Raw genomic sequence first — 72089 nt, 5'->3', positions numbered from 1 at the left:
AGTTTTTCCATTAGTGAATACCTCAACTTTGCCCCTAGTAATCTTTTGCTGACATAATAGACATGTTTTTGTACTTTTTATATTCCCCAACAAGTGCTGCACTGGTTACATGCTCGGTTGTAGCAAGGTATAAATACAGTATTTCCCCCATAACTGGTTTGGATAAGATAAGTGGCTCAGTGAGATGCTTTTTGAGAGCCTGAAAAGCGAGCTCGAACTTGTCTAACCATTTGAACTTTTTTCCTCCTCTCTAAAGATTAAAGAATGGTAAGCATTTGTCCGTAGATTTCGAGACGAACCTACTCAAAGCCGCCATACGTCCAGTTAGACTCTGGACATCTTTATGCTTTCGAGGTGAAGGCATGTCAATTAAAGCCCTTATCTTATCCGAGTTTGCCTCGTTGCCTCGAGCGTTTACTATATATCCAACAAACTTTCCCAAAAATACTCAAAATGAGCACTATTGTGGGTTGAGTTGTTAGGAATAGTTCCTAGTGTACATCGGAAATTGCAGTAATGGTATACAACAAAAGTTTTCATATAAACAACTTTATATGAGGATCCTTTAATATGCAATATGTTAATCAATATATATAATATGTATATGAAAAATAATACGAAATGATTTACCTCTTGTAGCCTATCAAGAATCCTTGAATATTTTTGTATATATTTCGATCTTCCTATCCTTGCTAGAGTACTCACACATAGATCTTCCAAGACGTTCTCTACACCTCAAGATGTGGGTGGGCACATAGAAAACAAGGATCAATTTTGTGAATAAAAAATATTCTCAACTCATGAGACCTCTTATTATAGGCTAGAGAGAAAGTTTTTGTTTTGTGAAAAAGATGATAGTTTTTCTTCTCTGTAAAAACTTGTTGAGACCTGTTGTTTCTATTTTCTATCATATAGAATATATAACCATTATTATCGTAATAATAATAATAGTAAATAAAAATTATCATCTTTAATAATAATAATGATAAAAGACAAAGTCTTACATTCCATTTTAAACCCCTTTTTAAAATGTATTGTTAATTAATTAAAAATAAAAATAAAAAATCAATAACTGATAACATCATAAATGCCACACGCATAGAGCAGTCCAAGCCCTATGCGTGTGGCATATCCCTGAAAATGGGATTTGATTTTTCATGTGGTTTTTGTTTTAATTAATTAATAATTAAAAATTCAAATAAGGTATCATCTTTTTAAGGAAAAGATAACAACTTAAATTTCAAAATTCAAAATTTGAATTTTCATTATCATCTTATTATTAATTAAATAAATATAATAATAAAAAAAAATTGGCTATCCATATTTATCCATTAACACTTAAATAAAATAATTAATTAAAATCAATTTCTTCAATTTCTAAACAGTTTCGAAAATTGCACAAATGCAATAATAAATTGTGCAACTTCAATTATTACATAATTGCACATTTATCCCGAAGAATAAATATTCTCTCAAATAATGCATTCATAGTTTAACCCTTGTATCAACTCTTATTTTGATTAGTGTTGATAGAGCCACCCCGGAGACATATGGACCAATAATTTCAAGCTCCAATAAATAAAAGATTATTAACCAAAACTCTTTGATTAAATATTCATATTTATTAATCTCATGATTATTCCACTATAAATATGAGACAGGACTCTTGAGAATTAAAGACATATTTACTGAGTACTTTATTGTAACCATAAAGTGTCCATTGATATAATCATTACATACAAATTAATAATCTATTGATGATTCATAATTAAGTGGGAATAAAATTACCATTTTACCCTTTTAATTATATCCTGATTCCTAATGTACCATTGACTTTACTAGTGAAGGTTAATTCATAATCTGATTAAGAATTTGACGTCAATAACCTTTTCAGTTCCAAAATCCAACCCAATAGGGAATCATCATTCAATCTATAAGAAGGTATAGATTCCATGTTTGTTAAGTTATGTCCCCAGCCATATACATCATTGAGTCCCCAAAACAATAGTTCTTAGCTTGATCATTCTAACAAACAATAACACATAAATCAAAGGGTCAAATGACATATATAGGAGTTCATAGTAACTTCAGGATTAAGATTAGTTTGTATGTGATCATTAGTTGATGTGTTTTATAATACTACGACACGGTATTTAAACAAATATTATAAAATCACATCTGATCCAGTTCCACATACTCTCAGCATGCTGAGTACCTCCACTAAAGTGTCGTACTACACTAGTAACCCGGATCTAGGTCACATGTATTCATAACACTAGTGGACCGTACTAGCAATAATTAATCTAAAGATTCCATAACTTTATTTTACTGCGAACTATTTAAGATCATTATCTCAATCTCGATCCTCTCATACCAATATGAGATTGAGACCACATAGATGAACTTAGGAATTTTCTGATAATTACTTAATATTACTAGCAATAATATAGTACATAAGCTACATATATACAATAATTCAATTCATTCATTTATTTCATTAAAACCATTGTATACTAAAATTGCTTTAAGGGCGCAATTCCCAACATGAGTCTTATGTTGTACTTTCGAAGTATAACAAAGCACTCTACTAGGTCATCAACATGGTTATTATTGTGCTTGGACTTGACCAGCATATCGTCCACATACACTTCCATGTTGTTTCCTATCTGTTCGACAAACATTCTATTTACCAGTCTCTAATCTGTTGCCCCAGCATTTTTTAGCCTAAAGGGCATCACGTTGTAACAATACAACCCTTTATCAGTCATGAAGCTCGTATGTTCCTGGTCAGGTGCATGCATGGCTATCTGGTTATATCTAGAATATGTATCCAAGAATAACATAATGTCATGACCCGAGGTTGCATCCACGAGTTGATTGATTCGAGGTAGAGGGAAACAGTCTTTTGGACATGCTTTGTTGAGGTCTGAATAGTCGATGCAAGTTCACCACTTTCCATTGGGTTTCAGGACTAGCACTGGGTTGGCAATCCATTCTGGGTAGAAAGCATCTCGGATAAACTGATTTTCTCTTAATATATTGTCCTCCTCTTTCAAGGCTTTCTTCCTCTCGTCATCGAGGGTCATTATGAGGAAATTGGACGTGCAAAGCGTCCTCTTCAGTAAAAGTGATAGGTTGGGATCCAACTCTCTATTGTTTCGGAGCTTGCGGTTCAAGCAGATAGGGAGACCCATCTTCCATTTTAAGCTCTTGGACATACCTCTTCTGAGCGTTTCTGCCTGACCCTGCAATGTGTGGTCCCCTCGCAATGGTTATTAAATCTTCTCCATCGATTTAGGGAGGTCAATTATCCTCCCTCACAGGTGGGACTGTAGCTTGTTGGGCAGGTTTAGTCGAAATGACCTTTTGACCAGGTGAAGCCTGGACTTGACTCTGATTTTGTATATACTGTCTGAGGTAGCCTCTCGAGATCAAACCCTCAATCTCATCTTTTAACTGTCTACATTCCCTAGTTGTATTCCCACGCCCTTGTGGAATCTGCAGAACTTGTTTGAATCCCTCTTGGTTCTCTGATGTCTCATTGCATCGGGTCGCCTAAAGGGGACCTGATTCTCATTCGTGACAAATATACTCTCCCGAGTATCTGTGAGCTCGGTATATACTATAAAAATGGTTAAGTGTTTATCTCCTTTCTTTTTCTTACCCCCATCAGCCTTGGGGTTGTTCCCTTCGTTCTTCTTTCTCTTAGAAGAATTATCTCATGTGGGTTATGTCGTGGAGGGCGTAGCTGAGGTAATGGTCGAGTTAATGTTTGTCGTTGTAGTTATTGAGGGTGGAGGAGCCAGTTTAAGAGCCAACCTTGGCTCCTCTACATTAACAAACCTTTAGGCCATAGTGGTGAACTCGACTATTGTCCTCAATGGCTTCCTTTGCATGTCATCCCAAAGAGGACTTCCTGTCAGTACTCTAGCTCGTACTGCCATAAGATGACCATTGCCATCAACACTGCAAGCTCGTGTTGCCTTCATATTGAACCTCGCCAGGTAGCTCTTCAGTGATTCACCTGGTTATTGTCTAACATTTGTTAAGGTGGAAGCCTCGAGCTTGATACTCTTCATGGCTTGGAACTGCTTCTTAAACTCCTTAGAAAACTGATCCCAAGACAAGATCGAGTGTCTTCAGAATTTGTCAAACTAGTTATTTGCTGGTCCAGTGAGTGTGGTGGGAAAGAGCATACATCTTAGCTAATATCCAACATTGTTGGCTCGCATCACAATATTGAATGTGCTCAGATGGTTGCCTAGGTCGGTAGTCCCATCATAGGGCACCACGTGGGGTATCTTGAAACCATTGGGGAATGGTGTCCTCGAGATATGGGGAGCAAAAGGCTCGAGCTCCTCATATAAATCGTAGGCCTTTTCTTTATTTTTCCTTTCTTGAAGGAGCCTGAACGCTTCCTCAAGTTGGTTGATTCTCTCCTGAACCAAATCCACTAGAGGGGGAGCTTACGCTACTAGGAGCTGGTGTTGTTCATAGGAACTCTAGCTCTTTGTTGCAGTATAGGGTTGTATTGATTTCCATATACTGGTTGTAGAGGCTCCCTTTGGGAATTTAAGTGTGCCCTCAAGTCCAGGTTTGGCTGATTAAATTGCCCCCGGTTCTGGTTCAGGTGGTCTCGAAGATCAGGATAACTATTCAGATAGTTCTCATAATACCTAGATTCAGTGTTATAAACATTCACCGACCTGCTGTAATCTTGACTTCCACCACGGAAGCTGACAATTCTTTCAAGCTGTTGTGAGATTTGATTGCAATTGCATGTGACCTCGATACATAACTCCAAGGTGGTTGGGGTTGTCTAGCCTGTCTATGCTCCTAACATGCCCCCAGTGGGACCTCACGTTCTCCCATGTGCTCGGATCAAGGACGATGACTCTTGTCCTTGCTTTCGCTTCTAGCACTTTGAGAAGGCCTCTGAGGTGCTCTCTCCCCAACTCGATTTCCGCTGGGAGCTTGCTGAAGTTCACCCCGAGCTGGGGAGGGATTTCTGATTGGTGATGGAGGATGCCTGATTGGAGATGGTGGTGGTATTTCATTATCTGGCCTCGCAGGTTCAGGGTTATTATTATTCCCAGCATGTCCTGGGTTACTACTTCGAGCTGCTAGGGGAACTCAATTATTGTCAGGGTCTGCGAGAATGTCCCTAGCTGGGTTTTTCCTGGCAGGGTTTCGTGATGACACCATGGACAGGTTTTCTCCAGTATTTTTCCTAGGCATTGGTTTAGCATGTTGGGCCCTTTGCTCGGCCATCCTGGTTGCCGTACTTCCCTAAGGTCACCCCGTGGTCCTCTGCGGGGGTGCATGGGTCTCGGCGGCTTGTCTTGTTATCTCTTCATTTAGCCGCGTTGCCTCGGCTAACTGTTCATGCAACCTTTGACTTATGAGATCAACTTTGGCATATATCTCTTTAGAGTATAATAATCCTACTCAATAGATCTAGAACTTTGACCAGACCGTCCTCTGGGAGACGATGAGGCGCTCCCCTCATCAAAACTCTTATCCACGACTGGTTGTTTTCCAGGTCTTCGAGAATGCTCCTCAGTTCGTGGAGTATTTTCCTCAGGGATTTGGGGAAGTGGTCGCGCACTGGTTTCAGGAATATTCAGGGCAGCCATTGTCGCTAATAGGAGAGTTTTTCACTAAACAATGAGAAGAAATGTTTAATGCTCTCAACGAAAGCCCCAAACTGTTGACATCATTTTTCATCAACTTAACTATGTAGAGCAATTAAACAATTAAACAGAAAGAAAATAAAAGAAAGAGATTTTTACATGGTTCAGTAATTAAAATCTGCCTACGTCCACGAGTCACTTTTATTAACTTATCTACGTTAAAGGTGTGTGTGAGTACAAATGACCAGACCCGGGTTATTTATAGACCTGGTTATAAGAATATCTTCCCACAAGTTTAGGGAAGTTACAACATATATTCAAATCTAAATTCAAATGAATATTTGAATAATAATAATACAACTTAAATGCATTATTAAAATAAAGATCTCATAAAATATAGGGATTCAATACACGGTTTAACCTAATCCCAAAGAAATAGGAATTTCCTAACAGCTTTTTCGTGGGTATGTTTAACGCGTCTTCGAGCTTGAACACCGCTTCAATGCGCTTTCGAGATAGCATAATTTCAAGCTCACTGTTCTAGTTGTCGCCACCTCACTGCTCGACTAGTTTTTCGAACTCATCCTTTTGGAGGAGACTTCTGCCTTCGAGCCTGCAACTCATGCTCGTGTGTTGATGACGTGGCACTAGAACTTCATGTTTATTTGTGCAAGTATAATGCCAATCTTGCTAACTTCCGAGCTTACATTTCGAGGCTATTTATTTATTCTCAAAATTTGGGTGTAACATTATGAAATTTCAATATTATTAATGTAATCTTGAATTAAGTATATATGCATATTAATGTATCTACAAAAATATTTAACACTAGAAAATAATATAAAAAAATTCATAATCACTATATAAAGTGAGAGCTTTATTAAATAAAGACTATGAGAATGGTCTATCTTCTATTTCAAACAAATTATCTTCTTCTCTCTCTTCCCGATGGTTCCTCTTCTCTCTCGATGGACGATTCTTCTTCTTCTCTTTAATGTCATGATGCTTTTCTCAGACAAAGGTGGGGATCCAGGCAGCGGATAAGGTCGAGATCTTGGCTGTAGACTAGAAGATTCAGTCGCGGTTCTCATCAAACAGACTAAAGAATCAAGAGGGTGCTTCATGAACAAATCTGGGGATGGGTACGATGTCAGAGAAGAAAACTAGATCTGAGCTATGGGTCTGCGGCAAACTTGTTGACGAGTGTTGGTGCTGGTGCGCCGCCGTGGCCGTTCGTCGATCTCATACCCATTGATGCCATTTTTTTTTTCAGATCTGAAGTTTAGATCTCGTACAGTCAACACACATTATAGAACCACAAGCGGGAATACAATGCCAAAAGAAAACTACCATGAAATTAATTAGAGGTGGGGAAGGTAAAGGTGAAAATGAGATCTAGGAAATGAAGGGAATTAGAGAAACTCAAGAAACATAGGTTGATATGCCACTGCTTGCTATATTGGAGAAAGTTTAATACATTTGAGTCATGATTTTTTTTTTATTAAGTGTTTTTGGGATGTGTCTGAACGATTTTGTGTAAATTTCTACTTTGGAATTTTGTGTAGTGTATAAATCTGGGTTTGAATTTTGTGTAGTGGATATTCTACTGCTTTGGAATTTCTTAAGGATCTTATAAGAAAATAATAACCTTGGTTATTACAATCTTCCCTCCTTAAAGAAATTTCATCCTCAAAATTTTACTCACCAAATATACCTCGAGATACCGCTCCCTTCTATCTTCTTCCAATTCCCATGTTGCCTATCTTTCATTACTATTGCTCCACAATATTTTAAATATAGGGATACTTTTGGACCTTAACTCCTTAGTTCCCCGCTCTAGAACGCGCACTGGTCGCTCTTCATAACTGAAATCTTGTTTTAACTCTAGGGCCTTGTAATCGAGCACATGGGATGGATCTAATTCATACCTTCTCAACATAGATATATGGAAAAGATTATGCGTTTCAGCTAATGATGGTGGTAAAGCCAACTGATATGCTACTTGCCCTACTTTGTCCAATATCTCAAAAGGACCTATAAACCTTGGGTTTAACTTTCCTTTCTTTCCAAAACACATAATTCCCTTCATCATAGATACTTTGAGAAAGACTTGATCGCCTACTGAAAACTCAACATTTCGCCTCTTAGTGTTGGCATAGCTCTTCTGGTGAGTTTGAGTGGCAATCATTCGTTGTCTTATCTTTTCTACCACCTCTATTACTTCTCTTACAACCTCGAGTCCTAAGTATCGTCTTTCACCAACTTGTCCCAATGAAGTGGTGATCAACACTTCCATTCATATAACATTTCATAAGGTGCCATACCTATCGTCTCTTGATAACTGTTGTTGTAAAAGAACTATACTAATGGAAGATACTTGCTCCATGTTCCTGAGAAATCAAAAGTAAACGCCCTCAACATATCTTCTAATATTCTAAAATTTCGTGCAAACCTATCCATAAATGTATCATAATTATCTTCAATAGGTATGCTATGATCAAACAATACCTCATTACATGCTATCTACAAGCTTGGCTCTGCTAATGGTAATTTAAGTGCATAAGGACTAAAAAAAATTTCATGCGATTTATTCTTAAAAATACTCTTTCGAACTGTGATACATCTTTAGGGTCTTTGATTCTCCTTATCGCCTTAAACTTCCTAATAACTTTAGGGTTCATAGTGCTAAGTTCTGGAAATGATTCATAAAGAAAACCATTATTTCACATAACAAACATATTCCGTAAATCATACTTACTTGGTAGCGAGTTGGTCCTTTGTAGCTGTCGTGTGTATTTCATGGGAATATTCAGGACCAATATAGTTGTGGTTCTAATACCACTTGTAACGCCCTAATTTCTCATAAATTATCGAGAGCACATCGTTGAATCATAAACATAAACATTGTTATTTTATTGAATGAAAATTTGAAATAAGTAAATGGATCCATGGTTTTACAAAAATAAAATAATTGTCTTTAACATACTAAAATGAGCAACATTAAATAAAACTTTAAAAGAAACATGCTTTAATAAAAATAGGCCCGCTTGATCTTCCATGACTATATGGTCCCCACGAATACATCATGAAGCTCCTAGGTCCGACTCGCCACTGACATTTCAATCTTTAATTCCCTGAATCAACAACATCATAAGGGGTGAACTTCTAAGCCCAGTAAAGAAAATACAAACAAAACAAGAGTCGATTATATAATCATATAATCAAACATATCATAATTTTTACAAGATTCATAACAAGAACTTATTTATACTAATCATACAACATCATAAAACTTTATGTCATAACATAGCCTAAGTCATAATCATAAATAATAATCTAAATCATAGTTCATAGTCATAAGTCATAATCATAGGTCATAGGTCATAAGTCATAATAACAAGACATATATAATAAAAAAGATAAGTGCTTATACATGGGTGACAATTAAGCCCCGGACATAAGTCCGTCATACAAGTTGGCAACCGAGCCTACCGGATATCAACTTAGGTCTGTCATACAAATTTGACAATTGAGCTTACCGAACATAAGTCTGTCATACATCATTGGATACCTTAGGTCGAACCACACTTACCCCTTTATTGTACCTGAAATGTTAGGTCATACAAAACATAAACTAGGTCATAAACTAAACTACCTAATTTTCCTTACCTTGAGTGTGGAGAGAAAACAAAGAGAAGAGATTACTTGCCATATAAAACATCCAATCAACCTTAAATACAACATAAGATATTTATATTAGAGCCTTATAATAAACTATACTTTCAAGAATTTTCTAAACCTCATAAAGTCATACCTTCAACCGAGAACCAAAATGATGAAATCCTGAGTCTTCTCTCTAAAGTCTATCTCCAACAATAACACCAAGAGTTGGATACTTGGGTAGATTTTGGCTATATATTAGCTTGATGGGGTTCAATATTTTGGCTATAATACGGTTTAGAAAGGCAATAATGTTTAAGGCAAAATAAAGAAAATAGAAGAAAAAGATCCCGAACACTATAAAGACTAGTGTTTCGACTATGTCTATGTACAGTGTTTATGGAAAAATAAAGAGAGCTTTTGGGACTATGGATTTCGAAATTATGAGAGGTTTTTGAGAGCTTTTGAGTGTGAGAAAAATGGTGAAGGGTAAGTCTCTATTTATAGACTTCAAACCCCAACTCCCTTCCTTGATTTTCTCCACACTATTCAACATAAAATTTTAAAAATCAAACCTTCCCTCCACTATATGGTTTTGGCCAGCCTAGTCTTACTCCCTTCTTGTTGCTACATCATCTCCAGGTATGCCACATAGTCTCCATTTGGTTCAAACTTTAGTCAAAGTCCAAACTACTATCCTATATCTCATAACTTTGGACCCTGTAGGAGTTCGATTTAGGCCATTTTTATACCGTTGGAAATCTAATTCAATTATCTAAAACCTTGTAGAAATACTATTTTTCCAAAATTATAATATAACTGGGTCAAAACTTGGTCCTAAGTTACAGCACCCTAAAGTTATGAAAACTTGATTTACTTATCTAACTCTTAGTTCAACCATTACACTACTATCTCTACTTAGTTATTTGACTAATTAAATTAAATCTTTTAAGTTCTCATTTATCTAATTCTTCTTGACACATAGTCATTTAATTCAAATAGATTTAATTTTGCCTATCTTTAAAATTTAAAAAGAGTCAAATAATTCCTATTTTGGTGCCAAACCTAAGACTAAGCTATTTTTGTTTTCATTTTTATTCTAATACTTGGACATAGTTTAATGCCACATGTTCACTTCTTAATCCATCAAATAACATGTGCATTTAATACTTAATAAAACTATACACAAATTTAATCATATGCTGAAATAATTATAATTACCCAAACTATAATTATTTCTAAATCATAAAATCATAACTTAAATAATTTAAACTTAAAGCAATCTTTATTCCATAACTCAAGTCATAATTAAATCTTAACCTAAGATCATATTTAAGGAGCTTATAAGAAAATAATAACCTTGGTTATTACACTTGTATCATCCGAGAAAGGCTAATGTCGTGGCATACGCGCTTAGCAGACGAAGTTAAGAAAGAATATCAACACTTAAGGGGATAGACCAACACTTACAAGATGATATTAAGATGTCCGAAATTGAGTTAATAACTCGACAACTAGTTGACCTCATGATCAAGTCAACACTAATGGAGGAAATAAAAGAGGAACAACAAGAGGATGAGTTTCTTCTTAAGAAGAGGGCAGCACTACAAAGCTGAATGTTGATTTTTCTTTGACAAAAGAAGGCATGATATGATATAGGAACCGAGTATGTGTGCTAGAAAAAGGTAAATAAAGAGATAGTATTATGAAGGAAGCACACACTACTCCATATTCACTTCACCCGAAATCGACTAAGATGTACAACGATGTCAAGACAATGTACTTGTGGCCAGGGATGAAGAAAGACATAGCAGAATTTGTAGCAAAATGCCTTACATGTCAACAATTTAAGGCAGAACATCAGAGACCCACTGGAACATTGCAACTGTTAGAGATTTCCGAATGAAAATGGGAAGATATAGCAATGGACTTCGTGACGGGGTTACTAAGAACCACCAAGCAGCATGACTTGTGTGGATGATTATAGACAGACTTACGAAATCCGCTCACTTCTTACCAGTAAGAATGGTTTACAATGCTTAGCAATACGCAGAGATTTACGTGGTAGAGATAGTGAAACTACATGGAGTTTCAAAGATGATAGTCTCTGATAGAGGATCAATTTTTACCTCAAAGTTCTGGGAAAGTCTACAACGTGCAATGGGCACTAAGTTAAAGTTAAGTACGACATTTCACCCTCAAACCGATGGTCAGTTAGAACGTACCATACAAATATTAGAAGATATGCTGAGGGCGTGTGCTTTAGAATTCTTAGGATCATGGAGCAAGTATCTTCCATTAATAGAATTCTCTTACAACAACAGTTATCAAGTAACGATAGGCATGGCGCCTTATAAGATGCTATATGGACGGAAGTATCGATCACCACTTTATTGGGACGAGGTTTGTGAAAGACGATACTTAGAACCCGAGGTTGTAAGAGAAGCAACAGGGGTGGTAGAAAAGATAAGACAAAAAATGATTGTCGCTCAAAGTCTCCAGAAGAACTATGCAGACGCTAAGAGGCGAAATGTTGAGTTTTCAGTAGGCAATCAAATCTTTCTCAAAGTATCTCTGATGAAGGGGGTTATGCGTTTTGGAGAGAAATGAAAGTTAAGCCCGAGGTTTATAGGTCCTTTTGAGATATTGGACAAAGTAGGGCAAGTAGCATATCGGTTGGCTTTACCGCCATCATTTGCTTAAACGCATAATGTTTTCCATATATCTATGTTGAGAATGTATGATCAGATCCATCCCATGTGCTCGATTACAAGGCTCTGGAGTTGAAACAAGATTTCAGTTATGAAGAACGGTCAGTACGCGTTCTAGAGCGGGGCACTAAGGAGTTAAGGTCCAAAAGTTTCCCTATAGTTAAAATCGTGTGGAGCAATACCACTGAAAGAGTGGCAACATGGGAATTGGAGGAAGATATGAGGGAACGGTATCCCGAGGTATTTGGTAAGTAAAATTTCGAGGACAAAATTTCTTTAAGGAGGGAAGATTGTAATAACCTAGGTTATTATTTTTCTCCTTAATTATGACTATATGTTAGTTTTTATAGTTTATAGTTTAGTTTAAGTGGTGGAAATTAAAAAGATTGCTTTAATATTAAATTATTTATTTTAAGGATATGATTTTATGATTTAGAAAATAATTATAATAGTTATAATTATTTTTAGTTAGTATTTTTAAGATTTTAACACATGATTTAAATTAGTGTATAGTTTAAAGCTTTTAATTAAATTTGAATATAGTTTTAATGCACATATTTTTGGTGGTCTAATGATTTTACATGTGGCATTAAATTAAGTCCAAATTATTTAAAATATAGTGTATGGCCGAAATTCCCTATAGTTTTAGTAGGTGGAATTTTTGTGAATTTATTTATTAAGTATAAGAGTTATTTTTAAGAACTAAATTGAAGACCAACTAGTCATAGACGTGTGGCACAATTTTAGGCTAGGTTTTGACTCATTTTTGTAACTTAAGGAGTTAGGTGTCACTCCAAGCTTGCAAAAAGGAAACTAAGAGATTAAATTAGTAATAGGTTAATTTTTTTTTAAAACATTTGAACTTAAGAAATCATAGGTGTAGGCTTGAGCATAAGTTTTGGATAAATAGTGGAGACTTTAACTACTTTGGTTACATGTGTGTGTGTGTGTGTGTGTCATCAAGGGAGTGTTTGTAGCACAAGACTAGGAGGAGGAAGTGGGATAGCTGAACCTATGGAGTGGGAGGGAGATTTGAATTTTGAAAGTTAGTTGAATGAAGGTGAAGAAATTTAAGGAAATAGGTTGAGTTGTGAGCCTATAAATAGAGTCATTGCCTTTTCACTTTTTCACACAATCAAAGTTTTCAAGTGCTCTCCATTTTTGAAATCCTATATTCCCCAAAAGCTCTCTTCTTTTTGCTCACAAACACCTTATAGCCGAACCACTATATCCTTAATAGTGCTCGGGAAATTTTTTTTCTTCTATTTTCTCTATAAAGCCTCAAAACACTATAGCCATTATAAACCCTACATAGCAGAAACACTAAACCCTTTTAAGACACTTTATAACTGAAAGTACCCCAAGTGTTAAGGCTTGTAATATCATTGTGGGAGATAGGCACTATTGTGAAGGCTCAGGATTTCAATCTTTTGATTTTAAGGTGAAGGTATGATTTTAATAAAGGCTTAGAGATTTTGGAAGTTTAGCTTTATTATAAGTTTGTAATCTTAAATATTTTATGTCATATATAAGGTTTGGGTGATTCTCTATAGCAAAAGCAATCTCTCTTTTTCTTTTCATTTCCACACTCAAGGTAAGGAAAATTAGGAAGTTTAGTTTATGACCTAGTTTTGTGATATGTATGACCCTAACATTTCAGGTACATTAAGAAGATAAGTGTGGCTGGACCTAAGGTGTTCGAAAATGTATGACAGACCTAAGTTGATGTCCAGTAGGCTCGGTTGCCGAAATTGTATAACAAACTTATGTTCGGGGCTTAATTGCCACCCCTGTATAAGCACTTATCTTTTTCTTATATCTGTCTTGTTATTATGACCTATGATTATGACCTATTATGACCTATGAGTATGATCTCTCTTATTACTTATAATATATAATATGATTATTAGTAAATTAGCATTATTATGAACACTTGTATGAACTTATGGTATGTTTGTTATGACTATATGATTATATGTTTGCTTGTTTGTATTTTCCTTAATGGGCTTAGAAGCTCTCACCTTTTGATGTTGTTGTGCAGACAATTAAGAATAGAAAGGCCGATGGCGAGTGGGACCTAAGAGCTTAGTAATGTATTCGTGGGACCATATAGTCTAGGAATGATCAATGGGCCTATGACTTTATTTTGCAAAGCATTTCCTTTTAAGTTTTTCTTTTATTTATAATGTTGCTCATTTTATTTTGTTAAAGACTACTATTTTATTTTTGTAAAGACATGAGATCTATTTACTTAATCTGATTTTCTTAAATAAAAGAACAATATTTATATCTATGATTCAACGATGTGTTATTGATAATATTATGAGAAATTTGGGCATTACAGTAATATAGTTATCAATCTTATGATGAAGACGCAAATGAAGAAATTGAAAAGCTCAAACAACAAGTTACCATTCAGAGATTTTATACCATACACTTTAAGGATATAATATTCATAATTAATCTAAAATGAATCAAATTTTTTTTTTTGAAAATGGATGATTCCCAAACTGCAAAATGTCATGATTTATATTATGCAACTAAATTATTGAAAATGTTAACAACTACCAAATTATAAATTCCTCACCTTAAAAAATATTATGAAATAAACCTAAAACAATAATTAAAAAAAATGATAATTTCAATTATTATAAAAAGTGCAATTATATTGCCTAGTATATAATTAAAATAGGATCCCTAATCATCGTAATTAACAATTAAGTAATGTCCATCATTACTTATTGTCTAAAAATATCTTATACTTTAATTTAGATAAATAATCTCCTTCCAGTGAGGCTAGTTTAGAGTTAAATTATTATTTACTCTGTAATAACAATCAAACATAATGAAGATAAAGAATTATCTTCCTAATCTTAGTTTTCCATATTATTCCCAACTTAATCACAGAAGTTAATCTTGTTTCGTAATCAAATTAATAAGGGTTTATACTTTTTTAGACTGTATTTTGTCTCGTTATCTGTTAGGACTTTGTGTTTTGACAAATTATTTTTTGGACCCCGTGTTTTGTAAAATTGTTCATAGAGACCTCTAAACCTGATTTTGGTCAATGTTTTATGAACTAGAATAACAAATAATTCACCAAACCAACAATTCAGAACCATGGTACAATTATTCTGCCTAATGACCATCTTCAATGCAATATGTAAATTTTGTGCCAAATTTAGCACAAAAAAAGAGTCAATGTTATATTTGGCTCAATATTTACAATTATTCTCCAATGCAAAATATTAGTCAACAATCCATATTATTTATTGATAATATATAAAATTTAACCATTTTTTTCATTTTTTATTGTAAAAAAATAGTTATTAATTGTTAATTAATAAACTAGTGGCAATATGATAAATAAAAATGTGATATTAATTGTTGTGTCAAATTTGGCTCATGTTATATCTTGTGCCAAATTTATAATAACTTTTAACATGTGTCAAATTTGACACACATTTTAGAGTATCTCCAATAGAGTATCAAATTGGTGATGCATTACTAAAATATAACTCACTTTACAAAAATCTTGCCCAATGGTCTGCTAAAAGTTGTGCCAAATTTGGTACACAATATAGCATGATACATATTATAAATGCTATACTTTTTATTTACTTTTATATCATTTATATTATTTTAGTATTATTTTTATCTATTTACATTAAATGCTATACTTTTTACCTTATTATTTTATTATTATCTTATACTATCAGCAATAAAATATAAAAAAATGATTACTTCTTTTATATATTTTCAATAAACATCATATTAGCATCAATGAATTATTAAATTTTACAAGAAATTTTACAATTGTGTATTAGAGCATAATGCTAAAAATTGTGCTAAATATATAATATATTGAATTTTTATGCAAAATATAACACACTATTTACATTTTCAATTGGAGATTAGTCTTAGAACATCATTGGAGTTATAATTTTACTAAAATGTGCTAAATATAATAATGCACTATATTTGGTACTCTATATTGTCATAATTAATTTGTTATTCATTAAAATTGAATCTAAAAATCTATTTAAAATATTTTATAAAATATATAGTATAAACAGAAAACTATACAACATACAATTAAAAAAATTGTATAAACCCAATTAATATTGACCGTACGATTGCCAGTTTCCTTCACCGGCAGGTAACGATAGATTCCGAAACTGAAACACGCCTTTTGTATTTGTAATGTAAAAAAAAAAAAAATAGTACAGTCGGAAATTAGGGCTCGGAAATCACTTCAGCTTTATCGAGTTTCAAACTGACTCACTCACTCACTCACTCACTCACTCACACTCAGAGCAAGTAACTCGACTCTTTCACTTTCACTTTATCTGTGCAAAAGGTAAAGCTTTTTGGTTCTCACGCTCTTTAGCTTTCTTCCTATTATGATTAATTTGGATCTTTTTCTCTGTTTCGCGTTTAAAAGACTTCAAATATCATATCCTGTTGTGTAGAGACTATTTGTATCATCCCTTTTTTATTTTTGGGTTTATTTGCATCAGAAACTTAGTTAATCCTTCTTTCTTTGGTGTTTTCTTGAATTTTTAACGAAGTTGTTGCTGCTGTTATGCCATATTCAATAATTAAGTGGTTTTTTTGTTTGTTTTTGCTTTCTTGAAATTGAGTGATTTTGTATCCCATTCGCATAGTTTCTTGCTTATTCTTGGGCTTTCTTTGTCTTACACTACCTTGGAGATATAAGTATTCTGTAATTTGAAATTTTAATGGGGGGTTTATCTTTCTTGTAAATGAAACTTGTGTTACCAATACCATGTTTCTGTGTATCTGTTATTCTTTAGTAAGAAACTTGTGTGGAGTGTTAAGTGAAATGGGTTGTAGAAATAACCCATTTTTGTTTTGAACAAATTGTTTTTAGTTTTTCTTTCTTTTATCTGTTTAGTCTTATTGAGCCTTTTTATTGCCTATTAGTGTATATTAATAACTGTATTAGCAATTTGGTTCGTTGATTAGGTAGGAGATATGTCTTCTGATACGGGGAAGGAAAATGCATCTGTAGTTGACTCATCAGCCACTGAATGGAAACAGGACATGGGGAATTCAGATGACCCTGGTAATAAATGATGAAGGTGCCTTTTATTTTTACTTTCCACTTTCTTGTTCTTAAGTTGGTAATGGGATGGATTATGATGTGGATTCATTTGGTGGAGCAATATTAGCTTTTTTAGTTACTTAAAAATTCCGGAATGGATTTCTCAGTAGATATGTTGCGGCTTTTTTATATATATATATATATATATATATATTTTCTCCTTTATTTTTCAAGATACTAGGACTAATTAACTAGAACTCCTGTGGCCAATGATAGTGATATTCGTAGATGGTGGCTGTTGCATCACTTTGTAGCAACTGTGCCAAATTACTTTAAGAATATTTTCACCAGAAAATACAATTATTTCAATAAACTTTTGTAGAAGATAAATTGTTTATATACTGGAATTGAAGAATATGCTCATATTGTGTTTGGGTTCAATAAGATTTTATTTCAGAACTCATGCTTCTGGTCTGTGACTAATTCTTTGAGGCCAACTTTTTAACCACTACTTGGCTTAGCATTTGAAGTTAGATGCATCTTCACTCTTCTGTTTACTTAGTCTTTGAAATGATGATATTTTTGCCTTGCCTCTGTGCTTCGTAATTTTAAAAAGTAGCTACATTAGTTTTGCTTATTGTTTGTCGTATACTTGCAAAAATTTGTATGCATGAGATGTGAACTATATGTTTTATTTTTGTAGAGAGTTCAAGTTATAAAGGTAATGAGAACGGTGATCCCTCTAGGGAAAAAGATTTGGGTGATACTCATTATTGCATTGAAAATTCAACTGCCAACAAAAGGAGTAGATTATGTGATACTAGATATTTTATCATAAAGAGTTTGAATCATCAGAATATCCAATTATCAATTGAGAAAGGAATTTGGGCGACTCAAGTGATGAATGAACCAATATTGGAAGAAGCCTTTCATGTAAGATTCCTCATGCTATTATATCATGCTTAACTTTTGCAATCTATATTTATGAAGAAGTATTTACATACCTTGCAGAACTCTGGTAAAGTAATATTAATATTCAGTGTCAACATGAGTGGTTTCTTCCAAGGGTATGCTCAAATGATGTCATCTGTTGGATGGCGGCGAGATAATGTTTGGAGCCAGGGAAGTGGCAAATGTAACCCTTGGGGACGCAGTTTTAAGGTAAAATGGCTGCAGTTAAATGATCTACCATTTCAAAAAACTCTTCATCTCAAGAATCCGTTGAATGACTATAAACCTGTCAAAATTAGCAGAGACTGCCAGGTATGATTGCCATCAAATGCTGTTGCATCTTTCTTATTTCGTAATTTTTGGGAGTACTGTTAACAACAACCTCCCCCCCTATTCTTTCCCAGGAGTTATCTACAGATATTGGAGAAGCACTGTGTGAGCTTCTTGATGTGAAGAGTAATGTTGATGGTCTACCAATTAGGTAACGTGTTTACACAGCTGAATGCAGATATGCTTGTTTGTTAGTTTTAATACTAGTACATTATGTTTCATGTCTTGAATTTTGATATACTTGCAGGGATGCTTTTGCTTCAAGAAGACCCTGTATAGAACCTCCATCTTCATTTGGAGAAGAAGACTATAACGTGCCCCTGATGCATCCTTCCTGGTCTCAGTCACCAATGCTTTATTCTTCATTACTGTACCAACATCAGAATGAAGCTATTAAATATCAGTTAGCCAATTGCGGAACTACTGGTACTAATTTTCCTGAAAATGTTGCTGTAAATTCTGCAGCTTCAAAAATAACAAGGATGAAACACTCTGGCAACAATGGGTATCATCCTAATGTACAAGTGGACAGGGATATGTCTTCTCGAGTTGATATGTGGGGTTTGACTGCAGAAAGTCCTATAGCTAGTGGTTTGACGGAGGACGACCTTCTTGAAATGGTATAATGCTTAATTATAGCTTCTTTCATTTGTGTCTTCCATTGCTCTTTGATTACTATCAGAACCTTGTCAAAGTGACATTTTCAAGAACGTTTCATTTCATTGTGAACTTGGAGATGTAAACATGGTATTACCCTTTGGTATCATTAGAAAATCGTATTGGTGTTTTTTGTATCATAATCTTGTACTGCATTCTGATTCGGGAGGAGGAACTTTTCCTGATTCTTTTGGCATTCTATTGAACTTGATCTGGGCTGTTCACAAACCTGAGCCTGCTATCCATATTCAGCTCTGCCGGCTTAATTTCATTTATCTTTAGCTTTTGTTTCCCAAATAATTTGAAGTAGTTCAGGGTTTTATTTTCAATGAGAACTAGCTCTTTTCTTGTCTTTTGTTGCAGTCTTATGAGGAGTACCTGGAGGCTCATAGCGGAAGTAGCAAACAATTATGCAGTCCTGTAAGTACCATCTAACTAATTTTCATGTCGTTGCCTTGGATATTTTTTCAAGTTCAGACACCCCTCTTTTCTTTATATTCTATATATGTCTAGATGGTGTTATACATTGCTTGTACCGGATATTATAATTGATCTGGTAGAATATAAATCAAGTGTTGGATACCAGTAGCTAAATCACTTGTGACGTTACTGTTTTAAAATAGACTCAAATTATCTTTCTTTGATGACATTAATAATTTGTCTGATATCAAGTATATTCATTTCCCATATCTCTGAATTATTCACATCTTATGTTAACTGAATTAGGCCTTGCCAATGTATCAAATGTACATTTGAATTTCGAACTGAGTTTTTGCTGAATTTTGCAGGCTTCTGGACCGTCACGAGTGACATTAGATTCAATAAGAAGTAAAAAACAAGAGGATGAGGATTTGTAAGTTGTTCGAACTTTTTTTCTATTGAAGAGAAGGAAGTTTTGATTGTCTCCATTTGTTTATCTTGGTGGGTATTTTTAACAGAATTTCGAGTACGGGTTCGGAGCGGGGCAGCTCAAGGAAGAGGAATCACCAATGAGTAAAAACTCTGTAATGTAGTTTAGTTATTTTTATTTTCTGGATGAAATTGTTATTAATTCTACTACTCCCTACAGTTGGGGCTTGTATTGTTGCCAAATCTTGTAGTTGTACAAATATGTACCTAAATATTCCATCTCATAAGAATTTTTTACTGGGTCCAGTATCCGTGTTGTACAGAAATTGAATTGGCTACTTTGACCCTATTATTATTATAATAGAATTGGCAGCACATAACGAGTAGCCTTCTTTATATATTATTACTGCCTTCAATTCATGATTTTTTTTAAATAAATAAATTTTAGAATTTTATATTATTATTATAATTAATAATATGTAATTATTAATAAATTATTTTTTCACAATTTTTTTAATTTTGAATTATTTGTTTTAATATTCTAATATATTATGATGTCAATATTAATTAATAATAAAATCTTAATTGGTATTGTTTTTTAAACTAAAGATTTGATAGTTGGGTCTTTTTTTAGGATTAAATTGCCAAAAGTAATTTACTCATTTGTTAATTTGTGTTTTATTCAAAGTATACTCAAATTTGGGCTCAAATGATAGGATACATAGAGTTTGCGGAATTGGTTTTGATATCATTAAGGTGTTCCTGTTATAAGTTAGACAAACTAATGAATTAATAAACCCAGCAATTTCTCACACGAATCTGCACGACTTACACTCCAAACTGTGTGACTTACGATCATAAATGATAGATTGCTAGATCAATTAACTCGAAAGTTAACCTAAAAACTTATAACAGTAGTTGCCTTCAAATATGACTCATATTGTATACTATCTCTACTTCAGAAATCTCTGAAGAAATGATTTAGAACATTTTTTATAATAAACACTCTGATATTTTATTACTTCGTCATTCTCTGTCTTACACAAAGAGAGATGATGGCCTTATATAGTACTCAAGCATACAAACTTAACACACACTAGTCAAAACCAACCATAATTGGGACCGGATAAGGGATAAGATTCCCTGACCAAAGCATAAAGTAAAGTAGACAAGATAAGGGATAAGATTCTCTATCCAAAGCAAAAGGCTAAACGACAAAAGCATACAAGATAAGGGATAAGATTCCCTGACCAAAGAAAAAGGCTAAAAGACATAATTTTTATTTAAAAATTGTTTCATGGACGACCTCATAGTCAGAATCATATGTTGGGTCCTCATGAAATGGGTTCCTTCCTGTCGGTTCTTCTTCATCCTGATCACTGTCAGTTTGAGGGAAGACGTCGTAGTATGTATATCCTATATCCCAGTTCATTAGGCTGGCAACATTTGGGCCTGATGGGTAGATAAAAGTGGGCCTGTCATTCTAGACCTTTTTTCCATTCAGCCGATAAGACATTTTCCATTTTTCCAATGGAGCGAACCAGGACAGAATGCCCATTTGGACTTGGTAAGCCAGTTTGAACCTTTCTGTTGGGGTTTTATGCCCTAATTAAAACCCAAATTCTTTGTAATCTCATTTTATTATCAATAAAAGAATAGAAATTATTTTTTGACTTGGTCAATCACTTTGCTCACATGTTTTATTTTCATGATTATTTGTTTAATATAAAATTCTATTAAATCCCGAGCATATAGCTAATCTTATTTATAGTGACGTAATCACAGTAGAATATAAATATGATTATATGTTCAAAATAAGTTAGTCCTAAGATTAGCCAGTGCACCGGATTTACTCTGACTTGCCAATCTACGATATGATCTACTTACACATTATAGTGTTATGTTCTTTCCAGAACATTAGCAAAGTAGATAAGATCTGTAACGCCCCAAACTCCAGGGACCGTTACGATGTGCCTTGTAAATAGTGCTAAACTCGCTAGTCGAGTCATTTGGCCAAAATCGTGAACTAAGTATGATTAGCGGTTTAGGGATTAAACATTTTGGTTAAGATGTAACGTTTCACTAGAACGTTTAATATATACATTGGGATCCTGAAAATATAATTTCAGAGTTTATTACAGAAAATATTTACAACAGGCCATTCTAAGCGGCAAAACAGGGTTCAACCCTAGTTCCACTTTAAACCTCGGCCGTGGCGGACGAGCAGCTGCATATGTACACGTCATCACTTAAGCTCTCCAACTCAAGGATGGCCCAGCTTCCTCTTGTCTTTACCTGCACCACGTAGCACCCGTGAGCCGAAGCCCAGCAAGAAAACACAATTCAACATGATATAATATCAACGGATAATATGACATAATATCATTAGATAACATGATATATTATCAACAGATAACATGGTATAATACCAACAGATAACATGATATAATATCAACAGTAATTATAACAGCCATTCAGGACCAACAGTCCATACAGATAGGTGACAGTAGCCAAAAGTCACAACAATGAGCATCGCTCCCTCTAGCCATGTGACGATAAGGTCACCAGGGCAACTGATAAGTGATCCTTTCACAAGTTTGATTAGGATAGGCGCATGGTGATTAGTCACCAACATAACCTTCCTCACGACTCTAGAGTCGAAGCTATGGACAACGTCCCTTAGCCATGTGACAAACGGTCACCGAGGTCATATACCTTGGCTATAGTCATCTGGTCGTAGACCAGGCAAGCGCTTATAAGTTCTTCGACCCTAGGGTCGGTCTAGCATTAATACCATAGAGCCATTCAATGCGTGATTCTCAACTTTAGAGTCGGTCCTTGATTAGTCAGTGCCATACATAAGCAAGTCATGCCACCAATCGTATACCACATGTTCAATATCCATAAACAAGGTATTTAGCATGCTTACTAAAGAGATACCAGTACAATTAGGACCATGTACAGCCACAGAGGCTCAAGCTCTGAACAATATCATACCCAGTATACAAAGCATGTCCTAATCACATGTTTCTCAAGCATCATATGCAATACATCCAGCAATCTAACATGCACCAATAACAACCATGCATGTCACGTTTAATAGTCAACCAACATGCATCAAGAATAGCCATGCATGTCATACATAATAATCAACCGACATGCATCAATAATAACCACGCATGTCATACTCATTAATCAACCAACATGCATCATAATAACCATGCATGTCTCATATACACAGGGTGCGGTTTTCTTACCTCAAAGTCGAGCTAGAACGATTAAAAGAACGACCCTTGAGAACGATCAACTTTTAGGCCTTTAGCGGTCACCTAGTCATAACCAAATATAAGGTATCATCAATAAAAATGATCAACATAAGTTCCCAAATCAATATCTAGCCTCCGGAACATCAATCCCCACTTAACCGGGTACTAGGTTCAACCCCGAGGCCTATGGCTTGAACCCCCAAGCTTAAAAACATGTTTTGGCAAAATTGGCCTTAAGGGCCGCGGCCCTCCCCTGCTGCGCCGCGCCGCGCCCTCAAACAGAGAGGGACTCCCCCTGCCAGACGCCAAGGGCCGTGGCGCTCCCTTGCTGCGCCGCGGCGCCCAGCCCAAACCAGCCAAGTCGGCCACACGCACCAGAATTTTCCCCTGTGCCATTCCCTCTCAAACCAGTCCTTCAAACCATCATAAAACCTCTTCCTAACATACAATTAAACCCCTAGACAACACCCATAACCTCCCCTCATCAAAACCCAATCTTATCATCCATCAAAACCCCTTTGAATCCAAACTTTTAGTAAGAAATCACAGTTGAAAAACCAAAGAAGAAAACAGAGCATCACCTGAGTTCAAAGGCTAAAACTCACCTCAAACACAGCTTTGAATCCCCTTTGATGGTTGTTATAGGTTTCCTAGCTGCCACCTTTAATCCCCTAGCTCAACACCTCCATTGGAGCTCTCAAAGTTCAAAGAAAGGTGAGGGAGGAAGCTTGTACGGGATGGAAGGGAGAAAGAGAGGATAGGCTCTGTTTTAAAATCAATCTACAGCCTTCCTAAGTCATATATATCCTTACAGTCAAAAGACCATAATGCCCCTAAGCCAAATAAACCCCTCTAAAAGCTTCCGAGGGTAAAACCGTCCTTTCTCGTCTATCTCGTTAATTATAATTAACGCTCCCCAATTCCCGCTATTCTCAATATTCCCAAATACCAATAAATCATATCCCATTACCCTTTAATTCCCGGTAATGTTCTAATCATTAAATTCATCCCGAGACTCACCCCGAGCCCCGAACTTAAACCCGTTATGACTAGACCGAACACTTACATCTCATGATCGTCTCATGTCGATTAGCTCGAACCAATCCACCTTATAATGTGGCTATATTAATTAATCACAATCATGCATCCAAAATATACAATTACGCCCACAGTGGCCAAATTACCAAAATACCCTCACAATAATAAATCCTCCCATATGCATGCATCCACCATCATATAATAACATAACTCACGTAAACATGCATATAATCATTAAATACTATAATAAATCAATTATGGCCCTCCCGGCCTCCTAATCAAGGTCCTAAACCTTATTAGGAAATTTGGGGCACTACAAGATCGGATGTATTTGTTACATCGGACAGGACCGATATTGACAGTTGATAAGATAAGTAAACATACCGTTATTATCTATTCTAGTCATATCATATAGTTGACCATAGGTCAATTCAATCTCAATTCTGAGTGGTTAGTATTCTAACTGATTGTATTATTTGAGTTCTTTGACTTGTTCGTTACCAGCTTACCCTACGGACTAGCCCATACTTACATCTTGGGAACTCAGTAGTATAATTGAGTGGGAGTGTTAATCATAGATATGAACATCTATAACTTTTGATGAAGAAGTGAAACGATGGTTTCCTTTTAGTTTGGTTCAAGGTGTTAAATGATAGAGATCTCATTTAAGTAATTAAATTAGTTTACTGAAATATCATTTACAAGGAACTAAGTGTTTTAAGGATAAAATACAATGAGGGGTAAAACGGTATTTTAGTCCTATCTCATTGTAGACAGTCTATAGAGGATTGGGTGACAATTATGGTTGTAACAATGGATAATTAATAGCGTATCTATATTTTTTATAGAGCGTTCTATGAATTCAAGAGTGCAATTCCAAGTCTATAGTGGAATCACGAGGAATTAATAAGCTAGTAAATTTATTTGTTAGATTTATGATAACTTATTGGAGCTTGATTTCATAGGCCCATGGTCCCCATTGTACCTTGGATAAAATCATCTAGATAGTCTCAATTAATTGATTTAATCATCAATTAGAATTATCAAAGTTGACCAGGTCAATTTTGGATAGTTTCACAGAGTTATGTAATTTTGAGAAGAAAAGAGAATTTATGGCAGATTTATTAATTAAGATAAATTGGTATCTAAATTAATAAATAAATTTAAATCAAGGTTCAAATTATAAATAATTAATTTGATAAAGGATTTAAATAATTATTTAATTAATTAAATCAATAGAAAATAATACAGGCCTTGATTTTAAATCCAATGGGCTTATAATCAAATGGGAAATTTCACGGACCTATAGCCCATGATAATTTCGACCTAGGGCTTCAAAATGGCTATTATTTTATTGATTTTTTAATTAAATTAAATGGCCTAATTGAGTATATAAAAGGAGTGCTTAGAGAGAAGTCAAAACATAAATTTGATAAGTCATAAGTCAGATTTTCTGATAGTTTTAGATTCTCTCTAAACACAAGTCATTTTCTAAGCCTCTTTGTTATTTTCTCTTCTTCTCTCTATATCTATCTCATGTGTTGAGAATTTCCCACACTAGTCTAGGTGGTTCTAAGGATACATTGGAAGATTGTGAAGAAAATAGAAGATCGGTTCAGTTTCTTGATAATACTCTGCGATAGAGAGGATACAAGAGTTAGAGAAATTGAAGGAAGGACTCTTTAATTCCGCTGCGTATACTGTAAGTATTCTATTCTTTGTTTCTCTTTGAATTCAATTTTAGAAACATGTTTTAGGCTATCTCGTATTAATTTGTTTAATATTAGATATATATGAAAATAAATCAAGATCCTGTATAAGCTAATCCAACACTTTCTTGGTCCAAGAATAATTTTATGGATGTGTGCAAGACCATAGTTTGTACCTCGACAGCTATGGTAAAAACACTAGCCAAATACCAGAAAAAGTGAGCTACTGGTTTTGGTGTGAAGATAGCATCTTGAAGAGGTAGGATTTGGGAAAATGGATTCCAAAGTCAATTTGTATAGAAGTTCCAAGTTTGGAAATCATAAAATTCTGAAGAAAGATTGCTCTGTGAGTTGCTCTTTCTCTAGCTGATTTGTGGGACGTCTTCGAAATGATATTTTTTGCATCCTGGGGAAAAGATTGATTGTGTTTGACAAAAGAGGAAGAAGTCATCATGAATATGAATGAGATGGTATGTGATGATTTTTGGGCGATGATGGGGATGGTTCTTGGTGAGTATCCTGAGGCTAGATTTATAGTTGGGGTTATCTGGATAAGAAATCAGCAACAATATTGTCTTTGCCTGGGATGTTTTTAATGTCAAAAGAGTAGTTGTCAAACTAGACTGCCAATCTCAAACGTTGGGCATTTTTCGTCTTGCTCTTCTTTAGACCGATCATTCCTTTTGACGTGGCAAAGTCCATTTCTACCAAGAAATGATGACCTAGCAGATGGAATTCGAATTTTGTAATACCCATCTTTATTGCCAATAATTCTTTTAGGGTAGAATGATAGTGGAGCTGAGAATCTTTGAAGTGGTCGCTCTTGTATCCACATATTTTTCTTTTCCCTATCTTGTCTTGTTCAAGTAGGACAGCACCCCAATACCGATCACTAGCGTCTGTTTGCAAGATTCTTTTTCCATAAGAAGGAATCTGCAAAGGTGGTAGTGTCTGCATCAACTCCTTTAGTTTTTTTACTACTACAGTTTGTTCTTGTGACCATGGTGGAGTTTGCTTTTTAAGCATGTCACTGAGTGGTCTTGTCATTTCCGAAAGTCGTGGGACAAAATCCCGTAAATAGTTTACAATTCCTAAGAACTGTTGGATTTGGACCTTTGTGAAGTCCTTTTCGGGAAACTTTAGTAATTCTTGGGCTATGTGAGGTTGGGCCTAATATTGGCCTTTAATAAGCTTCATTCCCAGAAAGTCAATTTGGGCTTGTCTAATGACCATCTTCTTTTCGGATAACATGGCCCCATGGGCTTCTGTGAGAAAGATGAACTGGGTTAGTAGATTGTGATGGGTTTGTTCATCTTGTGAGAAGAGCAATATATCATCAATGTAGATTAGGGCCTTATCTAGAATGGGGCCATAGATTCTGGTCATGGCCTTTTGGAACAGTGATGGGGTTGTTTTGAGACCAAAGGGAAGGACGGTCCACTAATAGTGGTGATATGGAAGAAGGTTGTTTTGGGCCTATCTTCTTGTTTGATACCCAATTTCCAAAATCCCACCTTTAGATCGAATTTTGAAAATATTTGAGCATTTGACAGGCTTGCAAATAGGGAATTCTTGTTTAGTAGGGGGAATTTATCATCTGCCAAAAATTCGTTCAAGGGCTTGTAATTGATGACCAATCTTTGTTTTCCCCGAGCTTGTTCTAATCTCTTATTGACTTAGAAAGCATGGCATGCCCATGAAGAGGTGGTTGGTTCAATCAATCCTTGTTGTTGTAGTTCTTTGCATTCCTCAGTTGCCATTTTTCTGATGCTCTGGCTTCATGCTTGGGTGACTTGCCTTGGTAGGGTTAATATCTTCAGTGAGTTTGAATGGTAAACTTATGAAGAACTGTTGATTTTCCCATAGAGGGCATTCACATTTTTGGAGGAACTCGGCATGAATTATGGCACATGAATTTTCTATGAGCCTTTGTCTGGCCTTGGAGAATGGATCAGGAGGCATTAGAAAATAGTATGGATTCCCACGGAGAAAAATGTTGTTTGTAGCCAAGGCCACTAGGAAGGATTCGTAAACCCTTTTTCTTGGTGTAAACATCAAAACCAATAATTGGATATTTCTCTAGTAATTTTGAGCCAAATACTCTATGAATGATAGAGCATCCTGGGAAGAACTGTAATTTAATTAGTTTACTGATGAGCTCTGTACAGAAAATGCTTCTATTTGCAGCGTGGAAGAATTGTTTTTTTCTTTTCTCCAATATTCTGGAGGGAGAACATCAGGGTTCATCATGGTGTATGATGCTCCCGTATCAAAGAAGGCTGTTACTTTGACAGACCGAGCATATTTTGTAGAGAGGGTATGTATGGAGATGATTGGTGATGGTCGTATATTATTAATAGCTGCCATGTGGTAGAATTCATCGGAAGCCTTCAGTTGTTCGAATGCACAGAGGGACTCTGGATTTATCTCGTCATCAGTAGAGAAGATGGATTCTAGGTCATTTTCTTCGAGAGATACACCAGTTGTTTGTTGAATGTGGGAGATTAATGTAACGCCCTAAACTCCAGGGACCGTTACGGTGTGCCTTTTTATATAGTGCTAAACTCGCTAATCGAGTCATTTGGCCATAATCGTGTAACTAAGTATGATTAGCAGTTTAGGATTAAATTTTTTGGTTAAGATATAACATTTCACTAAAACGTTTACTGTATACATTGGGATCCCAAAAATATAATTTAAAGGTTAATTACAGCAAATATTTACAACCAGCCGATTTAAGCAGCAAAATAGGGTTTAACCCTAGTTCCTCTTTAAACCCTCGGCCGTGATAGTCAAGCAGCCGCATATGTACACATCGTCACCTAAGCTCTCCAACTCAATGATGGTCCAGCTTTCTTTTGCATTTACCTACACCATATAGCACTCGTGAGCTGAAGCCCAGCAAGAAAAATTAATATGATCATGAACAAGTAATAACATGTTACTAAGTCATAATAGGCATGCCTAGCAGTAATAACCCTACTCATGCATGCAAGCAGGTACAAATACATGTTTGTGAAGTCCTGCGCTCTAAGTAGATGGCTAATAAGTCTCTCTGAGGTAGATGACTAATAAGTCATTCCTTGATCAGTTGAATAATAAGTCACTCTATAATAGATGACTGATAAGTCCATCTCGGTCAGATGACTGATATGTCCGTCTCGGTCAGATGACTGATAAGTCCATCTCGGTCAAATGACTGATAAGTCCATCTTGATCAGATGATTAATAAGTCTATCCCGGTCAGATGATTAATAAGTCTATCTCGATTAGATGACTAATAAATCTACCTCAGTCAGATGACTAATAAGTCTATCTCAGTCAAATGACTAATAAGTCTATCTCGATTAGATGACTAATAAGTCTATCTCGGTCAGATGACTGATAAGTCTATCCCGGTCAGATGACTGATAAGTCTATCCTGGTCAGATGACTAATAAGTCTATCTCGATTAGATGACTAATAAGTCTGTCTCGGTCAGATGACTGATAAGTCCATCTCGGTCAGATGACTAATAAGTCTATCTCGGAGGTCCCATACCCTCCTAACCATGTGACGTGTAGGTCACCTTAGCCTTTCCGGGTTTGGCTCTAAGTAACTAGCCTTTAGACTAGACAAGCACTTTTAGTTTTCATCGAACTTGAGATTGGTCTAGCATTAATGCTCATGATGAGTCACTCAATGCTGATGTCAATTAGATCTAATCTTTATCGACTTACGTTAAACACGCTACAACCGTCCTTGACTCATAAGTCAATGCCATACGACCAATGCTCGGTACTACTGTCGAACTTGACTATTAAGTCACAGCTTCACAGTCAATACTGACACCAATGCCGATCCCTGACTAATAAGTCAGTGCTTCCTCAATGAGGTAATGCAACCAGACATATATCATATGTCAAATATCCAGATATAAGGCATTTAGCATACTTAATAAATAATCAGAAGCATAATTATAATCATGCACAAATACAGAGACTCAAGCTCTAATCAATCTTAATTTCAACATTCATGCCATGCCCTAATCTCATGTATCTTATGCATCATATGCATCACATACGGGGTGCAGTTTTCTTACCTCTGGTCCAAGCACAAGTTACCAATAAACGAGCCACAAGCACGATCCTGATTCCAAGCCCCTAGCGATAACCTAGTCGCAACCATAAACGGTGATCCAATGAGTTCAAGTTCTAAAACCCAATCCCGAAACCAAGACCTAGCCTCCGGGACATCGAATCCCACTAAACCGGGTAGTAGGAACGATCCCGAGGCCTAAGGTTTGAGTTCCCATGATCAAAACATCACTTCGGCCACAAATGATCTCAAGCACCGCGACCCTACCTTCCAAGCGCTGCGGCCCTCAGGCTTTTCAGCAACCTCCACCTTCTTCATCGAGCTGGGCCGCGGCGCCCAAGAACAGGGCCGCGGCCCAACCACGAACCAGCCATTTTTCCTCGTTTTCTCCATTTAAAAACCTTCCAAAAACCTATCCAAACATCCCCAAATCCTAAAATCAAAGTTCCCAAACATCCCCATGATCCAAAACCAGCAAAACCTAAGCTTCAATTCATTCAAAAACTCATCAAAACACAAAATCCAATTCAAGCTTAAAAACTTAGAACTTAAAACTTGAATTACCTCCGATTGAGTTGTTTCCCAACTTAATCCTTCGGATACTAAGCTTCTAATCTTCCTAGAATCGCTATGCCTCGATCATCGCTTGAATCCGAGTCCTAGAACTCAAGTTTCCTTTGAAAATGCAATCGAGAGACGAAAATGGAACTTTGAAGGAGAGAGAACGTTCTGAACGTTCTTTTTATTTCTTAACAGGTTACTTCAAGCTTAAGTAGGCTAAAACAAATCCTAATGCTCGGGTTCCCGAAAATGCCCCCGGGGGGGGGGGGGGTAAAATAGTCAAAACTTCAAGAATTTTCCCCAGATCTTATTAACTCCCAATTTATCATCAAATACTTATTCCCATTACCCAATAATCCGGTAATGAGCTAAATATCCCTTGACTTACTCCGAGTCAAGAATAAATCCCGTTGTGACTTTCCCACTAGCTTACCTCCTAGGATCGTCTTGTGGTGAGTAACCCTAGCATAACCAAACAATAATGAAGCACCACACACATGCCACATATATGCCAAATATGCCAAAAATGGCCAAAATATGAAAACCACCCGATTAATCAAAAATGGGTTCACATGCATATTTAATACACCTAAACATGCATATTATCATTTAATTGCATAATAAATCAACTATGGTCCTCTCGGCCTCCTATTCAAGGTCTTAAACCTTATTAGGAAATTTGGGGCATTATAATTAGTTTGGTGGTTTTCCCTTTGGGGCATTGTTTGGACTAATGTCCTTTGGTTCCACAGATGAAACATTTGTCAAATTTCTTCCTGAAAGAGCGCTTCCTCCTTAGAAATTTGAACGAGCGACATCCTTTTTCCTTTGAGGATTTAAAGGTTTTAAACCTTTTGTTGTGTTTCTTTTTTCTAGAAGACAAGAACATGCTGATTCTAATGGACATTTGATTCGTAGGTCCTTTTGGCTGCGAACCTTTCCAAGCTTCTTGGATTGTTTCATGTATTCTTGGATAAATGTGTGCTGTGAGCACATCTTTTCTAATGCCTTAAGAAGTAACTGATAGATTTCTCCAATCGTAGCATCAACTAGGGTTCTTCCTGTTCCCGAGAGAAGTCTAAAGGCTTCTTCTCCTAGTGGTTCTAGTATGGAAGAGAGGAAAGTCTGTTTTAGATTTGGATCATCAATTCCACCTATTTGGTAGAACCGTTGAGTCATCTTTTTGTAATGCTTCTCCAAATCTCTCTTATCCATTGAACAACATTTTAGCTTGAAGAATTCTGCGTATAGTCTTTCAGTGACTTGAGCGTCCTGTCCGCAGAATTCAATATACAGATAGGTCAAGGCATTGGTGACAGATGGAAGTTGTAAAAACATCATCTGTCTATAATTACCCAGGCTTGTCCACCAATCTTGTAGTGTTCCTGTAAAACGGGAGACAAAGTTGAGGAGAATCGTTCATGTTTGTGCTTCTTGTCCTTGTAATTCTAGGCTGAGCCAAGCCTGAAACTCTTGGAACCTTTCAAGCCATTTTGATGGAGGGAGGTCATCTAAAGTAAAAGTTTGAAAGTTTGAATTTTTACTCTTTCGTTTTTGGGGAACATGTGGCGTTGTTGATTCATTTCCACTTTCGTCTTCACTTGTGATAATTGGTTTGGTCTGTGAGTTTGATTCAATAGGTTGAACCATCAAATGTGGAAATGTTCCATTGTCATTGTTGGATAAGTTTTCACTGGATAGGCTTTCGGGATCACTAGGTATAGTATCATTAGAAGTTGAACTCATTTCTCCAAACCAATCGTCTGAAGAATTGTATGAACTAGCCAAAGAGCTTTGATCGTCCGAGTCTGTTTCTTTTTCTACGATGTGGATTCGAATCATTCATGACAGAGGATTTGTGGCTGGATGAACCATAAGTTGCTTAAGTTCGTCTGTCGGTTGGCTTGGTGATTCTTTCTTCTTCCCTTTTTTTTTCTTCAGTTGTTGGTTTTCATCAAGCATGCGTCATAGTCTTACAACAGAGTCCTCTTGCACAGATCTAGTAATAGGAAAAGGCTGGGAGGTCTTTGGTATTGTATCAAACTGCCAAGGGACCAACGTCGTAGTTATCTCAAACGGGGATGAAGTTCCCAAATAGCTAGTCGAAGGTGCCTTTGTCGGTTCTTGTTGGCCGAACCGGTTCTTGAGGGATTCATACTGAGTTTTAAGGCTCTTCATCCCGGCTTCTTTCGCTAGGAATACTGGCATTGGGACTGAGTTTGCTTTAATGATGGCTAAAAGCTCTTCATGAGTCTGTTGGTTTTTGCAGTGAGTTTATCGATGATAGTAGTCTGAGATTGTTTTATTGTTGTCTCTATTATGGTATTTTGTTGCTCGACTTGTTTTAAGACCTTGTTTTGGGCAATCATATATTTTCTGATTTCTAGTTGAGAACTTCTTCGCCCGAAGATACTTTTTTGAGAGACCCATCTGCATTCCTGGTTATGGGGTTTTGAACCTTTGGTTGGTGAGAAACTGTACCTTGGTCGTCTTGTCTATCAAATTTCTTGAGAGGAGGAAAATTTGACTCATAATCAGTAGTAGTCATCATACATACTTGTGGAATTTGTTGTAATTGATTTTGAGCAGGAAAAGCTTCTCCATGATGTCGCATCCATTTTGCTGCTTTTTTGTAGCATGGCAAAATGTTCTATTGAGGAGCTGAAAGTGGAGGCTCTTAGGAGTCTGTTGGAGGAAGCTCTATGTCCCATCCAGTTGGTTCTGGATGAGAGTCAGGTAAGTCTTTGGGAGTAGAATATTTGACTATATAGTCAAACTTTCCAGAGGGTTGGCCTAACAATCCTATTCCTTTTTCTAGCTGTTGCTTAAGTCGTTTTCTTAAGCTAGGACATCGTTTTGGCTTTGGGAGGTCTTCTTCTATTTTTAGGCAGCTTTTGCAGTCGCAAACATCCCAATACTTATGTCCATCTGAAGATTCGAAAGCATAAATAGGGCTGCCTTGAGAATCAAAGGATTGGATTTCCACATCAGTTGGTGTGACATAAGTCATCATGTACTGGGTGGTAAAGGAACTGAGAGTATTTGTTTGAGTTTTGTCAAAGACTATTTCGACAGAGCCATCTTCTTTATTGTGATAAGATGGTTCAGTAAGAGTTTGGAAAACTTTTTGAGGTTGATGGAGCATCTCATAGTTTGTTATCCATGAACTGGGCAAAATCTTCATAAGATCATTTGTAGAGATTTTCCTTGGAATATGAGTGCATGTTGGAACTTGGGTAGAGTCTATCGAGACCAGTAATGCTTCTTTAGCTGTTGGCAAAGAAAGATCCAAAGCATGATCTTGGAGTCTGTATTCCATCTGGTAGTGAAGAGTAGCTCCAATGGAAGTAAGATCTTGGTCAATTCCAGCCAATTGGACCTCAATCTTGAAAGCATCAGTCAAGCGATTGTCTTTGAGAGAGATATTAAAGTTAGGGAATAGTGTAGTTATTACTGTTCCTGCGTTTAATGTAGTTTCTATGGTTGCAATGCTTGCATGTTGGCAATGGCCTACTACCCAGGGACCGTTACATTGTGCATTTTAAATAGTGCTAAACTCGCTAACCGAGACATTTGGCCATAATCGTGTAACTAAATGTGATTAACGGTTTAGGGTTAAAATTTTTGGTTAAAGATATAACATTTCACTAAAACGTTTACTGTATACATTGGGATCCCAAAATATATTTTAAAGGTTAATTACAATAAAAGATTTACAACCACCAACCTAAGCGGCAAAATAGGGTTTATCCCTAGTTCCTCTTTAAACCCTCGGCCGTGGCGGTCGAGCAGCCACATATTTACACATCATCACCTAAGCTCTCCAACTCAAGGATGGTCCAGCTTTCTAATGCCTTTACCTGCACCACATAGCACTCGTGAGCCGAAGCTCAACAAGAAAACTTAAACATGCTCATAAACAGGTAATAACATGTCACTAAATCATAATAGGCATGCCTAGCAGTAATAACCCTACTCATGCATGCAAGCAGGTACAAATAAATGTTTGTGGAGTCTTATGCTCTGAGTAAATGACTAATAAGTTTCTCGCTCTGAGTTAGATGACTAATAAGTCTCTCTGAGGTAGAAGACTAATAAGTCTCTCTCTAAATAGATGACTAATAAGTCGTACTCTGTATAGATCACTAATAAGTCTATCCTTATGTAGATGACTGATAATTCAATCTCTGAGTAGACGACTAATAAGTCTCTCTCTGAATAGACGACTAATAAGTCATACTCTGTATAGACGACTAATAAGTCTATCTTTGAGTAGATGACTAATAATTCTATCTCTGTGTAAATGACTGACAAGTCTATCTCTGTGTCGATGATTGATAAGTCTATCTCCGTATACATGAATGATAAGTCTATCTCTATGTAGATGACTGATAAGTCTATCTCTAAGGTTCCACGCCCTCCTAGCCATGTGACATTTCAGTCACCTGAGCTTATGGCCCTGGCTCTAAATAACTAGCCTTTAGACTAGACAAGCGCTTTTGTTTTCATCGAACTTAGGGTCGGTCAAGCATTTCGTGCTTATATTGATAATGCTTACGTCGATTAGATCTAATCTTTTCAGCTTGCGTTAAACACGCTAATACTGTTCTTGACTCATAAGCCAATACCATACTACCAGTGCCCAGTACCACTGCCGAACTTGACTAATAAGTCACAGCTTCACAATCAATACTGACACAATTTCCGTTGCTGACTAATAAATCAGTACCATACACAGATAAGCAAAGATGCTGTGCATTTACTATGCGATCAATGTCCATATATAGAGCACTTAAAATGCCTCATCAATAATTACCAGCATAGTTATAACCATGCACATTCAATCATCTAGATATAAGGCATTCAGCATGCTTAATCGATAATCACAAGCATAATCATGCACAATTACAGAGACTCAAGCTCTGATTAATCTTATATTCAACATTCATGCCATGCCTTAATCACATGTATCTTATGCATCACATATTGAGTGCAGTTTTCTTACCTTTGGTCCAAGCACAGGTTACCAATAAACCAGCCACAATCCTGTTTCCAAGCCCCTAGCGATAACCTAGTCACAACCATAATATAAAACCTAATAAAAATGAGTAAATAAATACTTCCAGACCTAAACCTAGCCTCCGGGACGTCGAATCCTACACAAATGGGTAGTAGGATCGATCCCACACCCTTAGAGTTAAGTTCCAGCGATTAAAAACTAAATCTGGGCAAAACTGCCCTAAAGTGTCGCGGCCCCCAAACCCTGAGCCACGACCTGCCTCGAGACAGAAGCTAGACCACCTCTCTGCCTGCACCTTGCGCCGCAGCGCACCAACCTTGAGCTGCGGACCTACCTGCCCATTAGCCAACCTCATCCTCTTCATCAAGCCTAGGCCACGGTGCCCTAGAACAAGGTCGCGGCCCAACCACGAACCAGCCAAAAACATTCGTTTTCTTCATTTAAAAACCTTCCAAAAACCTATCCAAACATCTCCAAATTCCAAAATCAAAGTTTCCAAACATCCTAATTAACCAAAACCATTAAAATCCAAGCTTAAAATCATCCAAAAGCTCATTTAAATATAACATCCAATTCAAGCTTAAAAACTCAAAACTTAAAACTTGGATTACCTCCGATTGAGTCGTTTCCCAACTAAATCCTCCAGCTAAAAAGCTTCTAATCTTCCCTAGAATCGTTATGCCTCGATCCTTGCCTGAATCTGAGTCCTAAAACTCAAGTTTCCTTCGAAAATGTGATCGGTGTCAAAAAGGGAACGAAAAAAGAGAGAACGTATTGAACGTTCTTTTTATGTTTCTGACAGGTTACTTCAAGCTTAAGTAACCTCAAGCAAATCCTAATGCTCGGGGTCCCAAAAACGCCCCTGGGGGTTAAATAGTCAAAATTCCCAGAATTCCCTCCTGATCTCACTAACTCCCAATTTATCATCAAATATTTATTCCCATTATTCAATATCCCGGTAATGTGCTAAATACCCAATATACTCCTTAACTCACTCCGAGTCAAGTATGGATACCGTTGTGACTTTCCCACTAGCTTGCTCCCTAGGATCGTTTCGTGCTGAGTAACCCAAGCATAACCAAATAATAATGAAGCACCACACACATACCACATATATGCCAAATATACCCAAAATGGGCCAAAATATGAAACTTACCCAATTAATCAGAAATGGGCTCACATGCATATTTAATACACCTAAACATGCATATCAAGTCACATTATAATATTGTTCACATATTCGCATAATAATGCACAAAAATATCATATAATCATATAATTTGCCATCCTGGCCCCCTAATCAAGACCCTAAGCCTTATTAGGAAATTTGGGTCGTTACAATTATCCCCTCCTGACAGAAATTTCGTCCTCGAAATTTATCTGAACAGCCCGGAATATAAATTCCGCATATCTGATTCCAGTTTCCAGGTCACTTCCTCAACCCTACTGTGTCTATATAATACCTTAACCCAAGGCACAACTTTGTATCTCTGAACTCTGTTCTTTCTGTTCATATCTGGATTGGCTATTCCTCATAGGATAACTCAGCCTCAATCTCCAGATTCTCATAACTCAACATATGAGTCTCTTCTAACACATGTTTCCTCAACATGGAAATATGAAATACACTGTATACGACCGACTGTGCCAAAACTAAGGTCAACCCAAAGGCAACCTGACTGATCCTATCCAGGATTCAACAGTCCTTACTAATCTAGAGCTCAACTTGCCCTTATTTCCTCACCCATTTCCATGTGATACTCTAAGGAAGATATAGTCTTACACTTGGAATTCCACATTCCTGCATTTCAAATTACATAACTTCCCCATTTACTTTGAGAAGCGAGCTTCCGAGCTGAGCATCCGAGCTCTAACCTTTCAATAACCTCAATGATTCTCTGAACTACCTCAGAATCCAGATATAACATCTCACCCATCTCATTCCAATGAATGGGTAATATACATTCTCTACCATACAACGTCTCATAAGGTGCCTCTCCAATTACTGGATAACTCTCTCTCTCTCTGATTTACCATTAGTCTGAGGATAATAAACTGTACTAAACTCCAACTGTATATTCATTGCCTTCTACAATCTTACTCAAGACTTGGAAGTAAAAGAAGATTCTTCATCTAATAAGATAGACCTCAAATTTCATAAAGGCGTACTATCTCTCTCACATAGAGATCTACATATTGATCAACTGTGCTACTTTTCCTAACTGATAAAAACTAAGCTGACTTTAAATACTGGTCCATAATGACCCAAACCAAATCATGCTAACCCACTATCTTGGCTAGCCCCACCGCGAAATCCGTCACGATGTTGCCTTACTTACACAATGGGATACACAAAGGCTATATTGGCTTTACTGATTTTCTGATACTCAGTCTTGACCTGCTAACAAGTTAAGAACTTTGCCACATATTCTGTCATGTCCCTCTCCATCCCAGGTCACCAATATAAAACTTTCAAATCCTGATATATCTTCATGATGCATGGGTGAAGAGAATAAGGGGTAATATGAGATGCATCCAGATTCCCTCATTTAATCCCAGTGTCCATCGGATCCTAAGTCCGATCCCTATACCACAATAAATTCATACCTGACACTGCATAATCCTTAGCTAATCCAGCTAAGACATTCTCCTCAATTCTTCCCATCTATCTATTGGTTCACTTAACTGTTTTTCCTCTGATCCTCTCTATAAGAGTAACTCAAACATAATGTAGGCCACTTGGCCCACTAGTAATTTTGCTCTAGTTCTAGTCACACCCTTTAACTAACATGTAATATCTTACCTGTCCAAAGAAACTCCTGACCTCTAAGGCGTTCCTTGACCTTGGCAAATCTCCAACCGAGAATATACTACAATACCATCGATCAAGATGATCACAAATCCAATTCATATAATCTTTTAATACTCTATTCATCTAATCAATAAAAAAAACTCGGCATTAATCAAATCCTCCAAAATATAACTCAACACTCCAAGTGCCTTCATCTTATATAAAAGCAGTCTTTTGCATATCCTTCTCTCTGATCTTCAGTTGGTAATAACCAGATCAAAGATCTACTTTGGAGAATACCATCTTAGTCAATAACTGAGCCTTTAGTTCTTACAATTCTGCTGAAGCCATTTAATACAGTGCCCTAGACTTGGTTTCATCCTTGGCACCAATCCAATTACCATTCTATCTCTTTGTGTAAATGTAATCCTGGAAAATCCCCTGGAAACACATCTAGAAACTCACAGACTAACCCAGTCTGTTCTGATCCCACTAACACAACCTAAGTGGTATCTACCACACTAGCTAGGAGTTCTATGCATCCTCCTGCAATAGATCTCTAGCTCTAAATACAAATGTCATAAGCACAGTGCCAACTACTACAAAAGTTTCTCACTCTCAAGCTCAAGAGTTACTATCCTTTCCTCACAATTTATTATTGCCTCACATTGGCTAACTAAATCCATATCCAGGATCATACTTAAGTCAGTCATAACCAACTCTATCAAAACAATTGATGAGTCCCTTCTCACCATAACTTAACCATGCAATCTGCATATCAGATCTATGCCTCTCTAGATGCAACAAGCAAAGACCAACATGGCACCAAAACTAGTCAGCGCAATACAAAAATAAAAACTAGAAAGCTGACCTGCCACCACTGAGGAACCAGCCTCAGTCTCAGTCTCAGACTGCATTGAAGCGAACACTCAAGCTGGAGTCGAGCTGTCCACCCGCATTTTCTCATCCTCCTTTCGCCTTAGGTAATCCTTCTTGAGGTGCCCAACTATCCCACATAAGAAACATACCTTTGGTTGGCATCCCTTCAGATGACGCCTCTTGCACCGAACGCATATTGGGAAAAGTCTCCAATTCTTATTCTTGCTCGAACTAATAAACGGAGGTGTCACTACTTGAGTACTACACTCTCCATCACCCTCCTTTAAAATCTCATTTCATGTGCTCTCAACAACAAGAGCCTTCCCTACCACCTGAGCGTTGGTAGAGATTTCATGCACTGGGGCGACTCTAATACCCTGAGCTATTCTGGGATTCAATTGATAACTCTACAAAATAGAGTTATTTTACCATATTATATATGCTAATTGTTGCTTAGTTCTTGAGTTTTTAATTGATTTATTAAGTTTTTAAGTAATTTTGAATTTATTAGTCTTATTTTAATTTTATAGATTTTTATGTATTTTTATAGTTATTTTGTTGTAAAATGTTGTAGTTAATTATTTGAATTATTGTTGTTTAGTTTGATGTAAAAAAATATTGTATTATTGAACTTAAATATTAAATATAAATTAAGTTATAATTAATATTTTCAAAGAATTAATATTATTTATTTCATACTTAAAAATATTTGATTATGACTTAATTTATATTTTGTAGGAAATTGTTGAATTGTTGGTGTTTGAAAAGCCAAGAAAAAGAAAGAAAAAAATTGTGGCATTTCTGAAAAGCCAAGCCTAGCCCTTTCGGGCCAAACAGGTCCAGCCCGTTGCCCACCTCCATTTGGCCCAGATGCCAGTTGCCTCTCTCCTGTGGGCCCGCCTGCCAGCCAACCCCTTCGGCCTAACTCTTCCCAGCTAGAAGCCCACCTGTCCAGGCCCGAGCCTCCCTGCTTCCTCTTCTCCTCCACGGGCTTGCTCCACCAACCAGCACAAGCCCAGCTCCACAGGCCTCCTTCCTTGCCACGCTCAGGCCCATACAGCAGCCACCAACAATCCATGCAACCTTGCTGCCAGCCCAGCACACAAATGTGTACAAAATTTCTTGAGCCCAACAATGTCCCCTTGTTTCTCAATGTCTAGAAATGTCAATTTTTTACCCAACTTTTTCTACACATTTTCACCACAAAATCATCATTGCCCCCTAGAATTTACCTCTACATGCCATATTTATTTTATTTAATTAATCTAATCAATTTAATTCATTTAAGTTGATTATTTTAATGCTCCTATTTTGGCTATAAATATGGAATTTCAAGACCATTTTAGAGTGCTTAATTTTTTGTAACCATCATCTTTTCTACCATTTCTCTCTTCCATTTTAGTATTTTTCAAGAGCATTTTCAAGTATGTATTTTATTTATTTTGTAATTTCTATTCTAGTTATGTGCTTCTAATATTTTTCATAAGATTAATAAGATCATGATGAAGCAACTTGTAACTAGATAATATTTATGTTGTATGTTGATTTCCCTTGTAATGCAACAAAGTTTATGGATTTTTCTTCTTCATATATGTCTTTCATCTTTAGTATCTCATATTTTGGATTGTTAGATAATATTGCACTTTGTTCTTCATTTTGCAAAACATAATATTCTTTGCGTAAGATGTGTCATTAAATTGTATACATCCAATGCTTAGAACAAAAATATTATGTTTTGCCTTATGAATAATGTTATTTGATTTTGTTGTTGTTTCATTAGGTTGATTACAGTAAATACTTTGAAATTATATTTTTTTTGAAAAGTGAACGAAAAATCCTATCTTTTCAGAAATAATTTGTGCTTAAAATTATAAATCTATTTGGAAAATGATAGTTTGACTTATTTTAACTATCACTAACACTTGAGAATCAATATACTAATAAGTATTATTAAAATTACATTTTGTGGATTCTAGTATCTTAATAATCTTTCTTTTACAACTTATTTTCAAATCATAATTGGTTTATTTTTATTCTCTTATATAGCTTTATTTTAAATCTTTTATTTTATGTTCATGACATTAAATCTCATCAATCTTTGGAGCTAGGTTAGAATTTATTAATTTTAGTTTAAAATAGTTTTCTTTTTTATTTTAGACAACTCCTTTGGGTTCGACATCCTTGCTTACACGATCACTATTCTATATGAACGATTCATGTGCTTGCAATTTACATATTTAAAACATACCCATTTTGGGTCCATCAAGTTTTTGGTGCAGTTGCAGGGGAGTTGCAAGAAAAGAAACGAACTTTTTCTCATGGTTAGTGAATTCTTCTACTAGTTTTTTTTTTAATTTTTTCACTTAAAAAAAACTATATATACAAAAATATAAAAATATATATTTATACAAAAACTAAAAAAAAAAAGTTAAAAAGAAAATTTGGGACGGTTCTACCACCCATATAAAATAAACTTACTTATATATTTATTTATTTTTTTAGTTGACGGCACTTATGCCTCCTATCAATCTATCTTTTTAATTTTTATAGTCGATGACACTTGTGCCTCCAAATTTTGTTGTAAATTTGTTGTAGTTTTTATTCCTTGTATTTCTTTGTTAGTTGACGACACTTGTGCCTCCTAACCTTTGTTGTAACTTTCTTTATTTATCTTATTGTTATATTTTTGTGCAATTTACTAGTTGATGGCAATTTTGCCTCCTAGCTAGTTGATGACAATTTTTCCTCCTAGCCTTTTATCTTATGTTTTAGTTGATAACACTTGTGCCTCTTAATTTTTACCTTAGTTTTGTTATGGTTGATGGCATGCTATGCCTCCCTACTCTTGCCTAATTTTTTATAGTCTTATTTAATTTTACCTTATTTTATTTGTCTCTTATCATATTATTGTATGATTGTGAAAAAAAAACCTAAATCTTGTCCTTTCACCATAAGCAATCTTTGCTTAAAGGAAATTTGAACAAAATTCCCAATCCGCCTCTACTAATTAACCTCAGGGAGTTGTTAGTAGTGTGCGAGTAAGTGGAATCAAATAGGCCTGGGGACAAGTAAACCATAAAAATTATATTGTTGTGAAATCTCTAAAAATTCTAAGTATGCTCTGTGGTTGCGGTTTTAACTGATCTTTCACATCAGAAAATTGTTTGTTTGAGATCATCTTTGTTGCCTTGTTTGTGAAAATTGTATGCATCATTGGGAACATAACTCTAAAAATTGATTAGTAAAAAGACGTTTATCTTTGTTTGAAATTGAAAGTGTTAGTAAAAATTTGAGCATCATGGAACCAATTGCTAATATTATTGGAAATCCTGTTGATGAAAATGTTGTGCCTGAAAAAACATTGCTTGAGTATTTTGCACCTATTTCATCTAATGCCCCTCCATGTATTGTTCTTCTTACCACTTCTGCTACCCATTTTGAGCTTAAACCATCAATCATTCAATTGTTACCATCTTTTTATGGGTTAGATAGAAAGGATCCTTACATGCATGTCAAATAATTTTTAAAAATTTGTTCAACATTTAAATTTCAAAAAATTTCTGATGAGTCGGTCAAACTAAGATTGTTCCCTTTTTCATTAAAAGACAAATCAAAAGCTTGGTTAAATTCCCTTCCCACGGGGTCTATAACTACATGGGATCAACTTTATAATATATTCTTGCTGAATTTTTTTCCTATGTCTAAAACTGATAGTCTAAGGAGAGAAATCTCTGAGTTTTTTCAAAAAGATAATTAAGAGTTTTATGAATGTTGGGAAAGATTCAAAGATTTATTATTAAAATGTCCTCATCATGGTTTTGAAAAATGGAGACTTGTAAAATATTTTTATGATGGTGTGACTCCCTCTAATCATCAAATGATTCAATCTATGCATACCAGAATTTTTTTAAAATTTCAAGGACAAGAGGCTTGGGACGCCCTTGAAGATTTATCTGTCAATTCACAACAACGGAATTATTTTGATCCTAGGTCTAGGTCAACTAATTCACCAAAAAAAGGAGGAAGGTATGAAGTAAAAGAAGAATTAGACTTAAGAACATCCTTAGACAAATTAGCAAGAAAAGTAGAAGTTTTAGCAATAAGTCAAACTATAAATTCTCCAATACAACCAAGAAAAGATGTTTGTTCTATATGTTCTAGTCCTTTCCATAATGCCCAATCATGTCCTTCCTACCAAGAAGTCTTTTATGAGGAGGCCAATGCTCTTCATGCTTATGGGAAACCAAATGATAGTCCATTTTCATCCATTTATAATCCAAATTGGAGAAACCATCCAAACTTTTCATGGAGACAAAACCAACCTCCAATGAATCAAGGGCACCAATACAACACAAAAAACCAAACTCATGCCCCACAAAATCAACCATATCCTCAACAAAGGAAACATTCCTTAGAAGATGCTTTACAACAATTTATGCAATCCACTCAACAAATCCTACAAAATCAGTCTCAATCAATTACCAAACTCGAGATACAAGTAGGACAACTCGCTATTGTTTTAGCTGATAGAGAAAAAGGAACATTCCCTAGTCAACCTATCCCTAATCCAAAAGGTCAATATGAGATAGGAAATTCTAGTCATGATGGAGAAGTCAAATCAATTTCAACTCTTAGGTCGGAAAGAACATTTTCAAACCCGATTACATACCCAAGGTTGAAAAAGAAAAAGAAAAGAGTCAGTCTTCTAGTTCTAATGCTAATGACTCTTCAAACAAGGAAACTCTAATCCATCCTTTCATTCCAAAAGCCCCATTCCCACAAAGATTACTTCCAATTAAAAAATGCGGCCAATATAATGACATCTTAGAAGTTTTTAAACAAGTTAGTATCAATATCCCCTTCTTAGATGCCATTAAACAAATTCCTGCCTACTCTAAATTTTTGAAGGATCTTTGTACTGTAAAAAGAAACACTAATGTTCCTAAAAAGACATTGTTAACTGAACAAGCTAGTTCCATTATTCAATATAAGAGTCTTGTTAAATATCAATATCCTGGGTGTCCCACAATTTCATGCATTATTTGTGATCATTTTATTAACAAGACTTTACTTGATTTGGGTGCTAGTGTGAATTTATTGCCTTACTCTGTTTATAAGCAACTTGGTCTTGGTGAACTAAAACCTACTTCTATAACTCTTCAATTAGTCGATCGTTCTGTGAAAATTCCTATAGGCATTATAAATGATGTTTTGATCAAAGTTTATAAATTTTACTTTCTTGTTGACTTCATTGTTCTTGATACTCAACCTGTGGAAAATGTGCATGCTCAAATTCCTATCATTTTAGGTAGACTATTCTTAGCTACATCTAATGCAATCATTAATTTTCGTAATGGTATTTTGAAATTATCTTTTGAAAATATGACTGTTGAAATGAATGTATTTAATGTTGCTAAATTTGTTGAGTGTGAGCAAGTGCATGAAGTTAACATGATAGATATTATTTGTGAAGATAATGGAAATGACTTACTTGACTTTTGTGAAAAATACTTTTGTATGAACTTGCATGTTGATGATTATGATGATGATGAGAAATCTTTTCCTATACCCTTAAATGAAACTAAAGTTGAACCTTTTTCACCCTTAGATCATGTTCAATCAATTTCTGAATCTCCAAAGTTAGACCTTAAACCTTTGCCAGAAAATTTAAAATATGTTTTTCTAGGAGAGTCTGAAACCTTACCTGTTATCATAGCATTCACCTTATATAAAGAACAAGAAGATAAATTGTTAGATGTCCTTAGAAAACATAAAGAAGCCATAGGTTGGACCATTAGAGACATTAAAGAAATTAGTCCATCCATATGTATGCATAGAATTTGTAATGCCTCGAAATCCCTAATGTAGTTTAATGGCTGGATTAGTAGGCCGGGAGGGCCATAATTGTTTAATTATGCCATTAAATGATTATATGCATGTTTATGTTAATTATATTATAATATGATGTTAAATGCATGCATGTGGGTCCACATTTCATTACAGGGGTGTTTTGGTAATTTGGCCCGTTGAGGGCATAATTGTATATTTGTATGCATGTCAGTGACCTATTGTTGAGACCACATTATAATGTGGATTTGTTCGAGCTATTCGGCATGAGACAATCTTTGAATGTTAATTAGCGATCTAGTCATAACAGGTTTAAGTTCGGGGCTCGGGGTGAATCTCAGGGTGATTTTAATGATTAGAGCGTTGCCGGGAATTAAAGGGTAACGAGATATGAATTATTGATGTTTGAGAATATCGAGAATAACGGGAATTGGAGAGCGTTAATTATGATTAACGAAATAGGTGGAAATGTCAATTTTGTCCTTGGGAGCCTTTAGAAATCCTTATTTGACCTATGGGTATTTTGGTTTTTTCACCCCTAGGATAGATTTAAGCCATTGAAGGTTGTAGAAAGAAGAGAAAACAGAGCATAGATTAAATCTTTCTCCCGTGCCTGTTTTCTTCCTTTTTCTCTTTGGATTTTTGAGCTTAAGTTGGGGATTCAAGCTTGGGAAGTAAGTCTTGAGGGCTTGGGAGTGTGTTCCACAATTGAAGAGCATCATAATCTGAGCTTGAGGTAAGTTTCTAGCCATTAAATTTCCTGGTTTGCTCTGTTTTAGCTTTGGTTTTCAGTTGGGATTTCTAGGTTGGATGATTGGTTTTGTTGGGAGTTTTTGGCTAGGGTTCTTGTGGTTGTAATTCTTGGGGCATGTGAGGATGGTTTTTGGGTTCATTTGGCACCAAAAATGAGGTTTGGAAGCATTGGAATTGAAGGAGTCGAAGGAAAAGATTTCAGGGAAGATTCTGGCTGGGTGTAGCGCTACAGCGCCCACCAGAGGGCGCTATAGCGCTACCCAGTGTTCTGTTGGGCAGTTTGGGGTTCTGAGTATAGCACTAGGGCGCTAGTGAGTAGCGTTGTAGCGCTACTCTATTCCTTCAGAATCCCGTTTTGAGTGTTTTTAAGAGTTTTTGGCTCGGGGTTTCAATCCTTAAGGCCTGGGATCGAATCTACTCACCGTGTGGGCATGTTTCGAGGTCCCGAGAGTGGGTTTAGGTTAAGACCCTTTCATTGTTGATTTTCATTAATGGAGGTTATAGTTGGTTATGATTAGGTAACCGCTAAGGAATCAAGAGGTCGATCGTTCTCAGAAGTCGTTCTTGTTCTATTTCTCGCTCAAACCAGATTTAAGAAAAATGTACCCTAAGTATATGACATGCATGGTTGTTGTTGAGGCATGCTGGTTACTAAATGTGGACATTGATTGCATATTAAATGCCAGCAGAATTTGTTTACTTGTGTATGGCACTGATTAGTCAGGGACGGCACTGGTCGCGTATTACTGACCTGAAAGTCAGAAACGGCATAAGCGTTATGAACGCAGGGCTGATAAAAGATTGGATTTAATTGATATCAGCGTTGAATGACTCTAGAGCATTAATGCTCGACTGACCCTAAGGTCGATGAATCTTGAAAGCGCTTGACTAGTCTAGGACTAGTTACTTAGAGCCAGGGTCTAAGGCCTTGGTGACAACTTGTCACATGGCTAGGGAGCAGAATCCCACGGTTATGACTCTATGGTCATGCGATAGGTTATATTGGTGACCTGTTCATCGAGCACCTATCTTGATAAGCTAGTGAAAGGATCACTTATTTGTTAAGCCCCGGTGACCCTATCGTCACATGGCTAAAGGGAGTTGAACCCACTTTAGTGACCATTCCAATTGTCACTCATTTGTTTTGGACTGAAAGTCCTAAATGATTATTACGATCATTGTTGATATTATATTCATGCTATATTGTGTTTTCTTGCTGGGCTTTGGCTCATGGGTGCTATGTGGTGCAGGTAAAGGGAAAGAAAAGCTCACCCAGCCTTGAGTGGAGAGCTTAGGTGGTGTTGTGTACATATGCAGCCGCTTGACCACCACGGCCAAGGAGTTCTTAGAGGAACTAGGGGTTTACCCTATTTTTGCCGCTTAGGTCGGCGGGTTTGTAAATTTGAAATAGTAATGACCATTTTGAGTTGTAAATAACTTGTAAATGTTTTTATGGGCCCATGAACAGTTTTATGTATTAAATAAAATATATCTTTTCCTTTTGATTGGTTTTTCACCTTAGCTTGTTAATAACACTTAGACGCACGTTTTTAACCAAAGAACTCAGGTAACGAGTTAAATTTCCAGTTCACCGTAACTGTTCTTGGGTAACCAGAGCGTTACAGAATCCATCTAGAAGAGAATGCTAAAACCTCCCAGGAATGTCAAAGAAGGTTAAATCCAAATATGAAAGAAGTAGTGAGAGAAGAGATCATTAAATTATTAGACGCATGTATAATTTACCCTATTTCTGATAGTCAATGGGTTAGTCCAGTTCAAGTTGTGCCTAAGAAGTCTGGGATCACAATTGTTGAAAACGAGAAAAATGAATTAATCCGTACTAGAGTACAAACGGGGTGGAGAGTGTGCATAGAGTATAGAAAGCTAAATAATGTTACTAGAAAAGACCATTTTCCATTACCCTTTATTGATCAAATGCTTGAACGTTTAGCTGGTCATGCATATTATTGTTTTCTTAATGGGTATTCGGGATATAACCAAATCCCCATGGCCCTAGAAGATCAAGAAAAGACTACATTTACATGCCCTTTTGGGACTTTTTCCTATCGTCGCATGCATTTTGGGCTATGCAATGCACCTGCGACTTTTCAAAGGTGTATGGTTTCAATTTTGTCTGATATGGTTGAAAGATTTCTTGAAGTGTTTATGGATGATTTTTTTGTGTTTGGTTCTTCCTTTGATGAATGTTTGCACCATCTTTCACTTGTTTTAATTCGTTGCAAAGAGAAAATCCTTATGCTTAACTGGGAAAAATGTAATTTTATGGTTAAAAAAAATGAATTGTTTTAGGTCATGTAATCTCATATGAGGGAATAGAAGTTGATAAAGCAAAGGTTGATCTTATTTCAAAACATCCCCCACCTAAAACTGTGAAAAAAATTAGATCATTTTTAGGCCATGCCGGTTTCTATAGAAGATTTATAAAAGACTTTAGCAAAATTTCTTGGCCTTTATGCCATTTACTTGTAAAAGAAAATGAATTTTTCTTTAATAATGATTTCCATGTTGCCTTTGAGAAATTGAAAAATTTGTTGACTACTGCACCCATTATTCGACCCCTTGATTGATAAATACATTTTGAAATAATGTGTGATGCTTCTGATTATGCTATAGGTGCTGTCTTGGAACAAAGACTTGAAAAAATACCACATGTAATTTACTATGCTAGAAAAACTTTAAATAATGCTCAATTAAATTATTCCACAACCGAGAAAGAATTGATTGTTGTTGTTTTTGCATTGGAGAAATTTAGATCTTATTTGTTACGGTCTAAAATAATGTCTATTATGATCATGCTACATTAAAATATCTCTTGTCGAAAAAAGATGCTAAGTCTCGTTTGATCCGTTGGATCCTGCTTTTACAAGAATTCGACTTAGAAATACGTGATAAAAAGAGATATGAAAATGTTGTTGCTGATCATTTATCTAGACTAGTTGTTGAAACTATACATGATTCCACTCCTATCACTGAAACTTTTCCTGATGAACAATTGATGCATGTTTCTTCTTTGCCTTGGTATGTTGATATTGTGAATTATTTGGTCACTAAAGAAGTACCATCTCATTGGTCTAAGCATGATAAATCTAAATTTTACTCTGAGGTATAAAAAATTTATTTGGGATGATCCTTACTTGTTTAAATACCACCCTGATCAAATAATTAGAAGATGCATTCCAGATTGTGACCAATCTAAAATTATATCTTTTTGTCATGATCATGCATGTGGAGGACATTTTAGTGGTAAGAAAACAGCTGCTAAAGTTTTACAATGTAATTTTTATTGGCCTACTATATTTCGTGATACTTATGTTTATCGTAAAGCTTGTGAACATTACCAAAAGTTAGGAAGTTTAACTAAAAGAAACATGATGTCTTTGAATCCTATTCTTATTATTGACATATTTGATGTTTGGGGCATTGATTTTATGGGACTATTTCCTAACTCTTTTGGTAATCTTTATATCCTTGTTGGAGTTGATTATGTGTCTAAATGGGTCAAGGCTATTGCATGCCACACTAATGACCACAAAGTTGTGCTTCATTTTTTGAAAGAAAATATATTTTCCCGTTTTGGTTTACCACGCGCTATCATTAGTGATAACAGTACACACTTTTGTAATAATCCATTTGAACATTTGATGAAACAATATGACATTACACATAAAGTCTCAACACCATATCACCCACAAACTAGTGGTCAAGTTGAAGTGTCTAATAGGGAAGTTAAGCACATTTTAGAAAAAGCTGTGAATCCAACTAGGAAAGATTGGTCCTTAAAACTCACTGATGCATTATGGGCATATCGTACCGCGTACAAAACACCCATTGGCATGTCACCCTACAAACTTGTGTATGGGAAGGCATGCCACTTACCTGTTGAGTTAGAACATAGAGCCTTTTGGGCCATTAAGCAGTTAAATTTTTCTTTAGACAAGGCAGGTGAGAAACGAAAGCTTCAACTAAATGAACTAGACGAAATTAGGAATGATGCATATAACTATTCAAAAAAGTATAAGGATCGTATGAAATTTTACCATGATAAAATATTTTGAGAAAAGATTTTTCTCTAAGTCAGAAAGTCCTTTTATACAACTCTCAGTTGCATTTATTTCCAGGAAAATTACGTTTTAGGTGGACCGGTCCTTATATTGTTCGAGTCGTTTTTCCACATGGGGCTATCGAAATTGAAAATCCAAGCAATGGTGATATTTTTAAAGTTAATGGAAAAAAAATTAAAATCATTTTTATAATTAAAAACCGATGAAGTGGATGAAATCCTCATTGAGGATCCTATTTACCAAGTTATTTGATTGCTTGAAATTACTCTTGGTAACTTGTGTTTATGTGTTTTTTGTGTTTATTTTTGTGTGCTTGTTTTCGTGTTTACTTTTATGTGTTATACTTTTTTTAAGTGTTTCTCGATCTCTTGACGTTGCACCACGATGAGGTACGATGTTGATCCCCAAATAGGGTGTTTTAATATTTAAACTCGCAAGTGCACGAATCGTTTCGGAATATAATGTTCATGTAAGTACGAGGTCGAACCCATGGGAGTTGACTAACATCAAAAGAAACTATTTCAAACAAAGCAAGAATATTCTAACCTAGTTCCAAATATTTGATGAGATTTTGTTTTAGAAAAATAAAAGACAAGTAATAAAAATATTAATGATAAAAATGGTTTTCAAATGAGATATGTAAAATAAGATTATTAAGATTTTAGAATCCACAAAATGCAAGTTCAATAGTATTTATAAGTATATTGATTCCCAAGTTTTGATATAGTTGAAATAAATCACACTATATATTTTTTCAAAATATATTTTCTATTCAAGCACAAGTTACTCTTTCAAAAATGTAGGATTTTTCTTCACTTATATAAGATATAAATTCTAAGCATTAGTTGTGTTACAACCTAATGAAACTACAAAAAATCAAAGAGATTATGTTTAGGCAAAATATGATACTTATGCTCTAAGAATTAGATGTGAACAATTTAATGAAAAACATTTAATCAAAGAATATCATATTTTTGCATAATGAAGAACTAAGTGTAATATGCCTTAACACTCAATAATAGATGAAAAATGCATATCTTTGATAGAAAAATCCATGAACAATGTTGTACAAATGGGAAATCAACATACAAAAAAAAAATACTATCTAGTTACATTTTGCTTCATCATCATCTTAATAACCTTTGAAAAAGATTAGAAGCTCATAACTAGATTGAAATAAATATTACAAAATAACATACTTGACATGCTCTTCAAAAGATGAAAATGGTAGAGAAAATAGTGAAAAGAAGAGAGAAAAATATGTGTAGAAGATGTTGAAAAGATGAAGAAGAGCTCCCCAAATGGTCTTACAAGACTCTATTTATAAGCAAAATATGGAAATTAAATTAATCAAATTAAAATAAATAAATTGATTAATTTAATTGTGTTGGGAAGTGGTAGGATAAATAGAGTAAGTGTAAGAGTATTAGAAAGATGAAATGTTTGGTTGGGTAAAAGATAGTGAAAAGCTAGGGTAAAAAAAAAAAAATTAGGAATGTTTATTTAGGTAAGAAAAATAGGGAAGAGTGAATTGATATTTGAGTGGAAAATATTGGGAATAAAAATGTGGTTTTTGGCCTTTTGGTGGCTAATGGCAGCTTGGTCTAGGCTGGCATGGGGTGCTAATTGGGCTGGAATGGGCTTGCTTTGCTGAAGAGCCAGGCTGAATGGAGATGGAGAGGCTGGATGGTGCTTGGCCACGTTGGGCTCCGGATGGCTGGGAGTCTTCATTGCACGGGCCTGGTGTGGCTGAATGGAGGTGGCATTTTGCTTCATTGATGCTATGGAGGCTGGTGGAGTGCTTGGAAGGAGACTTCGGCTGAGGCATGATGGTGTGGAGTCAACAGCTGGGTCACTTGCTTGGTTGACAGCTGGCTGGAGAGATTGGGCCTTGCTGAAGGTGTTTCAAAAATGCCATCTTTCACTTCTTTTTCAGCTTTTTATCATTTTATCAAACACAAAAATACAATAAAAATCCCTACAAAATAAACATAAAATAAATCATAATAAAATATTTTCAACTATAAAATAAATCAAGCTCATTCTTTGAAAATATTAATTATAACTTAATTTATATTTAACACTTAAGCTCAATAATACACCATTTTTTTACCACAAATTAAACTACAACGTTTAACAACAAAATAACTATAAAAACACACAAAAATATATAAAATCAAAATAAACCCCATAAATTAAAAATTAATTTAAAACTTAATAAATCAATTAAAAACTCAAGAACTAAGCAACAATTAACACATAAAAAGTGGTAAAATAACTCTATTTTGTAGAGTTATCATACGACCATTCTAAACTCTAACCTATTGTCAATTTTAATTTATATATATATATATTTTGACACATTGAGGACAATGCTTAAATTAAGTTTGGGGGTAGTGAGTTTAATAGTTGTTTACCATTCATTATGTTGAATATGAGGGTAAAATTGTGTTAAGTTTGTTTTGAAAGAAAAAAAATACTATCTTATTGTGTTTTGTTTAAAAAAAAATAAATATAAAAAAAAATTGTGATATTTTTCATTTTCAATGATAAAAATCTTGATTGAGTTTGAGTTTAATTCTATTCAAAATATGAATAATTTTTTAAGCTTTGTCTTTAATTATTGGGTCAATTTTGCTTGTAACAAAAATTACATTTTTTCATAAACGGAACACTTTTATTTCCTATAAGTTTAAGTGAAAAATAATTTTTTTGAAAATTTCTCTTTAAAAAGAGAAATTGACAAGTTAATTAATTACATAAGCTAAACTTGTATTCATAATAATTTTTTAGAATTATTTTCATTGTGCAATTTTTGAGAAAATCATTTTTATATCATCAATAAAAAATTGTGTATTTTAAATTTTCTTTTGCTTGAGGACTAGCAAAACTTTAAGTTTGGGGGTGTGATAACTCTACAAAATAGAGTTATTTTATCATATTTTATATGCTAATTGTTGCTTGGTTCTTGAGTTTTTAATTGATTTATTAAGTTTTTAAGTAATTTTGAATTTATTAGTCTTATTTTAATTTTATAGATTTTTATGTATTTTTATAGTTATTTTGTTGTAAAATATTGTAGTTAATTATTTGAATTATTGTTGTTTAGTTTGAGGTAAAAAAAATATTGTATTATTGAACTTAAATGTTAAATATAAATTAAGTTATAATTAATATTTTCAAAGAATTAATATGATTTATTTTATACTTAAAAATATTTTATTATGACTTAATTTATATTTTGTAGGAAATTGTTGTATTGTTGGTGCTTGAAAAGCCAAGAAAAAGAAAGAAAGAAAAATGTGGCATTTCTGAAAAGCCAATCCTAGCCATTTCGGGCCATACAGGCCCAGCCCGTTGCCCACCTCCATTCGGCCTAGATGCCAGCTGCCTCTCTCCTGTGGGCCCGCCTACCAGCCAACCCCTTCGACCCAACTCTTCCCAGCCAGAAGCCCACCTGTCTAGGCCCGAGCCTCCCTACTTCCTCTTCTCTTCCACAAGCTTACTCCACCAACCAGCACAAGTCCATCTCCACGGGCCTCCTTCCTTGCCACATCCAAGCCCATATAGCAGCCACCAGTAGTCCATGCAACCTTGCTGTCAGCCCAGCCCACAAATGTGTACAAATTTTCTTGAGCCCAACAATGTCCCCTTGTTTCCCCAATGTCTAAAAATATCAAATTTTTACCCAACTTTTCTACACATTTTCACCACAAAATCATCATTACCCCCTAGAATTTACCTCTACATGCCATATTTACTTTATTTAATTAATCTAATCAATTTATTTAATTTAAATTGATTATTTTAATAATCTCATTTTGGCTATAAATATGTAATTTCAAGCCCATTTTAGGGTGCTTAATTTTTGGTTATCATCATCTTTTATACCATTTCTCTCTACCATTCTCTCTTCAATTTTAGTGTTTTTCAAAAGCATTTTTCAAGTATGCCTTCTTTTTATTTTGTAATTTCTAATCTAGTTATGTGCTTCTAATATTTTTCATAAGATTATTAAGATCATGATAAAGCAACTTGTAACTATATAATATTTATGTTGTATGTTGATTTCCCTTGTAATGCAACAAAGTTTATGGATTTTTCTTCTTCATATATCTCTTTCATCTTTAATATCTTATATTTTGGATTGTTAGATAATATTGCTTTATTCTTCATTTTGCAAATCATACTATTCTTTGCGTAAGATGTGTCATTAAATTGTATACATACAATGCTTAGAACAAAAATATTATGTTTTGCCTTATGAATAATGTTATTTGATTTTTTGTTGTTTCATTAGGTTGATTACATTAAATACTTTGAAATTATATATTTTTTTAAAAGTGAAGAAAAATCCTATCTTTTTATAAATAATTTGTGTTTAAAATTATAAATCTATTTGGAAAATGATAGTTTGACTTATTTTAACTATCACTAACACTTGGGAATCAATATACTAATAAGTATTATTAAACTTATATTTTGTGGATTCTAGTATCTTAATAATCTTTCTTTTACAACTTATTTTCAAATCATAATTGGTTTATTTTTATTCTCTTAAATCTTTTATTTTATGTTCTTGACATTAAATCTCATCAATCTTTGGAGCTAGGTTAAAATTTATTAATTTTGGTTTAAAATAGTTTTATTTTTTATTTTAGACAACTCATTTGGGTTCGACATCCTTGCTTACACGATCAATATTCTATATGAACGATTCGTGCGCTTGCGATTTACATATTCAAAACATACCCATTTTGGGTCCATCATCAATCCCTGGATAAACCTTTCCTTCTGAGCTACAGCTGTGGGTACCGTATCAAAAGAAAACTTGGTCAACCCATCGAATCTGTTAACATACTCGGTTACTGTTGCATTTCGCTGAACCAGGTTCGTTAACTCATTCATCTTAGCAGTCTTAACTGCATCACAGTAATATCTTTCATTAAACAGCTACATAAATTCTTTCAAGTCCATCACAGCTGTATCTCGTGTCTGGGATACTACTTCCCACTACGTCCGGCAATAGTCCCGCAATACAAATGTATCACAGATCACCCTATCGTGACCTACCAGCCCCATACTATCGAGGATGTAACTAATCATTCCCATCCATTGCTCAACTCTAAATGGATCTAGGCCTCCCTCAAAAACTGGAGGATGATACTCCTGGAATCTTCCACAAAGAAATCTCCATATGTTCTCAACCCTAAGTTGAGTCAATACTGGTGCCACTGGCATAACAAAGGAAGAGGTGATCCCTGACAGAACCCGCTGCTGTTTCAAACACCTAATCTCTTCCTCTTGTCTCTGCAATCTTAATTGCACATCTGTAAAGATTTGCTGGAAATTCTAAGGGGCAGGTGAAGAACTCACACCCTGGTTGTAATTCCCAGCCTTAGTATAACCACCACCGGGTCTCATTAACTGCCTTGGATACATAACCTCTGATTGAATCTGCAGTCAATAACTTGACCCATTAAACATGATGCGCATATTCAAAAGCCTTCCTCACGGCAACAATCTTATCACACTACATTCAAAAACCACTGCAGTGCTAAAAACATGCGCATGGCATTCATTCATCAATTCATAATCACTACTCTTCCAACATACACACCATGCTCTCAATCCCAGCATGCAAATATCACATTTATGTATTCACTAAGCAAGTAATCATATATTCATATCAATAATCAAGAGCCAGGCTCTATCAGAATCTCATGCTCCCTAATACAATATGCAGGTAAAGCATTTACATTCTATTTAAGCAGTTAAACACAAAACCACATAAATAGTTACCATACCCTGAGTGAAGCTTGTCTTTAGTGACGAGTGTATATCCCAGCTTGTCTTCAGTAACCCTTAACCTTGACTTGCTCTGATACCAAGTTGCAATGCCCTACTACCCAGGGACTGTAATGTGGTGCATTTTAAACAGTGCTAAACTCGCTAACCGAGCCATTTGGCCATAATCGTGTAACTAAATGTGATTAATGGTTTACGGTTAAAAATTTTGGTTAAAGATATAATGTTTCACTAAAATGTTTACTGTATACATTTGGATCCTAAAATATATTTTAAAGGTTAATTACAATAAAAGATTTACAACTAGCCGACTTAAGTGGAAAAATAGGGTTTATCACAAGTTCCTCTTTAAAACCTCGGCTGTGGCGGTCGAGTAACCGCATATGTACACATCGTCACCTAAGCTCTCCAACTCAAGGATGGTCCAGCTTTCTTTTGCCTTTACCTGCACCACATAGCACTCGGGAGCCGAAGCTCAGCAAGAAAACTTAAACATGCTCATAAACAAGTAATAACATGTCACTAAATCATAATAGGCATGCCTAGCAGTAATAACCCTACTCATACATGCAAACAGGTACAAATAAATGTTAGTGGAGTCCTGCGCTCTGAGTAGATGACTAATAAGCCTCTCGTTTTGAGGTAGACGACTAATAAGTCTCTCTCTGAATAGACGACTAATAAGTCATACTCTGTATAGATGACTAATAAATCTATCTCTGAGTAGATGACTGATAAGTCTATCTCTGTGTAGATGACTGATAAGTCTATCTCTGTGTAGATGACTGATAAGTCTATCTCTGTGTAGATGAATGATAAGTCTATCTCTGAGTTTCCACGCCCTCCTAGCCATGTGACATTTCAGTCACCTGAGCTTATGGCCCTGACTCTAAATAACTAGCCTTTAGACTAGACAAATGCTTTTGTTTTCATCGAACTTAGGGTCAGTCAAGCATTTTGTGCTTATATTGATAATGCTTACGTCGATTAGATCTAATATTTTCAGCTTGCGTTAAACACGCTAATACCGTTCTTGACTCATAAGCCAATACCATACTACCAGTGCCCAGTACCACTGCCGAACTTGACTAATAAGTCACAACTTCACAATCAATACTGACACAATTGTCGTTGCTGAATAATAAATCAGTACCATACACAGATAAGTAAAGTTGTTATGCGTTTACTATGCAATTAATGTCCATATATAGAGCACTTAACATGCCTCATCAATAATTACCAGCATAATTATAATCATGCACATTCAAGCATCTAGATATAAGGCATTCAACATGCTTAATCGATAATCACAAGCATAATCATAATCATGCACAATTACAGAGACTCAAGCTCTGATCAATCTCATATTCAACATTCATGCCATGCCTTAATCACATGTATCTTATGCATCACATATTGAGTAGAGTTTTCTTACCTCTGGTCCAAGCACAGGTTACTAATAAACGAGCCACAAGCACAATCCTGTTTCCAAGCCCCTAGCGATAACCTAGTCACAACCATAATATAAAACCTAATAAAAAATGAGTAAATAAATACTTCCAGACCTAAACCTAGCCTCTGGGATGTCGAATCCTACTCAACTGGGTAGTAGGATCGATCCCAGGCCCTTAGAGTTAAGTTCCCACGATTAAAAACTAAATCTGGGCAAAACTGCCCTAAAGCGTCGCAGCCCCCAAACCCTAAGCCGCGACCTGCCTCCAGACAAAAGCCAGACCACCTCTCTGCCTGCACCTTGCGCCGCCGCACCAACCTTGAGCCGCGACCCTACCTGCCCATCAGCCAACCTCATCCTCTTCATCAAGCTTGGGCCGCAATGCCCTAGAACAGGGTCGCGACCCAACCACGAACCAGCCAAAAACCTCGTTTTCTTCATTTAAAAACCTTTCAAAAACCTATCCAAACATCTCAAAATCCAAAAATCAAAGTTCCCAAATATCCTAATTAACCAAAACCATTAAAATCCAAGCTTCAAATCATCCAAAAACTCATCAAAATATAACATCCAATTCAAGCTTAAAAACTCAAAAACTCAAAACTTGGATTACCTTCGATTGAGTTGTTTCCCAACTAAATCCTCCGGCTAAAAAGCTTCTAATCTTCCCTAGAATCGCTATGCCTCGATCCTTGCCTGAATTCGAGTCCTAAAACTCAAGTTTCCTTCAAAAATGTGATCAGTTTCAAAAAGGGAACAGGAAAAAGAGAGAACGTACTGAACGTTCTTTTTATGTTTCTAACAAGTTACTTCAAGCTTAAGTAACCTCAAGCAAATCCTAATGCTCGGGGTCCCAAAAACGCCCCCGGGGGTAAAATAGTCAAAATTCTCATAATTCCCTCCTCATTTCACTAACTCCCAATGTATCATCAAATGTTTATTCCCATTACCCAATATCACGGTAATGTGCTAAATACCCAATACTCCTTAGCTCACTTCGAGTCAAGTATGGATCCCGTTGTGACTTTCCCATTAGCTTGCTCCCTAGGATCGTCTCATGTTGAGTAACCCAAGCATAACCAAATAATAATGAAGCACTACACACATACCACATATATGCCAAATATACCCAAAATGGGCCAAAATATGAAACTTGTCCAATTAATCAGAAATTGGCTCACATGCATATTTAATACACTTAAACATGCATATCAAGTCACATTATAGTATTGTTCACATATTCGCATAATAGTGCACAAAAATATCATATAATCATATAATTTGCCATCCCGACCCCCTAATCAAGGCCCTAAGCCTTATTAGGAAATTTGGGTTGTTACAATGTTGGTATTTTCTCATTCAAGTGTCGAGTAGACCCATTCGGCAGTCGATTGGAATTCCCTTTCTGCCATGAAGGGAAATAGCTAATCGAATGGCACCAAAATGAATATGGGTGAATCCTTGCGCAATCCATTGGAGGATAAATTCAGGAGGGATTTGTAAAGTAACGAATTGGACCTCAGGAGTAGGTCTCAATTGACACTTGCTAAATTTAGAAGCTTGAATATATTCTTTTGGGGCTTTGTAGGATGGTTTGATGAGAGCTTTAGTGGATCGGGTAAAAGGAGTAATGGATTTTGGGAAAATTTGGTATGTGTTAATCAAATGAAGGTTGTTATTGGTAATCTTATTTTCTTGATGAATATATGATAGTTCATAAAGAAAGTCAAGTTTGTTGGCTATGGACTTGCAGAAAGATAGAGAAGGAGTAAGTGACAAGAGCGATATTATAGGAGCACTAGAGTATGAAGAACTTGTAGATGAGGTTTCATTTGCCATGATTTGAAATGGAGATTCGTTGGTAGGATATGATGGAGTATGACTCTGATACTGTTAAGAAATTTTATAAATACAGTTCAAACCGCATCACGTTGTTATATATATATATATATTTATTTTTACTACATTTCAACTTAATGCACATATATATATTTATATAGTATAATATACACACTATTTGGAAAAGTTATTATGTTTCATAGGTTGCTAACACATATTCTACTTCAACATAAAAATATTCCCCCATAATCAAAATCTTTACTTCAACATTACATTTTTTTTTGTAATTAGTTTGTTGTATTTTTATTATTTTGCTAAAAATTTATTAGTTTGTTGTGTATTTATTATTTTGTTAAACACTTTTTAGTATGAGTTTTATTACGAATCTTTATTAATTATAATGTTTAATTATTAAATTGTTTGACGATAGGTATAACCTGCCTACATCGCATCGCACTACATTGTTTTTTTGTTGTATGATTTATACAGTGTGGATTGCGGTTTGAAAAATTGCTGAAACTGCATATACGGTGTGGTCTAATAAATTGACAAAAAATCTTACCGCCCGCACCGTGAACACCCATATGTTTTGCCATTTTATATGATTTTCAAATTATTAGGTATCTCGTACCATTTTATACCAATTTTTAAATTACAAAATACTTAATCATCATTATTAGGAGCATAGGACAATGTCAATTCAGTAATTTTAAAAAGCTCATGGACTAATTTGGTATTTTCTTTACTTATATTACCAAAATTATTATTTATTTATTTTTCCAAATGAAATCCATATTATAACATTATATTTTAATTATTTTGAGAAATATAATTTAGAATTGACATAACGGTGGGGAACTTTGTATTAATTAATTTAATTTATTTTATTTTAAAAAAATTAACATAATTATCCAAAACAAATATACAATTCCCCTAAAAAAAAACCAAATATACACTGTGTGATGTATAGATTTTTTTAATCTCCTTCAATTCCATTCTCAGAAAGAAAAAAAAGGAATCTCCTTCAATTCTTTCGGGAGGGATCCCTCAACCACCGCTCTCCACCCTGTCGGCGGCCCGGCCCCCTCCTCTGACAATCGGCCATAAACTGGATTCTTTTTCTTCTTGACGAGGGTAGAATAGCTAGGTAACTTAGATACATCTTTTTTTATTCAATTGATGAATAACTTTGGACTGAATCGATTTTTGATTCACTTTTCAGAAGTGTTATCAAATTTTTAATTTTGATTGTTAATCAATTTATGGCTTTTGTAAAATATGATTTATTCTTATTTCTAAATACATAGCTCAAAATGTTTAGAAATAAAATATTCCAACTTCAATGTTTCCAATGGTATTAGGAACGAAAACAGTTGATGATAATTTTTTGGAAAGGGAGATTTTGGAGAAGAGAATAATGGATTGCGATCACAGAAATCATCGAGTTACCAAGGACGACGTGATATCCAAGCTCAAAGACGACGGCGATTTTGATAAGCTCCGTCTCAGCATCATTCGCAAGCTTAAAGACCATGTAAACAATTCTCTCTCTCTCTCCCTCTCTCTTGGGGTTGTTAATTATCCGAAAGGCTTAATAGGGTCTGTTACTGTTTCAGGTGGAATTGCGGGAAAAAATGAGTTCTATTGTGAGGCAATCGGCCGCTCTTACTCGTTTGGGTGCTGAGAATATGAAACCAAGGCAACTTTCAGATGCTATATATCAAGAAGTAGGGTATGTTGTCTAATTCTTGAGATTCCCCTTTGGGTTTGTGTTTTTTTACGGTTAAATTTAACATCTTTGAAGCATTTACGCAATGCCCTTTAGAGTTTTAAGTTCTGAGGGAGTTTATTCTTGAAAATGAATGGATTATTTCATGTTTTTGATTGCTAGGGACAAACTAATGAGCCAGATTTCTGATGGGCTGTGGGGAATAATTAGATCAAACGATGTGGTCAAAACTGAAATTAAAGAAACTGTTCACTCTGTCTACAAGAGACTAACGAGCACAGAAGTGAAAGTGGAGGTTGAATCCTCAACATCTCAGTTGATGCCAGTTCAAAAGAAAAATAAAGCAATGGATTCGATACTTGTTCCAGCCAGTAAAGCAATGTTGTCTGAAAATGAGCCAAATGAACCACCTGGATTCTCACTCTCTCATAAACATCTGAAGAGAAAAATAAAGGATCTGCAGCCGTCTTCACGCCATGAGAAAAGACATGTGGCTGATCAGCAGGGAGTGCCTGTCATATTACAGGAGAAGCATGAGCGTGGTCATGTTGATCACGGTCAGTCGCCCTCTTTTTCTGTTCGTATTGAACACCAGAAAACAGATTGCTGTAGTGATGAGGACCCTGATGTGCCTCCTGGTTTTGGATGATGGATTAACATGCAACTCAGTTTTTCATTCTCTAAGAAGTTAGTTTCTCACTGTTATATGCCATTACAATCGAAGACAGGAACAACTTAATCAATATCTCAACATGAGTTGGCGAAGAAAACATGCTGTCCTACTTTCATTGCCAGAAGCACTAGATCCCTGGAAGGCTTGAGATTTTTTTTCCTCCTGACGAAGAGAGGCGAGAAACCTGTTTTGATTAGTTTTACTAATTTATGATGCCATAAATTGGGTTTTAGAGATTTTTGTTTGTAATTGCTAGTTTGTGCCTGACTAATTAGCCACTCTGTAGTACTTTGGAAATTACTTGTGATATTGACATGTCTAATTCTTGATTAACATAATTCATTTTAGTAGGAAAGAAATTGTAGGATGTTTTCACTTCTTTAGATATTTCTTTTACCATCTTCCCTGAATTCAAATCAAAGTTGGAACACAGTATATTGACCATCATGGTTATGCTAGCGGAAATAAAATAATAAATAACTCATAATTCTAACACTGTTTATAGAAATGAACATTATTGGTAACACGTCTTGTTGAACATAATTCCAAGAGATTTTCATAGTGGCAGTGCAAATCTATGTTTGCTTATCATAATGCATCCGTTTCTTACTGAAATTTAACAGCAATTGGACTCCTAACATAGTGTTTAACTGAAGCCCATGCCAGAAATCCTTGACCATAGGCATCGGTTTTCCCACTTGAAGCAATGCGACTGAAAGTCACTGCATATTGTGCTTTTTGGTTCACTTTTGTGAAGTAAAGCGTTTTGGGTTCGACACTTATATAGACTCCATCTGGTGCAACAACCTTGACTGTGTAAGTTGAATATGCATCGCCAACATTAGTCACCGTCCTTGTGAACACTTGAGATTGTCCTAGTGTGACAGAAAATGAAGGGTAGTTCAGCTCTCCTTCAGGTATAGGAGATTCTTCTGAGCAATTTATTTGTCTGTGCGCAATAATTCCTACTTCTTCATCTTTGTAACCGAGGCCGCAGAGATAAGGAATGTAATCATCAGGTTGCAGGTTGTAGACTAGTCCTGGGTCATTTGCCCTTGTTGGATTGACATGGCCTGAACCAATGGCGAAGACGTCTGCAGGGGTAAGTGTTTCATCAAGAATGGGTTTACCCTCCAGATTTACAACATCAGCAGTAGTCATTATAGCAGATTTAATGGCAGCTGGTGACCAGTAAGGGTGAGAGCTCTTGAGCAAAGCTGCTATTCCACTGAGATGTGGGCATGACATTGATGTGCCAGACATTATGTTGAAAGGAGAATTTGGATTTGTGTCATTGTCAAGAGGGAATGGCCAAGCTGCTAGAATGCTGACGCCTGGTCCAATGATGTCTGGTTTCAAAATTCCAGGACTAGCCACGTTAGGGCCTCTTGATGAGAAAGAAGTAACAACAGGAGAGTATGAGTCCCCTATGACTGTTCCTTTAAATAATATTGTTGCTGTTGGTGTTGCCGTCGAGTTTATGTATGCTTTTATCTTTAGTGCACTACTAAAGCTGACATGTGCTGCTGGAAGAGCATGAACATCTGCTTCTGTGCTAACACCATCGGTTTCTTGATTTAAGAGAATCATCGCAACTCCTCCAGCGTTTTTGACTTCCTCCCCCTAGGCAATTCTTCCAATTCCCCCTCCTCTCTCACAGGCTACTATCTTACCTTTGACATTGATATCTTTCAATGACCCTTCAGCACAAAATGCGGACTCTGATTTGCCATTCACTCCAGAATAAACAAGAGGCAAATTTGTTGGAGGAAAATCTCCTCTGTGGATAGTTTCACCATCAAGCGCTTCTCCATTTCCAAGCTTTGTTGTGGCCACAATTTTTCTATCTATGGTACTTGCTCCTACCGTAAGAATCCAAGGAGCTTCATTAGATAAAGTGCTGTTAAAAGGACCTGAATTTCCTGCTGAGCAACTTACAAATATTCCTTTTTGGATTGCTGCAAATGTGCCTATGGCAACACTGTCATTAAAAAATGCAGTTGGCTCTACACCAAGAGAGATTGAGAGCACATCCACACCATCCTCAACAGCTGCGTCAAGAGCAGCCAGTATATCAATGTCGGGGCAATCTTCTCCAAAGCACACTTTGTATATTGCCAGATGAGCATATGGAGCCATGCCAACTGCTGTGCCTTTGGCATTTCCTAGAACATCTGCATAGTTCACAAACCCTCCAGCTGCTGTACTTGCAGTGTGAGTGCCATGTCCGTCCTCATCAATTGGTGGCTCAGCTGCCCTTCCCTTTGTTGCATTGGTTGCCAAGTTGAATGACTTTGCACCGATTATTTTGTTGTTGCACTCAGATACATTGAAATCACATCTCCCCTTCCATTTAGCAGGTGGAGGAGGTATTCCTGCATCACTAAATGAAGGATGGCTGGGAAAAATTGCACCATCTAGTACTCCAATAATCACTCCTTTCCCGAAATTTGACTCCCTCCAGAGTCCCATCTGCTGGTGCAGTCCCAAGAAGTTGGGCGTGTGTGTTGTTAGTTTCTTGAATATCTTTCCAGGGCGTGCAGATACAAAACCATCTTTGTTTTCCATTGCTCTAACTTGGTCATGAGTCAGCCTTGCTGCAAAACCACTCATCACATTTCGGTATGAATATATAATATGCGGCTTGTTGTCTGAGCTTGCGGCAGTTCTAACAGGCATAAAAGATTTGTACCAACTCTCCAAGTCATCTGACTGAGAAAGGACTCTGCCCTTTGGTTGCCTTACTTGGATAATGTAGTTTTGTAAATTGCTTGATTTGGAAGTTTGAGAGTCGGATGCGAGGGCATGAAAGAAGTTGAACACAAAAATATGGTAGAAGAAAGAAGGGGGAGCCATTTTGAACAAATTACACCACATTTAGAAGGTGGTAAAGCTGTGTCTGTTTTCGCCAAAAGGTGTATATATAGATGAGCCAAAAGAAGAGAACTGGCCTGAATCTTTAAGCAAGTGCAAATAGTTAACTGTTGAAGCCTTGTCAGTCGGCTCACGGGGAATTTTCAGCTTTGGAACCTTGCTGGTGGTGTAGCTCAAACGGATTTTTTTGCTGGCGGCAAGAGGCATGCCAAGTAAGTTTTTGTTTATTATCTTGTACACTTGTTTGTTTAAAATTTTTATATGACTTAGTCATCGATAGATATTAAAACTTGTAGACTCATGAGCATATTTAAGGGAGACTTGTTCTTTGGCCGGATACATTATGAATATCTACATTTCAAGAGATAAAAAAAAGGTGATTTGAATGGCCCATTTGTGTTATATTAATGGATTTGTGTGGTGTGGTGTGATATGCTCTTCTGTTTGGCTTTATTTTATGGCAGTAATCACAATCATATATAAGACGAGACACCAAGAAAAAAATCATTTACTATTTTATTATGAAGACTCGGTTGAGTGATTACTGTTTCAACCTTCAAAATTTATTAGTTTGGTTCAATTTATTGGTTCTGTTACCCTTTCTCTCTCAGTATACATACATACATATATATATATATATAAATGGTGATATGATGCATTGCTGAATCACCTTCTTCATCAAAAGAATATTATATTCTCTCTTCAAGCATAGTCTAAATCTTTTTGTCTTGGTTAGATTATTACTACAAGTAAACTTGTTATGTTCTAACATTAGTAATATTTTCATTACATTGGAGCTTTGGAAGTCCATAGTCATATCAGACATCTTCTATTGATCGCATATAAAGGTACTACATTCTATACAATCTACAGCTATTATCTTGATAGCAAAAAAATTGATATCCAGATATGCTACTTAGGGAACTGGAAAATGATATAAACTCTTTGAAGACATTAATACTAGATATACTTGGAGAAACAAGACTGTATCTAATCACGAAGAGTGCTATCTATAATACAGAGCCTATAGATGGTTCATCAATCATATGCTCAAGTAATAAAAAAAGACTATCTATTGTTAACAATACGAAATATGTTAATACGCTAATACATTAATTCATGTTCAAGAAATACAAGTTAAATTATATAAAATAACTTTTTTTTTCTTTCTAATCAGTCATGTTCAATTAATAATACAAGCCCTTTGTGATTTGCTGATTGTGGGAGATGCAGTGTTGTTTTCAAGGTAAACAGAACATACTACTTTTCAGAAATGAAATTATTTCAATTGCTAAAATGTAAAATGCTGTCAAACATTTTCGTTTATTTACTTTTTTTTTTCTCTGTAATTTTTTATTAATTCCAACAATTATATATAGAAACTAAACGCTGAAACATTTCTGGTACTTCTTATTAGTTTAAACCAAATCTCAAGTACATAAATGGTAAGTCATGACTCTATTAGACTAGCTCCTATAATGGGCTCCTCAGTTATTCCATTTTTGTTTTTCTTCAAAGAGAAAATTTCAAATCGCAACTTCACTCTTAATCAAATATGACAGATATTTGGCTTCTAACAGAGTACTTATCAGAAACCCATCTCAAATATCCTTGAGAAAAGCCCTTGGCAGTGCTCCCAGGTCTATCTACTGGGAAAATAGTAATAGTATAGTTAATCTTCTGGTTCACTTCTGTGAAACTAAGTGTTCCAGAGTCGAAACCAAGTTTAGTTCCAGCCGGTTCAACGTAGTCTATAGTGTAAGTAGAGGTAGGCCCGCCCACATTAGTCACAGTCCTTGTAATTTTCAGAGGGTCTGAGCCTAGAATTACAGAAAAGGTGGGATAGTTCAGCTCATAATCTGGTATACTTGTCACTTGAGAGCATTTTACCGATTGTTGTGTGATGACAGAGACTTGCTCGTCGGTGTAGTTCAATCCACAAAGATAAGGTATGTAATCTTCTGGTGCAATGTCGTAGATAAGACCTGGATTGTTTGCTTTGGAGGGGTTCACATGGCCTGCCCCGGTGGCAAAAATGTCTGCTGGGGAAGCCTAAAAGAACTTTGTAATTAGTAACTTGAAGTAACAAGAATGTTTAGAGTAAAACGCAACACGTACCACGTGAATGAAGAACAAGTCATATAGTGTTACACGTAAAAAGTGATTCTAACTAATTAGTACTAATGTTTTATAGCTAAATGATGTGTTAAGGCCATTGTTCATTGTAATCTAATGTTATGAGTTTGCTAGTTTTACATCAATTAGCACTAAAAAGTTCTTATAAAAATTGAGATGTCTAGTGTAATTTATGTGTGTGTGTATATATGTATAGATTCCCTTGTGAAGAATTAGTCATACAAAAGTTATAATAATTGCATGCAGGGTTATATGTTTGAATTGGTCATAATTCATTTTATAGCGTTTTATACTTGTACTAGTACCTTTTCGTCCAAAATGGGTTTTCCACCGAGGTTGTTGACATCGGCAGTAGTGAGAATGGCAGATTTAATGGCGGCCGGAGACCAATCAGGGTGAGAACTCTTCAGCAGAGCTGCTATACCACTGAGATGTGGGCAAGACATAGAAGTACCTGAAATCATATTAAACGGTGCGTTTGAACTATTGTCTACCGAAAACGGCCATGCAGCTAAGATACTGACGCCGGGTCCTACAATGTCTGGTTTCAAGATCCCAGGACTGGCGGCGCTTGGACCTCTGGACGAGAACGAAGACACTGATGGAGCATGCGAATCTCCGATCACAGTTCCTTTAAACAAGATCGTAGCCATCGGTGACGACGTTGAGTTTAGATAAGCTTTGATCTTCAACGCGGAGACGTAGGCCACGTTACTCGCCGGAAGAACGTGAGCGTCGGCTAAAGTAGTGAACCCATCTGTCTGTTGGTTCAACAGAAGCATGGCGGCGCCACCAGCTCTCTTCACTTCTACACCTTTGTCAATTCTAGCTATGTCACCACCTCTATCGCAAACCACGATTTTTCCTGCCACGACTTCGCTTTGGAGCGAATCCGCTGCGCAAAAGGCAGCGGACTCGTTACCATTAGCTCCGGGGTAGACGAGTGGTAACAGTTTCGTTTGGTCGAAATCCTTAGGCTGGAACAGCGACTCTCCCTCGAGTTCTTCTCCAGTTCCGAGCTTCACATTGGCACTGATTTTCCGGTCGATGGTGCTGGCTCCAACTGTGAGAATCCAAGGAGCTTCGTTCGAGAGAGAGAAGTAATCAGGACCTTCGTTCCCGGCCGAGCAGCTGACAAAAATACCTTTTTGGGTGGCGGCGAAGGCACCAAGGGCGATTGAGTCGGCGAAGAAAGGAGCTGAGCCACCGCCGAGGGAGAGAGAAAGAACGTCGACGCCATCAGCCACAGCAGCGTCGAGCGCAGCCAAAATATCAGCTTCTGAACAACCTGCTTCACTGCATACTTTGTACATCGCCAAGTGAGCATACGGAGCCATACCGACAGCGGTGCCATTGGCGTTTCCGAACACACTAGCTCCGGCGACGAAGTTCCCAGCAGCGGTACTCGACGTGTGAGTCCCATGTCCTTCCGAGTCAAAAGGAGGCTGACTTTGAGTGACCCCAGTTTTAGCATCAGTAACAAAATTCTTAGCACCAATCAGCTTGTTGTTACACACACCGCCGGAGAATTCACACGTGCCTTTCCATTTAGGCGGCGGAGGTGGGACTCCTTCGTCACTGAACGAAGGATGGTCCGGGAAGAGGCCGGTGTCAAGAACTCCTACAATGACACCTTGGCCTAATTTGGACTCGTTCCACAATCCCAACCCTTGGTGAAGTCCCAAAAAGTTAGGAGTATGAGTAGTATGTAAAGAAAAGATTTGCTGCGGTTGAGCTGAAACGACGCCGTCTTTGGCCGCCAAGGCTTTGGCTTCCTCAGCCGTCAATCTAGCTGCGAACCCGGTGGCCACATTATGGTACGTGTGAACCATACGTGTGTGCTGGTCTGAGCTTGTGGTAGTAGAAGGTAAAAATGACTCGTACCAAGTGTTCAAATCCTTAGTTGAATGAACATATAGTCCATAGTGTTGTGACTTTTTGACGTGAACAATGTATGTGTTTAAGGTCTTTTCTTCGGCTAGTTCCTTGACGAGTGGTATTTCTTCAACTAGAGCAGCTGAGCAATTGAAAACGACAACTGACATTAAAGAAAGGAGGTAGACAAAGTAGTCTAACACTCTCCATTGTCGTTTAATAATCTCCATGTTTTCTTACAACTGCACTACACTACACTTGATTATAGTGTTTGATTGTGTATATGTTCGAACATTCATTGCTATATATATATGGGCTGCATGCATGTAGAAACCTATGAAGATCCGTACAATCGAAACAAAAAGTGGATGGATTTATGTTACAGTTGGAACAAGGCTGCGATATAACTTATGTTAGACTGCTTAGTTTGATGTTTAGGGTTTGGCCTTGAGTTGTAATTGTATTGATTTTCTCATTGATTGCCAACTGTCTTTGAGTTCTTACGATAAATCTTTTAAATATAGGAACAATATATAGGTTTTTGGGATGCTGGTCCTTGATACAATGTGTAATATTTTATAATTTTTTAAGCACCAATGTAAACAATAACACTGTGTTCAACTCCAATCTCAATTTTTTTACCAAGCTAGCTACACGACAAGTACCTATGCTTTGGTATATTTTGCCCATCAATACAAGAATATAATAATTAATTTGATTAGTTTTATTACATGAAATAAACAGAGAGAGCTAATTTACATAAGCATAAAATACTGTAACGCCCTGGATAGCTAAGACTGCTACACTATGTACTTATAAAGGTCCAGGACTTGCTAATCAAGCCATTTAGTGAAAAACGTGTCACTGAAATCAATAATGTGTTAGGGTTAAAAAGGTTTTGGTCTCAAAAGTACATTTCCTATAACTAAACACTTCTTTAACACATGGGATCCCAAAAAAGAACAGCGTTCAAAAGTCTGTTTACAAAATTTCCAAAGTTTAAACAACCACTAGCCACTCTAAGGCAAAGCAGACGTTTCTGGTTCTCCTGTTCTTGTCTCCCTCTCAACCGTGGCGGCTGAGCAGCTATTCATGTACATTCTGCTCTCAGAGCTCTCCGAATCAAGGTTGATCAAGCTTGCCCTTGCCTTTACCTGCACCACAAAGCACCTGTGAGTCAAGGCCCAGCAAGAAAACATATCATATTATATAACAAGCAATAATAACATTTGGATAACCCTTTAGGCATGTTCATACACTCAACATACCACAATAGTCACAAAGCATGAAGATTCAACCAAAGAATCAGCTAATCATCACTCAGCTATACAACATAACAATCCCCCAATCAATAATAACAAACAATTCACATAATAATCAGGGTCGACGCCTTAGGTCGCACCCTCTGTTTACTCCACTGATTCTGGCTCGCTTAAATCGAGCTCAGTGCATAATAAGCTGCCCTCAGCTACCAGTGGCCGAGCCGCGCCCTGTGCACTAGTGTAAACTTCGGCACTCTTAGGCCATTGGTTTATTGGTCATTAGCGATGCCTCTTGAGCACGATCCAATTCCCGAGCCCTAGCTTAGTACCTAGTCACAACGAAGATAAGGGATACCATCAATAATCGTAAAAGGGCTTCTAGATAAAGTTCTAGACTCCTGAACATTGAATTCCACCAAACACGGTAGTAGATTCAATCCCTAGCACCCTAGGTAAGATTCCCTTGCTTAAAGTCCCAAAATCCCAAAATTCCTTAAGGGTCGCGGCTCAAGCCACCCATGCCGCGGCATGGCCCCAACCAGAGACTCCCCCACGCCTAACACCAAACATGGGTCGTGGCCCTACTCAGACCAAGCCGTGGCCCGCCCTCCTTTCTCAGCATGCATCAGCTTCAAAGGGTTGTGGCTCACCAAGAACTATGCCGCGGCCCGACCCCTTCGAACCCAGAAAAACCTCCATTTTTTACTCTCAAACCTCACTCAAAACCATCCAATGCTATCCCAATTCCACAATTCAATTATCACAAAACTTCTAACACAATTCCAGCTACACAACCCAGCTGAAACCTAGAATAGAAACCCATTAAAATCCCACTTCCATCTCTGAAACTCACTAACTCAAGAACACTAAAACCAGCCATAAAACTCAGAATTCAAACACCAAATCACAAATTAGAGCTTACCTTCTTTGATGAACCAATACTCTAGGAAATTTCTGAGCTAACTTCCAAGTTCCTAGCTTCAATCCAGTCTTCAAATTCAAAACCCAAAACCTCTTATAACTCAATCAAAACTACAGAATTTTAACAACAAAAAGTGTGATTCAATCCTTACCTTAGTCCTGGTTGAATTCCTCTTCTAAAATTGAGCTAATCCCTCAAGACTCAAGCTCAAATCATAGAGCTTCCAGTTGAGTTTCCCTTAGATTCCACTGATTTCCTTTGAGAGAGAAATGGAGATAGAGGGAGGGTCGGTTCTCTATGTTTTAATGTGTTCTGAGTCTTTTACTTAGTCTATCTTTAAGTGATAAAGTTAATCCCAAGGCTCGGGGTGCCGGAAACGTCCCCAAGGCCAAAATAGTAAAATTCCACAGTATTCCCGCCTAAACTTCCTAACCTCAAATATATCTCCAATTATTTATTTCCATAACCTGATAATCTAAATAACCATCCAATACTTGAAGTACCCCTTGACTTGCCCAAATTCAAATATTAAGCCCCGTTTGTGACTTTCCCACTAACTAGCTCCCTAGGATCGCCTCAAGTTGCATGCTGCAGATTTACCCACATAATAATGTGGTTTTCACAATTATAGCATATGATCACATTAACATTTACATATCCATACAAGCATGCTTATCATATAGTCATGCATTAAGTCAATAAATTCACACACAAACCAATTATGCCCTCCTGGCACACTAATCAAGGCTCTTAAGCCATATTAGTGATTTTGGGTCGTTACATATACCCTTGATAAATCTCTATTAGCAGGTCAACAATTCTCCAACATTTTCTATCATATAGATAAATATATATTCACAAATTGAATATATTGTAAAATTAATTGTAAGTGCATAAACTAAACAACATGGAAAAGACTAATGTAGCATAGCAGTGAATAAAAATGCAAATTCACTTTAGGGTTAGGTACTCCATTGGTATCTTGTGTTGGCCGAGTACAATTTTGGTACCTTTCACTACTACAAAAATAAGCTTTCCCGACAGTTTTTAACTGTCTCTATTGAGCAACGAAGACAGTCGACTAACTGTCGTATTTGCCTATGCCGACGTAAGGGTGGCTACGCCAACAGTTAAAAATTGTCGCTATTGCGGGCAATGTCGACAGTTATTAGGTGTCGTTGTTGCTGACAACGCCTACAATTATTAGGTGTCGCTGTTGTGGGGCAACACTGATAATTATTAGGTGTCGCCGTTGCTTGCAAAAAAATTTAATTTTATAACAATTTATTTATTTTTATTTTAAATTAAAAATTATGATTTAAATGAAACATTTATATACAAATCTAAAAATATATAGATTAAAATAAAATAAAAACTTATACAAAGTATTTACAATTCTAATAAAACAAATTTTAGAACAAATATAACACTACTACTTGACTCAAAAATCATATAGCATTGTCTATAAACATAATTGTTTTGACCTTAAAAAATATATAACTAGATTTACAAAGTAAATAATCAACCACTCAAAAAATAATCATTTACTTTAATAAAAATTACAAATAAAATAAAACACTAAATTCATTGTCAAGCAACATATTTTTCTTCTTCTCGTCCTTGTACTCACCCTTGT

At 36.0% G+C, this 72089-nt stretch overlaps 3 protein-coding genes, 1 non-coding gene and 1 pseudogene across 7 annotated transcripts; 2 read left to right on the top strand and 3 right to left on the bottom strand.

Annotated features, from left to right (window-relative positions):
• Positions 1 to 16213: 16213 nt before the first annotated feature.
• LOC133778295 (uncharacterized) lies at positions 16214 to 20262 on the top strand. 2 transcript variants are annotated; one of them, XM_062218177.1, is made up of 9 exons: positions 16214 to 16364; positions 16994 to 17093; positions 17776 to 18005; positions 18084 to 18335; positions 18428 to 18504; positions 18601 to 18973; positions 19374 to 19430; positions 19799 to 19863; positions 19949 to 20262. In XM_062218177.1, exons 2-9 carry the CDS (start codon positions 17003 to 17005, stop codon positions 20001 to 20003), a joined length of 1200 nt encoding a protein of 399 aa, XP_062074161.1. In that variant the 5' UTR covers positions 16214 to 16364; positions 16994 to 17002; the 3' UTR covers positions 20004 to 20262. The 2 variants fall into 2 exon arrangements, with proteins under 2 accessions (XP_062074161.1, XP_062074162.1); XM_062218178.1 differs by having other exon boundaries at positions 16224 to 16364; positions 16994 to 17109.
• A 22650-nt stretch (positions 20263 to 42912) lies between these two features.
• Positions 42913 to 43019, bottom strand: LOC133780929 (small nucleolar RNA R71). Its single transcript, XR_009869734.1, has one exon. It is a non-coding gene; the product is annotated as a small nucleolar RNA R71 (small nucleolar RNA).
• A 16923-nt stretch (positions 43020 to 59942) lies between these two features.
• Positions 59943 to 61751, top strand: LOC133778294 (uncharacterized). Of its 3 annotated transcripts, none has more exons than XM_062218174.1 (4): positions 59943 to 60129; positions 60344 to 60516; positions 60599 to 60714; positions 60874 to 61751. In XM_062218174.1, the coding sequence occupies exons 2-4, from the start codon at positions 60400 to 60402 to the stop codon at positions 61358 to 61360; spliced, it is 720 nt and encodes a 239-aa protein (XP_062074158.1). In that variant the 5' UTR covers positions 59943 to 60129; positions 60344 to 60399; the 3' UTR covers positions 61361 to 61751. The 3 variants fall into 3 exon arrangements, with proteins under 3 accessions (XP_062074158.1, XP_062074160.1, XP_062074159.1); XM_062218176.1 differs by having other exon boundaries at positions 59946 to 60129; positions 60382 to 60516; XM_062218175.1 differs by having other exon boundaries at positions 59946 to 60129; positions 60378 to 60516.
• Positions 61634 to 64240, bottom strand: LOC133780023 (subtilisin-like protease 4; annotated as a pseudogene).
• A 1473-nt stretch (positions 64241 to 65713) lies between these two features.
• On the bottom strand, positions 65714 to 68499 carry LOC133780022 (subtilisin-like protease 3). Its single transcript, XM_062219907.1, has 2 exons — positions 66700 to 68499; positions 65714 to 66310 (listed from the first exon to the last, which is right to left on the bottom strand). Exons 1-2 carry the CDS (start codon positions 68497 to 68499, stop codon positions 65804 to 65806), a joined length of 2307 nt encoding a protein of 768 aa, XP_062075891.1. The 3' UTR covers positions 65714 to 65803.
• Between the last annotated feature and the right edge of the window lie 3590 nt (positions 68500 to 72089).

This window comes from Humulus lupulus, chromosome 5, assembly GCF_963169125.1.
Source record: "Humulus lupulus chromosome 5, drHumLupu1.1, whole genome shotgun sequence".
Taxonomy (NCBI): domain Eukaryota; kingdom Viridiplantae; phylum Streptophyta; class Magnoliopsida; order Rosales; family Cannabaceae; genus Humulus; species Humulus lupulus.
This window is presented reverse-complemented; position numbering and strand designations above follow the sequence as displayed.

Coding starts and splice junctions, on each gene's coding strand:
- LOC133778295 (XM_062218177.1), top strand. CDS start 17,003: ATGTCTTCTGATACGGGGAAGGAAAATGCATCTGTAGTTGACTCATCA. Junction 17,094..17,775: donor GGGGAATTCAGATGACCCTG/GTAATAAATGAT, acceptor TTATTTTTGTAG/AGAGTTCAAGTTATAAAGGT. Junction 18,336..18,427: donor AAATTAGCAGAGACTGCCAG/GTATGATTGCCA, acceptor ATTCTTTCCCAG/GAGTTATCTACAGATATTGG.
- LOC133778294 (XM_062218174.1), top strand. CDS start 60,400: ATGGATTGCGATCACAGAAATCATCGAGTTACCAAGGACGACGTGATA. Junction 60,517..60,598: donor TTCGCAAGCTTAAAGACCAT/GTAAACAATTCT, acceptor TTACTGTTTCAG/GTGGAATTGCGGGAAAAAAT. Junction 60,715..60,873: donor GCTATATATCAAGAAGTAGG/GTATGTTGTCTA, acceptor TTTGATTGCTAG/GGACAAACTAATGAGCCAGA.
- LOC133780022 (XM_062219907.1), bottom strand. CDS start 68,499: ATGGAGATTATTAAACGACAATGGAGAGTGTTAGACTACTTTGTCTAC. Junction 66,311..66,699: donor AACCCATTTTGGACGAAAAG/GTACTAGTACAA, acceptor AAGTTCTTTTAG/GCTTCCCCAGCAGACATTTT.